Raw genomic sequence first — 69,685 nt, 5'->3', positions numbered from 1 at the left:
GGTTTGGATGTTCTCGAAGAATATCAGTTGACTAAAACACTGAAGCACAGCACGAGACGACAGCTTGTTAATGTTCTTGTTAGCCATATGGCAGAGGTTCATGGGTAAGCTATCGGAGAATTGATAAGTCAACACAATATCAAGCTTGCTTTGCGTTGTGAACTATGGCAGGCCGTTCATCCCGGCCAATACCCCCACGCCGCTAGATGGAGCCCTTCCAGCAGCATGGAGGTGCCCCGATTTCCAGCAGGGCATCATGGATATTGGAGTTTTCCTTCACAGCCCTGCTGGATACCATGGGGGCTGCTGTAGGGAGGCTCAAAGACTTATATTTGCCCTTTAACCCGGAAGTACGTCCTGGTCACATGGACAGAGGAAATGATGTGCTTCTGGGATGAAAAAGAAGAGTTTTTATCTGACCCGGAAGTATTGCCAATCGCATGGACTGAGAGGAGCGAAACACTTCCGGGTCAAGGACTATAAAGGACTCTGGGAAATCCCAGACAAACGAGCTGAGCTGGGTGGAAGGGTGGCAACGCGTCTGGGAGTGGAGGATTGATTATTGATTAGAGTATTGTGTTATTTATATGAGTATTGTGGAGAGGAGGGTGCTTTGTGCACATTATTATTATAATAAATCAATTATTTGGACTTTTATCTGGTGTCTGACGTATTGTCTGAGGCTTCAAGGGAGCGATAGTGTCCTATCTGTCACTGCGTCTATTCATAAAGATATGGAGGTTTAAGTTGTCGATAAATGACTAAGTTCTACTTAATCTTATTACAATTTTCAGGAGGATTCCCACCCATAAACAGAGAGAGACATATACCTAGCACTTATTTTTGTATTTATTAATTTATTTATTTTTACTTAGTCCTGTATATTGAATAGTTTGCTGTGCTCAGTGTTACAGACCAGAGTTTACACCAAAGGGTTAATAGCTGCTGTAACCGACATGTACTAAAATGTCAGTTAACACTTGGATCTCCTGTGAATTGACACTGAGACCAGGCTTTTTATAGATTTAAATCATTTTGGATGGGAAACCTGCTTTTTATTTTAGAGGTTTTGAAATATTGGGTAAACTATTTTATTTAATAAAACAAGCATTTTGAAAAGTCTTGATTCCTGTGGTTTGTTTTTTTTTTAAATCTGGTGTATAATGTGTGTACATTAAACTTTCCATTAATGAGAAATTAGCCTCTAAATAAAATGAGGTGCACCAACTTAATATCCATCTATTATCCAACCGGCTACATCCTAACTACAGGGTCACGGGGGTCTGCTGGAGCCAATCCCAGCCAGCACAGGGCACAAGGCAGGAAACAAACCTGAGCAGGCCCACCCAGCCACCACAGGAGACACACACACACACACACACACACACACACACACACAGACACACACACACACACACACACACACACAGACACACACACAGACACACACACACACACCACACACACACACACACACACACAGACACACACACACACACACACACACACACATACACACCAAGCACACACCAAACACACACAGACACACACACACACACACACACACACACACACACACACACACACCAGAGACAATTTAGAATCACCAATGCACCTCACCTGCATGTCTTTGGACTGTGGGAGGAAACTGAAGTTCCAGGAGGAAACCCACGCAGACACAGCCAACTTCATATGGCATCTCAAATAATAGGATATCCTAACAGTCATTGAGTGTAAACATATTGCCACTCCACACTTGGCATGTCTTGAAATCAACACCTTAAGAGTTACTTTTTAACACCAGCAGAGTGTCATGAGAATTTAGTTCACACCAAGTAGATGTTCACCACACTTCTGGTGTTATAAATGAACTCTTACAGTGTTGATTTCAATACCTGAAAGTGTCAAACAATATAACACGACACAAAGTGTACATTGAACTCGATTTGGTGTGGACCTAAATAAACTCTGAAGAAGTGTTACAATGAACTCTGAAGGTGTGAATTTAACACTTTGGATTTTGCTGTGTATAAAATTATTGAGGAACCCTGGTTTAATTATGAGTTCATTGTGTGCGATAAGAATGATCTGATCCTTAAGATTTGTAGGTGTTGAGATACTATGCATGCCATTTACAGTAAAAAATGTTAAGAGCTCTTGTTTGTCAAAGTCTCTTAATGTTTCAAAGTCGTTCATTGCTTTTTAGGAGGATTCTTTCTGAAGCAGTTACATGAAGCAGAAAGTCATCTCTAAGAACGTTACTGTGAATGGTGGAGGTATTAAATACAATAGAAAGCAATGCTGACCTCCAGAATCTTGGAGGTATTCATCTATTTAGCTGACACATAGGAGACAATACTCTTCGTGTAACTGTAAAGATTTCTTGTGCTTTATGATAACGATAGAGAGGTATACAAGGTACAAGAGCATCCTCACCCTTAAACCACTCAGTGAAGGCACAGTTCCAAAAACAAGAAAAAAGATCTTTGGTTAATCCGCCCAAATCCTGCCCTTCTTCTCCAATAAAACACACCTGAAGCTTTTTGTTGAGGAGTTCTGTTGTTCCATAAATTCTCTGCACGTCATTCAATATTGTTTCCCTGTTTATTTCGATAATGATTTCTTCCTCTATTAATCCTTCAAGCTCTGAAAAACCTCATAAAACACAACATGTTTTTATAAAGAAAGTGAAACAAAATGAACTGTGGAACATATAAAGTAGTATGAAATGTGAGGGGCTGATCAAAATGTGAGAGCGACAGACATTTCTGAGTCTATAGGAGGGACAGAAAAAGAGGACGTCTGGCTGGAAACTACAAACGTGACCCCTTGAATTGTCAATGGACTGATTCTTAAGAGAAAGTGTTGGAGCAAAAGTAAGGACCTTCAAACATCACAATTATGTGAAGGGTTGTTTTGACCAAATTTGAGGCTTAATTGACTGTTGGCTATAATTTCTAGAAATCAAAGAGATGCATTTCCTTTTCTAAAAATGTAGTCCAATGTACAGCACTTAATTTGTAAATTATAATAGTTTGGCTAGATTTATGTATGAAGGTGACTGAATTACCTGAGTAAATCTTACTTCTGTCAAGATGGAGTCGTTTTTCATCCAATTGAGATACTTTAATCTGAACCTAAGAAAAATAAAAATAAAAATAATAAAGATAAAATCTGTAAGGCTAACAAAATAAGTTCACAAGCACACACCTCGTTTTCCAGAGTCCTTCCTGTTTCTCTAGACATTCACACATATTTCTGCTCTCCTCCTATTAAATAATTTGCTCTTAATTCTGAATGTTTAAAACATTAAATATTTACCGTGGGAGTATCAGCGTTTATATCAGCAACAGGAGATTCTGGAGGACTTGGGACATTTGACTCTTCATGCAGTCTGGATAATCTCAACTGCAAAAGCAAGTGATTGGAAAATGATAATTTATTTATGGATTAATTAACTTTAGTTTAAATAAAACTAATTGAAGATAAAATAATACATACATCAGTAAGAGTCCATGAATATTATACTCTTAAAATATATTTAAAATGATATTTACCTCTGATGTGCTGTTTTCATGTTCTGCACTTCCTAGAAAGTTCTCAACATCACCAATCAAAATCTATAAAATGAACAGCAGAAGAGCATATGAAGAGCATAAAAACACGATTGACAAAGTTCAAGTGATGCACAGAACACATAAGTGACCAGATAAATCTGACCTGAGCACAACTGACAAATATATTTATAGCAATGTGGTTAATTATATGTAAAATATCAAATAAAAACACTGACATAAACTAGTGTCCTCTTCTGAGTTTTCTGTCTTGATCCGCTGCTCCTCAGATAGGCTCTATGGCTCCACCACTACAATATGAACTGAGCAGGTGTGTCTGCATTTCAACTTATTAAGAGTTAAGAAAAACTGGAAAAAACGTAGGTGGTGTTCTAAAACATCTGGCCAATAGTGTGTATACAGTATATATATATATATATATATATATATATATATAGTGTTGAGCTATGAACAGTAATACTGCATGTATATAAACACTGTTACTGTATCTGATACTTCAGAACTAAGTTAAAGTATTATTTCTCATGTCACGTAGCCATTGTCTATCCCAGCAGTAATGAAAACAATGCAGAAAACAGACGTCGATGAGATGCCAGTCCATTACAGAAACATTTACTCAGCCATTCTAATACAAAACCAATTTGATTGATTGATTTAGCAGACTGTCTATAGACTGAGAGAGGACAACATGCATCCACACAGGGGACTAACAATGTCTGCAGGCAATGCAACTTGCCGTAACTAAATAATGTCAATGATTGTAACAGATCTCTTTACAGACTGAAGAGCAGTGTGGTGCGGAGGTTTGTGTGCTTCCTCAACACTGAGCTCCAAAGCCCATTACCGGACCTGCACATATTCTTTGTATTTCCATTTTGTCAATAAGCTCCTGTTTCCTTTGACATCTCAAGTGCCTCATTTTTAGTTTTATCAGAAACTCTAAACTGGTTTGGTATTGGTGACTGTGGGAGAGTCTGACTGGCATACTGATTAGGGTTTGCTCCCTTCTTGTACCTCATGCTGCCATAAGCAGTTTCAGTAAATGGACAGATTAATGTAGTAAAGAATTTTACAAAATTACATACCTGGCTCTCTACTTCTGGTTGAGGTTCTCTTGTGTTTTCCAGCCTATCTACATGTGGCTCCTGTGACAATGTGGCCTGCACTCCCTATTAAATAAATCAGGTAAAGCAATAGTCTATAAAACTGAATAAATAATTACAAAACAAATCATACTAATTTTTAACACTAAAATATCAATGTTATTTCTTTTCTAAAGGATTTCTCTTTCTACTGAATATAATCAATAGTGGTGTCCTTAATAAGTAATGAACCTCATTTACTAACATTTAACAGAATGTTTTAATATAACAGCATCACAAACAATAAGAAATAAATACCTGATAACTTACTTCTGCATGCACTTGACTGTGAATTTCTGGTCTAAATTCTGATTCTTGTTGTGCCGTGTGTATCTGCTCCATCTTGAAAAGGAAATGTAGAAAGGATTGTGGTGTTTAAACATTCAGTCGTACATAAAAACAAATGTGTGGATTCAGTTGAGTGACAGTGTAATTAACATGCAATGAAGCACAACTGCACACTGTACTTTATAAATGCTCACTGAAGATTCAGCATAATGACAGGTTCTTCTTTCTTCACAGAGAGTATCATATTAATCAATGAACAATTTGACATATTAGAGAAATTAGTGAGACTTCTACCTGAATCGGTAGTGGTATGTCACGGTGAGGAATTATGAATATTCCGCCTTTCCCAATTTGTTCCTGTAATTGAGCAGCAGTTTCAGTTTGCGAGCTATACAAACGTCTCCCTTTCTCGGCTTTCGCAAAACTAAATCCTGTTAAGTGTAAAGGAACGTCTGGGTAGCTTTCAGTAATAAACTTCTCTAACTGAGGAATTGTCCAGTTCCTATTAATGGATGATTTGCTTCCATATCTGTCTTGAGTCCCAGGCTGCTCATGTTTTGGAGGACCTGAAATCAGAGAGATAATTATTGTACAAGTACGTAATGAAATTCAATAAATGATCTGCATACTGGATGAATACATAATTAGTGCAATAATTTAAAACTGCTATGAAAACTGCATTGTGATGTCCTATTATGCACTGCTTACGCAACAACTCATTTTACTTAACTGGAAGAATCTTAATCAAACTTTTATATCTCATCAGGAAGATGATGCTCTATATTGCCGGAAATTGGAAAATCTTAGTTTGTTAACAAGAATGTCCATTCCTTTAAGTGTTTTTTCAGTGAGCCTCCATATTCAATTAACACACATCAGACATTTTCTGCACGGCCAGATCTACACACACACACACACACACATACATACATACATACATACATACATACATACATTTATACTTGTCTATATAAGGTATATTCGCTCAACATTAGTTTTACAGGGATATGCAAATATGTAAGAAGTTAAAAGTAAGAGTTTTTGGGAGGCGGTAGGAACAAATCCACATTTGAAAGCAAGTAGGTTGTCTGAAGAAATTCCTTACATGACGAGTACAAACCTAAGCCATTTCTTGTAAGACGTGAAAGTTCTGAGGGAGGTGAAACGTACTCTTCATTATGTTTCTGAAAAAGGAAAAAAATAAGTTTCCATATATCGCATTTTGATCTTCCTTTTTTTCTTGTTGTAGTATCTGGGGAAAACAAAAATTGAAATAAATGTAATCTGTGAAATATCTTTTTAGGAAAATAAATAATACTCTCGTAACTATCTGGAAATATATATTCTCTAACTGCAATTATTACTATTTAAATAGGACTGCCATCCACACATTGTATACATTGATTTATAGTTTAATTTTGAGTTTTTTGTACATATGTATTCTAGATTATACTTCAATTCAAGTCCTGTAGCATTGCAATAACAATAATGATGTACAGTATATGATTTCTGAACAGCCTCTTGATAGTTGCAGCAGTGATATGTGAAAGAAATAAGAAGAAAGTCAGACATTACTTCAGTGATTATATTCTACAACAAGCTTTGTCTATACTAATAAAAGGCAAAGCCCTCACTGACTCATCACTCACTCACTCACTCACTCACTCACTCACTCACTCACTGACTTATCACTAATTTTCCAACTTCCCGTGTAGGTAGAAGGCTGAAATTTGGCAGGCCCATTCCTTACAGCTTACTTACAAAGGTTAAGCAGGTTTCATTTCGAAATTCTACGCATAACGGGTCATAACTGGAACCTACTTTTGTCCATATACTGTATACGGTCATGGCCTGCAGGTCGGTTGCCGTGTGAGGTGGAGTTGCGTCCCGCGTCATCACGCCTCCCACATAATTGAGTGCCTGCCCATATAAGGTCAATATTCGCGGGTGAAGGACTGTACGACCTTTGATGCACGTACTCCAAGCGGCTCATGTGAACTGACTGTAAACGCAGTACACATACAAGCATATATACACACACACATATACACATATATATATATATAAAGTTTTAACGTCAAATAATGCAAAGAGTACGCAACACGTGTTTCACCCTAATTCTGGGCTCATCAGGCGTACACACTCACTGCACCCCCTCTCGGGAATCGAACCTCAGATCGTCAGCAGCAAAGCCTCTTACGTTGCGCCACGGAGTGTGGTTTGTTTATTTGACAGTATGTAGATCGGGGTAATTACATTCAATGCATTCGTAGTCTGAATCACAATCTGATTGCTTTCCTCTCATAGTCAATTCTCTGGGTTTCATGTTGTTTTGTACTTTGGACCCCCAAATACAAACTCCGTGATTTCAACCAGCCCTTCCACCCCTGGAGTTCTTCTTTGTGTTTAGAAGTAAAAGGACTCCCCGAGTCATGAGAATCACTGAGGGACGAGACCCAACCAATGGCGTTACTATTGTTTATATATGAATATTGTTTGGTGACACTTTAGTTTAGGTACTCATGTACTCTCATGTGATAAGACCTTAAAGAGGCTTCTCTCGGTGATGATAGTGCAGGGTGAGTCAAAATTCTGTTAACACTAATGGATTATTTTAACTTGGCCACACACACCTGTGGTAATGCGCGGGTCGTGTCTTACCAAATTTAAGTATGTAGCAGCATTTATATTCGCTATAAGAAAGTGCACTTACCATTGGTGTGTTCAAGGCGCTGTCGCGTGAATGCGCTACCGTCTAGCGGGATAGGTGCATGAGGTAGACATGTTGGCAGATTGGCTGGACAATCTTGCCGGTTATATTTAAAGAGTTACCGGCCAACAGGGGTCGTCAGTGGACCTAAGAGCGAGGTAGGAATAAGCACTGCTGAGCTATTTGTAGGAGCAGTTGTAATTTTGGCGGCTTTTGCATATATTCTTTTTGTATATAGAGTTATATATCTCCTAGTGATTATTTTTGGTGGAGGTATATATACTTATTTGGTGCTGGGATAGTTTTTGATTTTGGTTTGGTGCAATTGTTTTATTTTTGTATATACACACACACACTTGTTTTTGTGCATATTTCTTTCCTGCTGGAGGAACGTCTTGAACCAGGGATAAAAGAAGACAACCTTCATTATTGGAGCGTGTGTGTGTAGTTTTTGTAGGAGTGCACTGTTTTTGTAAATACACCATATTTTTCCTTTTTGTTTGTTTTTATTTATTTTTGAAGAGTCAGGGTTGAAGGACTGTGTCTTAAAGCCCACCTGACACTACTATATTTTTTTGTGTACAGCACTCTTGTAAATAAATTTGCACCATTCACCCTTCAATTTTTGTCTGTGTCTCATCTCTCCATTTGATCCCGTTCGGTTCATGAACTATCAGATGTCCAGAGTGTAGGCTGTTACACAACACCTTTCCAGGTCGATGGACCATTGCCATGGCCTCCACACTCCCCTGATTTGACACCCTGTGATTTCTGGTTATGGGGTATTGTGAAGGAGTGCGTGTGTACAGCATAGCAGGAAAGTCTGTGATACCAATGACCTGTAGGACAGAATACAGACTGTGGTATCCTCTATTCCTCACAAAATGTGTCTGGGATTTAAATGGTAGTGTTGCTCGTTGTTTGTTGAACATGATGGCGAACAGGTTGACACATTCCTGTAAATCATCTTGTACATAGTGAAGTATGTTTTGTGAATAAAAAAAAGAAACGTCCCTTTTTCAGGACTGTGTATTTCAACAATAATGTTTTAAAAATCCAAATAACTTTCCAGATCTTCATTGTAAAGGGTTTAAACAATGTTTTCAATGCATGTTCAATTAACTATAATCAATTAATTAACATGCACCTGTGGAATGGTCGTTAAGACCTTAACAGCTTACAGAAAGTAGGCATTTAAGGTCACAGTTCTAAAAACGCAGGACACTAAAGAGACTTGTCTACCGACTGTGAAAAACACCCAAAGAAAGATGCCCAGGGTCCCTGCTCATCTGCGTGAACGTGCATTAGGCATGCTGCAGGGAGGCCTGAGGACTGCTGAATAAATTGCCATGTCCGCACTGTGAGATGCCCAAGACAGCGCTACAGGGAGACAGGAAGGACAGCTGATCATCCTCGCAGTGGAAGACCACGTGTAACAACACCTGCACAGGATCGGTACATCCAAATATCACACCTGCGTGACAGGTACAGGATGGCCACAACAACTGCCCGAGTCACACCAGGAACACACAATCCCTCCATCAGTGCTCAGACTGTCCGCAATAGACTGAGAGAGGCTGGACTGAGGGCTTGTAGGCCTGTTGTAAGGCAGGTCCTTACCAGACATAACCAGCAACAACGCCGCCTATGGGTACAAACCCACCTTCGCTGGACCAGACAGGAGTGGCAAAAAGTGCTCTTCACTGATGAGTCACAGTTTTGTCTCACTAGGGGTGATGGACGGATTTGTGTTTATCGTCGAAGGAATTGAGCACGTCTGGGACCAGTTGGATCGCAGGGTGAGGGCTAGGGCCATTCCCCCCAGAAATGTCCAGGAACTTGCAGGTGCCTTGGTGGAAGAGTGGGGTAACATCTCACAGCAAGAACTGATAAATCTGGTCCAGTCCAGAAGGAGGAGATGCACTGCAGTACTTCAAGCAGCTGGTGGCCACACCAGACACTGACTGGTACTTTCGATTTTGAGCCTCCCTTCATTCAGGGACACATTGTGAAACATTTTTAGTTTATGTCTTATGGTGTTGACTCTTTTACTGTTCATACAAATATTTACAAATTAAGTTTACTGAAAGTAAAAACAGTTGAAAGTCAGAGGACATTTCTTTTTTTGCTGAGTATATAAGATTATATTACTTACATTGTGCCTGAAGAAGAGGGTCTGAGTTGCCTTTGGAACCTTTCATATTGTAATCTTTCTTTTTAACCAATTAAAGGGGTCATTTTGCTCGACTTCTCGTTGCACTCATAAAACCGCAGGATTTAACAATGTTCTGCTCTTCACAGATGTATTTCTTTCATTTGCAGTGGAACAATAAAAAAAAGTTTAAAATAAAATGACACAACCTCATTTTGCTTCACCTAAAAAATTGTAAATTGGACTTTGCAAAATGATCAACGCCTTTTTTAGAAATCGTAAGAAATATTTGGCTGTCAAGCAGGTGATTTGTCTTTTCTAGTCCCCTCAGGTGACTGCCAGAGGTGAAATGGCTGACTCTGATAGTGGAACAAATGACTGCAAATTACAACAATGAAAAGTGTGAGGTATCAATTACAAATTCAAAAGTAAACGGGACAAAAGGTAAGGGAGCAGCAGGTATTGCTGTGCTCCTTCAAGGTGATTTGATAAATTTCAGACATTAAGTATGACACTTCCATACATATATAAAAAAAAAAAATGTAGGGAAATTCAAATTAAAGCCAGTTCATGTAAAATGAAGAAAAGTTACTCTACTCTGATTTTACCCCACCCAGAAATCCTTAACTGGACTGGACAAAGTAAGGAGCTTCTTTTAAAAGTTGTAATTAGCAGGTGATTTGTCTTTTATAGTCCACTCAGGTGACTGCTAGAGCTGAAAGGACTGATTCAAATGGAGGTACAAAGACCTGCAAAAGCAGAGCAATAAGAAGTGTGAGGGATCAGCATGAAATTACAAACACTTCAAGAAAGGCCCGTCTGTAAGCAGAACATCAGAAGAAAGCAACCATCTAAAGATGTCGAGGAGCCACAGGCTTGATGAAGTTACCACAAGCAAGGGATGTGAGACCAGACATTTAATTTGCTAGAAGACTATCTTATCCTATACTTTTGCTCACTTAAAAAAATGGGGTACCGTTTAAAATGTCAATATGTCAGTGCCAGCTGGACTCTACGTGCCATAGTCACATTTCACCCTCAAACCCCAAGTATCGTCAGCATATGGCAGAAACGAGTGAATCAGCCCTGCCGTTCCAACGCCCTTGGAGGGGAATTGCATTTATAATCTGTCATTGTCACCTCCTGCACAACCCCACCCCATATGACAGTGACGAGGTTGGACCATTCGGCACGGCAAGCTCTCAATTCCAAGTTGTACTGACTAAGCAACAAAGCCCATCATCAAATTCAGTGAGTTAAACTTACTAGCAGATGAAGGCGGCTCTTCCTCTTATCTCCCCTGAAGGGAACCAAAATAAGCCATATGGGGCTCTGCGGGTGAATCCTCGAGCTCGAGGTCCTCCTCGCTATTGCGGTGCCCAGTTTGGACGAGCTGTCACTGAAGTTCACTTCTAATGATGATGATGATGATGACCTGTGAAAGGACAAAGCAAACCTGCTTAAACACATGGCTCCTCTCCGTGGGAGTTTGACCCACATATGTCATGGCATGGCTTTTCTATTTCAACTTTCACTTAAGCACATTGGTGACCAATAGTTTAAACTCGAGCATAAGGGCTTCCGCACGCTAAGCTTTTTCAAAGTTAGGCAGAGCAGCTCATTTCTCAATCACTTCATGCAAATAAGGAGACTCCACGCAGACCCTGGTGCCACAACGACAGGAGTGCCAGCTCAGCGATGCCCATCGGCCCTGTGATGAAATGGCTGCGATCAACTTCTGAAACTCCGGAATATTTCAACTTGGGGGAACTGGCATTGCTGAAGTGGACACTGAGAGAGAGAGTGTGTGTGTGTGTGTGTGTGTGTGCGGTCATGTTTACCCTACAATGAGGGATTGGTCCAGCCTTGTGCCAGATGCTGTCTGGGGTAGGCTCCAGCTTCCACACAGCCCTGCTTCAGATAAGAGGGTGAAGAAGATGGAAGTATCATTATTGTTATTGTTGTGCTATTGTCAGAGAAAATATATGAATAGATCAAAGGATGGAAGATACTAAGGACAGACAATTATTATTATTATTATTATTATTATTATTGGACAGCACAGTTGCTGTAATGCTGTATCTCAGTGAAGGATAAGTGATGGATGCCTATAATGTCTGCTCTTGTCTCTTGATTGTGTGCTGTGAGTGTGCAATATTCTCAGGGTCAGGTACTTCTACTCACTAAAGATGGAGCTGAAGAGGAGAGATTAATATGGGCAAGGAGGAACTTTACTGGGCACTGTACACAAGGCAGTGATGACATGAAAAATCTACAACAGATGCACATGAAAGGCACTATACTGCTGAAGATTTTGAGGTAAGGAAGACTGACATTTTAAGGTGAGGTTAATAAGACTCTTCTTCTCCAATAATAATCACAAATAACCAATAAACCAATCCTCCACTCCCAGACGCTTAGCCACCCTGCCTCCCAACTCAGCTCGCCGTCTGGGAGCTCCCACAGTTCTTTTATACTCCCTGACCCGGAGGTGTTTCTGCCCAACAGTCCACAAGTCTTTATTCCTTCCAGGTCAGGGTAAATAGTCCTTTTCTTCAACCCGGAAGACCGTCGCTCTTCCTATGACGAACCTCCGGGTCACAGGGCACGAAGAAGCCCTCGGTCCTCCCTGCAGCTCCCTCCTGTGGCCCCCATGGCATCCAGCAGGGCTGTGCATAAAAACCACATTGTCCATGATGCCCTGCTGGTCTTCTGGGGACCTCCATGCTGCAAGGAGGGCTCCACCTGGCGGCTTGGGGGTATTGACTGGGATGAATGGCGGCCATATCTTACAATAGATAGATAGATAGATAGATAGATAGATAGATAGATAGATAGATAGATAGATAGATAGATAGATAGATAGATAGATAGATATTAATTTTAGCATATTAGGCAGGATCACAAAATTGCTTACATGCATACTGCAGATAGATATACTGTATAGATAGATTTAAAAGGCTCTATATATTAAATAGATATGAAAGGCACTATAAAACAGATAGATAGAAAATAATTTTAGTACAGTCTGCAGGATCACAAAATTACTTACATGCATACTACAGACAGACAGACATGAAAGGCACTATATAATAAATAGATATGAAAGGCACCATATAATAGATAGATATTATTTTAGTATAGTCGGAAGGATCACAAAATTACTTGCATGCATACTGCAGATAGATATATAGATAGACATGAAAGGCACTATATAATAGATCGATATATGAAAGGCTTTAATTCTCAAAGCCAGCATTTCTTAAACTACATGTTTGTAATGTTTCGCCCCACAGATGTGAGGTAAAATTGCAGATATTGTTGTGGGTGATACAGCGTCCTCTATTCACTCCCCTTTTTCTGACAGCCCATAGTGTGCTGCTTGAAGGCGCCAGTGCTGTACGAAGGGTTAACAGCTGCAGGTGGTTCAACGGCAATCTCTGTTGTTAAGAATTAGTTATGTTACCAGTATAAGATTGGTTGAAATCTAAATAATTAACTTAGACCCAAATGTTAACATTTGCAGTGCACCATCTACTGGAAATGTATTTTGGATTTTGCATTGCATTTGTCATTCTAACAGATGGCTCATCTATACTAATAAAAGGCAAAGCCCTCACTGACTGACTCCCTGACCGACTCACTGACTCATCACTAATTCTCCAAGTTCCCATGTAGGTAGAAGGCTGAAATTTGGCAGGCTCATTCCTTACAGCTTACTTACAAAAGTTAAGCAGGTTTCATTTCGAAATTCTACGCGTAACGGTCATAACTGGAATCTATTTTTCTCCATATACTGTAATGGAGTTGAGCTCGATGGCCGTGGGGGGCGGGGTTTCATGTGACATCATCACGCCGCCCACGTAATCACGTGAACTGACTGTCAACGCAGTACGTAGAAAACAAGGAAGAGCTCCAAAAAGCACTGAAGAAAACATGCATTATACAATTGAGAAGGCAGCGAAACAATAAGACGCGAGCGAGTGACATATACTACCATATTAATGAGTGCTGCTACTTCGGAAACAAAGCACGGTGTAAACCTAAACTTTAAATTAAGTTCATAGACAGGCTACCGCTGGTGTTTCACATGCCCACAGGTAATGCAGGATACAAGTTTAATGAGAGGACGCAGGATATAAACGAGAGTTTTGATCACTTTGTAACTAAGTTAAAATTGCTGGTGAAGGGCTGTGCTTGTGGGGGGATTGACAGTTAAGGTGGGTGGGGGAGTCACGTCATCATCTCCCCTCCCATTCATCTTATTTCGTTCTGAGCTGAGCTCCGCGGTAACGTGGTCTTGCGGAAGCAACTTTGTGATGCTGCCACCAAATACTCACAGAAAAATCCACAAGTTAATACACACACTGTCTCTAGAGTTTCTCCACACTCAATGTATTCCTCACGTCCCCTTTACCCCTAACCCTCTGATCTCCCATTTCAATTCAGATGCCTCCAATTTCCAGTAAGGCTCTGCTGCGCAATGACAAGTAATAAGTCTCAGGGACAGACACTACAAAAGGATGCCATTGATTTGAGGCAACATTGCTTTCCTCCTGGACAAAACTATACTTTGCATTCTCAAAAGTAATATATATATATATATATATATATATATATATATATATATATATATACACCCCGATCTAAATACTGTCAAATAAACGAACCACACACCTGTGTGCGCTGACGTCCGAGGTTTGATTCCCGAGAGGGGGTGCAGTGAGTGTGTACGCCTGATGAGCCCAGAATTAGGGCGAAACACGTGCGCGTACTGTTTGCATTATTTGACAGTAAAACTATTTCAATATATTCAATATGTATATATCAGCGCTTCCCGATTCATTTTACCTTTGCACCCCCTTGGTTTGAGAAGAAGTATGAAAAAATCTGAGGTTAACACAGAAAAACAGATCACCAATTGAAGCTTTATGAATAATGGATACTTTATTCGCCATCAATAATTTTTTTGGTATTTTATAATTTTTCCGCGACTACCTATGTTTAAATAAATGGTAAAAAAGTAAGAGCGAAGCAAAGGTGACTTATTCAGGCAGGCAGGTGACAGCTCAATAGCTCGAATTTGGATATACTACAGTAGGTTCTATTTAGTCACCAGAAATATCTTTGGTAGGAATGGAAGTTGAATTTAGTCTTTAAACTTCTATGGTAAAGAAAAAGTTATGCAATGATGACTAAATTTAACTTTCATTCCTACTAAACATATTTCTGTCGACCAAATAAAAATTACTTACATTTAAAATTTAAATAGAACTTGAACAAATACGATAGTTCATAATATCCACGCAGCACTAAGTGCACGGAAGAGCAGGAGTCATCCGTTTTAACAAGCAGCATATTGCACTAATACGAAATAGCCTGCCCATTTAATTATTTAGGAATGGATAGATAAATTAAGATTTTGTCCAAATAATGTTTTTAATTTTTCTTCCTCAATGGATTCTGGCACCCCCAGGAACAGCTGCTCGCACCCCAAGGGAGATATGTGTATATATATAGATATAGATATAGATATATACAGTAGGTTGATAGATAGATATATAGATATGTAGATTATATGGATAGATAGATATATAGATATAGATAGATATAAATAGATATATAGAGATATACATATATATATATATATATATATATATATATATATATATATATATATATATATATATATATATATATACTGTATATATATGTAGATATGTATGTATATATATATATTTATATGCCAGCAACACCTGACAAAACAATTACAATGTCAATCATGTTACGTTATTATTAAAATGTTTCCTTTTCTTTTTCATTACTTCTTTAACACACCACCTCTCCGCTGCAAAGCGCAGGTATTTTGCTAGTCACAAATATTTGTGGTAACAAAATGCATTCAATGTTTTATTCCAGCAGTTGGCATATCACAAACAATTGTGGTAATAAAATGCATTGCATTTGTCACCACAAGCCGCAAACATTTATAGAATAAAATTCATTCCATTTTTCATTTCAACAGATGGCACAGCACAAATAATTGTGTAATAAAATGCATTGCATTTGCCATTCCAGCAGACGGTACATTAAAAGCATTTGTAGTCCTAAAATACATTGCATTTGTCATTTCAAGACATGATGCATTAAAACCATTTTTACAGTGGGTATAGAAAAGAATCCCTCATTTTATTTGCTTTACAGATTTAAACAAGAACTGAACAGAACAGCAATACAACTTCCCCAGCCTGCTGTTTAGGGTCGCTAGGCACACCTATAAAACAACAAAATGTCACTCTGTGTCTTGTCGTTACCCGTTCTTCATACACTGCTGACTCTTTAGACTTTCTTTCTCTCTCCTCATCCGCACACTCCCTCCTTCCTGTCTCCTCCCTCCCCCTCCGCACGCACCTTCTGTCTTTCTATGGAGCTGTAAAAATGAAGAGCCTGCTGTAAACAGAGTAAACAGGAAACATTCATTACAGTACGTCACAATAGCTTCTTCTTCAGTTTCCATTTTTTCTTCGCGACCCCCCTGTAGATATCTCGTCCCACAGGTTGAGCCACATTGCTGTAAGGCTAAAATAAATGGCAACTGTGCCGGTAAGCGGCAGCGCGCAGCTTCACTGATGAGGGCCAAACTGTGGAATGAAAGAAGGTAAAAAGACAAGCCTTTCACAACTGATTAAATAAACTAACTAATATGTTCTGTTGTAACTTTATTTATTATCATTAGGACATACAAAGAAGCACTGGCATATAAACCTAAATGCTAATCTAACATATATCTGCGTGTGCTCATATAAAAGCCTCACTCGTCTGTCAGGGCTAAGCTGCTGCTAACTTCACGGACATCGATGATCAGTGAAAGGTCCGTAACCTTCAATAATCAGCTCTTAACCCCAATATACAGTAGCTCAGACTAGGTAGATATCAGAATGTGTTTTATTGTAACGTTATTGTCCAAAGTATTACTGAGCCCTAATAAATGTAAATGCCATTAAGTGCTTATATGTTTGATGTGCCAGCCTAAGAGCCTGCCCAGTACTCACACTGGCAAAGGCCCTGCCTGCAGTTTGTTTGTCTTCTGTCAGTGAGCGGCTCAGCACCGGCGTTCACAAAACAAGATCTGCCTGTGAAAAGGCTGGCAGGCCAGGGCCCTTCTGCTGACATAAATGGTGTCCTTTTAAAGTTACCTCAGGACTACACTTTACATAGCTAATAGCACTAAAACTAATAATAAAGCATATTGATCCCTAATCATAATTCTCAACATTATCCACCTTAATTAAAGCAAAAGTGTCTCTGTGTCTGTGTATCTGTGTGTCAGTTCGGTTCATATGTCTCTCTCATTCCAACAGATGGCACAACACAAACATTTGAAGTAATAAAATTAATGACATTTGTCCCTCCATCAAATGGTACATCACAAATACTAACACTGCTTTGACAAACCCAACATCAAATGGTGTGTAATAGAGACATCATGTTAAATTCGTCATTCCAACAGATGGCACATCTCAAACATTAGCATGGCTTTTACAAATCCCATACTAAATTGTACAGTACACCCCCAACTTTCGCAGGAGTTGCGTTCCTAGAGCACCTGTGAATTGTAAAAAACTGCAAATTTTGGATTTGGTTAAAAAATTACAAATGTTTGAGATGTGCCATCTGTTGGAATGGAAAATAAAATGCATTTTATTAATACATGACTTACATTCCAATAGGTGGTGCACTGCAGATGATAACACTGAGGTCCACGTTGATCATTTATATTTCATCCCAGATTATTAAATGACACATTCCATTGACATTTCTATACTTTGTCTTTATTTCTTGATTGACTGAAGTAAATATTAGAGCAACAGATATTATAAATGACTGCTTTCTTGCCGAGGGTGTTATCAACGCTGAGAGGCTGCACTTGAATAATAATAATAATTCTTTATATTTTTATTGTGCTTTTCTCACAACTCAAAGCTCTTCTACACAGTGAGTGGGGAGCAACTTCAACCACCACTGATGTGCAGCATCCACCTGATGATGTGATGGCAACCATTTCTGTGCCAGTATGCTCACCACACATGAGCTATTAGAAGGCGAAGTGGTGAGAGAAACAGTTAGCTAATGAGAGACAGGGGACGATTAGGGGGACACAATGACAAGGCCTTGGAGGGCAGTTTAGCAAAGACATCTTTATGGAGGACACACAGGGATCTTTAATAACCACAGAGAGTCAGGACTTCAGTTTTACATCTCATCTGAAGGACAGCACCATTTATACAGCACAGTGTCCTCGTCACTGCGGCATTGGGATCCACATTCAGACCACCGGGTAAGCCCCCTATTGGCCTCACCAACACCTCTTCCAGCAGACACCCAAGCTTTTCCTAGATGGTCTCCATTCCAAGTACTGGCCAGGTCTGAATATATTTAGGTTGAGGTAGATGACCTGATCTGAAGTACATGTGGTGTGTCTGCTGGCTACAGAAGAGCAAGGGTGGCAGAAGTAAGACCCCCTTGGTTGGTAACTGCCATAAGGTAACTGCCATAAAACCAAATGTTATACGAGCCTTCATGTGTCTTAGATACATCTGTACATTTGTTAGTGCTGGTGACAGCGAGTCCGTGTGGGGCACTGAGAAGTGACAGGCTGGAGGGGTCACTCTTATGTACTTAAGTGGAATGAGTCTGATGTGGGCTATTACAGAGGGACTGGCATCAGGGCATCACTTATACCCAATTGTGTGACTAGGATCTGTGTGTCTTAATCATAGGGTGCTGGAGTAGACGAGCCTGTTCAACAGACTTGATTAAGTCTCACAAATTCTGAGATAAAACGACTTGAATAACCAAGAAAATCTAAAAACTGAGAAGGAGCCGAGAGAGCGGCAAGTGCCTGCTGTGTGTTACGTGTCTGTCTGTCTGTCTGTCTGCCTATTATCAGTTTTTATGTTGTTTTCATATTTCTATTCTTGTGTTTATTAATGTATCATATTATTCTGTTTCTTAAACTGAGTGGGCTTCAGTTGGGGTCTTTACTGAATAATCTGATAAATTCCTGACATGGACAAAGAAAAACACAAACATTCATTACTGATAAGAAGGAGATGAGAACTTATTATGGGATGGATGACTTTTTTAATAAAGAGGAGTAATGTGGAGTCTGATGTGAACTTCAGTGTGTAATAAATGAAGAAGAAATACTGACATGAATGACACTTTAGCAGACCCCCTGTGACAGGTCATCTCTTCTCTCACTTGGTGGTCTTCACTCTCTGAGCTCCTGTCTCACATTAACTGTTCACCCTCAGTGTCTCCTCAGATGTTCTCTCTGTGAGCTCTCAGCTTTCTCTTTAAATCTCCTCCTCCTCCTCCTCACTGAGCTCAGACAAACTTTCCCTTTCGTTTCTTCACAAGTCACTTCCTTGTTTCACTGACTGATTCTCTCTGCCTGCCTCTCCTCAGACTGACGATGGCTGAAGCCCAGCTGTTTGTGTCACAGGACGAGTTCACCTGCTCGGTGTGTCTGGACACCCTGACTGACCCGTCTCAATCCCCTGTGGTCACAATTACTGTCAGAATTGCCTCACAGACTACTGGGATCAGAGCCAAGTGTGCAGCTGTCCTCAGTGCAGACAAGTCTTTATGCTTAGGCCTGAACTGAAGAGAAACAATCTGCTGAATGAAGTCATCAAGAAATTTAAAAGACCAAGACTAAGTCCTCCTCTGTCTCAGAATTATGCCAGCTTTGGAGACGTGGAGTGTGACTTCTGTACTGGTAAGAAGTTCAGAGCGGTGAAGTCCTGTCTCACCTGCCCGGCCTCCTACTGTCAGACTCACCTGCAGCCTCACTATAAAGTAGCGACTCTGAAGCACCACACCCTGATTGATCCTGATAGAAATCTGAAGGAGAAACTCTGTGAGAAACATCAGAAAATTCTGGAGATATTCTGTAAAACTGATGATTCCTGTATCTGCACGACATGTGGAGTGACTGAACATAACAGTCATGAAATGATCGAGCTGGAGACAGAAAGAGAAGAAAAGCAGGTGAGTGATGTTTAGTGTTTAATGGAAACTGTTTGAATAACTTTGAGTTAAGGAATTTGTACATTTATTGTGACAGAGAAATCTGTTCATCTACAGTAAAACTCGATTATCTGTCACTTGATTACCTGTCAGGACTAAATAACAAAAACCAACCTTGTGCACGCCAGCGTCTCCCGATTACTACTGCGAGTTCTGCAAATTGGAACAACAGAAATCCCAGTGTCCGTTCCGTACATTCAGCTTGAATTGTGTTTTGTAGCTTTTCTCTTTTGTTATAATTAAACTAAACTACTATACATTGTTTATGTACATTGTCCCCTCCTCGAATTGACACCTTATCGCAGTGGAGGGTTTGAGTGTCCCAATGATGCTTGGAGCTCTGTTGTCCAGAGCTTTTTGCCCCTGGTTGGGTCACCCAAGGCAAACTGGTCCTTGGTGAAGGATGAGACAAAAAGCGATTCAGCAAGCCTTCTATGTTGAATAAAAACTTTGGATGGTGTTTTCCCACACCCAGACGCGGGTCACCGGGGCGCCCTTCTGGAGCCAGGCCTGGAGGTGGGGTTCGATGGCAAGTGCCTGGTGGCCGGGCCTGTACCAATGGGGATCGGCGGGCACAGTCCGAAGAGACAACGTGGGTCCCCCTTCCCATGGGCTCACCACCTGTAGGAGGGGCCAAGGAGGTTGGCTGCAGTGTGAGTTGGGTGGTGGCCGACGGCGGAGACCTTAGCGGTCCGATCCTCGGCTACAGAAGCTGGCTCTAGAGACGTGGAATGTGATATCTCTGAAGGGGAAGGAGCCTAAGCTGGCGCACGAGGTCGAGAGGTTCTGGCTAGATTTAGTCGGGCTCACCTTAATGCACAGCTTGGACTCTGGAACCAATCTCCTTGAGAGGGGATGGACTCTTTACCACTATGGAGTTGCCAATATTGAGAGGCGCCCAGCAGGTTTGGACATACTTATTGCCCCCCAATTTGGAGCCTGTTCATTGGGGTTTACCCCGGTGGACGAGTGGGTGGCCTCCCTCCATCTTCGGGTGGCGGAAAGGGTCGTGACTGTTGTTTGTGCGTATGCACCAAACAGCAGTTTGTAGTATCCACCCTTTTTGGAGTCCCTGTAGGGGGTGCTAGATGTCATACCTTCTGGGGACTCCCTCGTTCTGCTGGGAGACTTCAATACTCACATGGGCAATGACAGTGAGACCTGATAGGGCGTGATTGGGAGGAATGGCGCCCCCAATCTGAACCCGAGTGGTGTTTTGTTATTGGACTTCTATGCTCGCCACGGCTTGTCCATAACGAACACCATGTTCAAGCATAAGGGTGTTCATATGTGCACTTGGCACCAGGACACCCTAGGCCTCAGGTCGATGATCGACTTTGTGGTTGTGTCGTCGGACTTGCGGCCACATGTCTTGGACACTTGGGTGAAGAGAGGGGCGGAGCTGTCAACTGATCACCACCTGGTGGTGAGTTGGCTTCGATGGTGTGGGAGGATGCCGGTCAGGCCTGGTAGGCCCGAACGTGTTGTGAGGGTCTGCTGGGAACGTCTGGCAGAGTCCCCTGTCAAAAGTTGCTTCAAATCCCACCTCTGGCAGAACTTTGACCTGACATTGAGTCCGAATGGGCCATGTTCCATATCTCTATTGTTGAGGCTGCTGAGCAGAGTTGTGGCTGTAAGGTGGTCGGTGCCTTGTGATGGCGGCAGTCCCCGAACCCGTTGGTGGACACCGGCACTGAGGGATGCTGTCAAGCTGAAGAAGGAGTCCTAAAGGACCTTTTTCTCCTGTTGGACTCAGGAGGTGGCTAACAGGTATCGGCAGGCAAAGCAGAATGGGGCTTCGGTGGTTGCTGAGGCAAAAACTCGGGCTTGGGAAGAGTTTGGGGAGGCCATGGAGAATGACTTACGGATGGCTTCGAGGAGATTCTGGTCCACCATCCATTGTCTCAGGAAGGGAAAGCAGTGCAGCGTCAACACCGTATATGATGAGGATGGTGCGCTGCTGACCTCGACTCGGGATGTTGTGGGTTGGTAGGGGGAGTACTTAGAAGACCTCCTCAATCCCACTAACATGCCTTCCAATGAAGAAGCAAAGCTTGGGGACTCGGAGGTGGGCTCCCCATCTCTGGGACTGAGGTCACCGAGGTGGTCAAAAAAGTCATTGGTGGCAGGGCCCTGGGGTGGATGAGATATGCCCTCAAGGTTCTGGATGTTGTAGGACTGTCTTGGTTCACATGTCTCTGCAACATCACATGGACATCAGGGACAGTGCCTCTGGATTGTCAGACCGAGGTGGTGGTCCCCCTCTTTAAGAAGGGGGACCGGAGGGTGTGTTCCAACTACAGAGCGATCACACTACTCAGCCTCCCTTGAAAAGTCTATTCGGGGGTCCTGGAGAGGAGGGTCTGTCGGATAGTCGAACCTCGGATTCAGGAGGAACAGTGTGGTTTTCGTCCTGGTCGCGGAACAGCGGACCAGCTCTACACCCTTAGCAGAGTCATGAAGGGTGCATGGGAGTTTGCCCAACCAGTCTACATGTGTTTTGTGGACTTGGAAAAGGCATTCAACCATGTCCCTCGAGGAATTCTGTAGGGGGTACTCCGAAAGTGTGGGGTACTGGACCCCCTGATAAGAGCTGTTTGGTCCCTGTACATCCGGTGTCAGATCTTGTCCGCATTGCTGGCAGTAAGTCGAACCCGTTTCCAGTGAGAGTTGGACTCCACCAGGGCTGCCCTTTGTCACCGATTCTGTTCATAACTATTATGGAAAGGGAATGCCTCGGGATTCCCTGAGAAGAGCTAGAAGAAGTGGCTGGGGAGAGGAAAGTCTGGGCATCACTGCTCAAGCTGCTGCTATATATTGTTATGGCCTATCAACGTATGTGTGTGCTGTTTGAACTTATTAAACGTTTACGTAACAGCAACAGCTCTTCAAGTATTGCTTCAATGATGGAGTAGGAAGACAAACAGTGAACGATATGAAGCGGGATGCTGAAATAATTGAAAAATGTGTTGAAAATGGAAACCAGTGATGGTAATGTTATTCTGTATTATTGTTAATAGTCTTCTGCATTGTAATTTTCTTTATATATTCTGTTATATCAGGTTGTGTTAATATATTGTGGTGTGCAGGCAGCTTGTGATGCTCTGTATGGGGTCAGAAAGGGCGGAAAGCTGTAAGTGATGGGACTGGCTGAGGGGCTTCTGTTCTGTGAGGAGCGGACAGGAGAATTGAGGAGAGAAGGAAAGGTGTGGAGCAGGGAGTCAGGAGACAATAAGCAGGAGTGTTTGTGGGATCAGAAATACACAACGAGAGTGGCAGGAGATCAACTGATCGGCAGGGAATGCTTTCTTTGATTGTTTAGGAGGTGAGCTCTGTAAGCCAAATAACGGATAGTAAGACAGGACACCGCTTGTGAGGGAAAGAAGACTACATGTAAAACATAGAAAACTCCAGGACCTCTGAGTTGTATTTGCTTATTACGCTGGTCATTACAATGTTATATAAATTAATTCATTTTGTTAATATAGTTTTTTACGACTGTTCACTGCACTAATCTACTGTATGTCATTTTTAAAGTAGCTGCTCTGTTATCCGTTTTTCTCTTATCCGTCACAGCCTCTGTCCTGACCCGTGACTGATAATCGAGGTTTTACTGGACCTTATAAACCTGATGTTTCAAGTTCAGAGCATTGGCTGCTGGAGTCCATCCTGGTGAGACTGGTGCAAGTCATGAAACAGCTCAGGATGAGTTCCCAAGATGGTCCACAAACACCTGAGTTCTCTCCTCACAGCCAGCTGAGTTTCTTTCTGCTCTGATCAGTTTCTCTTTGAGTTTCTAAGGCAGTAGGAGGCCAACTATAGCCTGCTGTCTAGAAATGTCCACTGGCAGGGGTGCGAGCATCACGTGGGCTACACGTAGAAATGTCTGACATTCGGACCCTCCTGAGGTGTTCTTAACAAGATGATGTTACAGTTGGCTGATGTAAGCGTTGTAAGTGAGCACACAATGTCATCCTAAATATAATTCAATAGAAGGTCTGACACGTCAATAGACACACTCTGTACTGCTGACACTTACACGCTGAGTGTGCTTAGCTGCTCGTCTGCCTTTGTGGTGTTTGTCCATTTTTAAAGAATCAGAGTTTGCATTTGGCTGATCTCAGGGCTGTTTAAGAGACACATTATTGTCACATGTCAATCTGTATTGTACTCCAGAGTTAAGTCTACGATTCTTACAATAAGTTCAGCTCAGAAATGTCAATATACTATTCCTGTGTAGATTTTCTGTTTTTAATGATATAACTCATCAGGCTCTTCATTAGTGATTAGACATCATGTTATTTAGTGGAGCAGTAAGGACATTTTGAATGTCAAACCCCTGAGTGATAATCCCACCACATGTATGATTTTGACAAAGACTCTGAGCTTTCATATTTGGTAAAACACTAACAAGTCCAGCAGGAGTGTAAAGAACTTACTAGAAGTGTAAGTCTGACCATCTAAGCCAAATTTCAAATCCCCCATCACTACTACAAAACCTCAATGTACAGTAAGTTCAGATAAAGACACTTAACTTCAGTCCACCATTTGGTGTTTCTTCAAATAAAGGACTAGTTTCACATCGGCTCTGCCAGGTCTCAGTAAGTGACACAAATGTGGCAGAGTCCTCGTTGGAATATTAAAAGAGCTCGACTCACAAGCGAACACACGTTTAGAAACCAACATCTTAAACAACAATGAAGTCTATGAAGTGGCCTGATATTTTTCAGTTTAATATGAATCAGGTCACTAATATCGGCATCTAATTTTTGATCTCTTTATGTTTTTCTTTTTTGGCAATCACTTGATTTGGATTGATTTACATAAATCAGTTCTTCAGATGTCCCTGAAAGCAGACATGTAATTGTAGGACAGACTGGCACTGCTTAGTCAGAAGTCTTTTTCTTAAGCTGCCACTGCCTGCCCCTCTTTTATTGACTCGTACCTTCAGCTCAGATATCAGTTCACTTCACCAGGACTCTCCTTGACAGTTTTGGGTCTCATCTGATCAGTCTGATCAAACACAGCAAATGACACCCAGCGATGTCTCAGTACGTCACTCTTTATCACTTTGTGACTGAAGAAGGAGCTAAAACTCAACTTGATGGACAACACTTAGCAGGAATTAGCAGTAAAAAGGTTGGATTTCTGTTCATCCAAGACACCTACAGCAGCAAGTCCACTCTGTCCTTTATAACCCTTTGTAAGCACTAGAACTCTGATCTCTGCCCCTGGATTATCTTCTGCCCTGTAGTAAGACCCTTATTGTGGCCATCACAAAGGCTAAATGATCTCTTCTGCTCCAAAGGGTAACGTAGTGCCAGACGGTAAAAGCTGAAGACCCCTGTAATGGAGTTGAACATGGGGGTCTCATTCAGTACTGACTTGATAAAGAAAAGCAAGGTGCACAGGTAAGAGAGACCACCTCTGAAATCTGAAGAATTACAGAAGGAGGAAATCAAGCAACAGTTGTACATTTGTTTGCCACTAAAAGATAACCAGTAAGTGTGAAACCTCAAAGACTTTAAACTGCAGAACAACTCACAGTCACAGGAGAAAAGGACAAGAGAGACAAAAGAATCTGTTAGAAGAAAGACAAAGCAAACTGAATGTTCTTAAATGTGTGACAGAGGAACTCTCCATGGACACAACAATCTGGACAAAGCGTCACCTCCACCTGAGTGACCATAAACCAAGTTAGGAGATCACCTGCTTGGAGTCTGAAAACTTCTGACTGTGACTCTGTAGTTAAGATAAAGCCAGGGGGTGAATTCTGGGAGTTGACATCACCATAACTGTGTAAAGGAGAAGGCTTAGCTGTTGTGAGGGTCTCTTCATAAATTCAGTAAGAAAACTAAAGTGGACTTGAATCAGTTCAGAGCAGCGTCTCACACACACAGAGGAGCTGTAAGGGAGTGTAGACAACCTGTGAGGAAAACCAAACTGCCATCACAGTGCTGATTTTAGAAACTTAATAAGTAACTAAGAACTGAAGGAGAACTGAGACGAGAACATTTAAAAGCTGCTTCTGAATGAATGAGGTTTACTGGGAAATGTTATGGATAAAAATAATGGGGAATAAAATCACAAGTTATGTGCCCTTCCTACAAGTGCAAGAGAAAGAACCAACTAAGGTAACACAGACTCATGTTTGGTGTTGTCTGTTGATGTCGTCTGTCTGTATACACTTGAATACGTACATCTTGAGTTGTCCTTATATTAGAAATATATTTTATTTTTTGACCGTGACTTGTCCCTGGTTGAGTTTGTATGTTCTCATTATCTTCATGTGGGTTTCCTCCTACAATCGAAAGACATGCAGTTTAGGTGGACTGGGGCTTTGGAACATTAGCTCTACTGTGTGTGTATTCAACCTCGATTTTCTTGTTTTTTTCTCTCTTCTTCGGGTATCTGGAGTAGGGGGCTCTCAAAAACATGGCCAGTTAAAGCCCACTGAGACACTTCTTGGGTGATTTTTGGTTATACAAAAAAAGAGAATTTGTGTTCTTTGCAGTGTGAGGTGCGCAGAGTGAAGAGTAAAGCAGACAGGCCTGTTCCTTGTGCTGCTCCAGTGTTGCTCACACAGTCCTTGAGTCTGCCTGACAGATAGTCCATCATCAGGACACCACAGGCTCACCCACCTGCACATCTCTGAGCTGACCCCTTAACAGGGATGGCTGGGTGGTCTTGAAGGCTCTGGAGAAACCAAAATACATAAACATAATAAACATGTCTCTATTATAAGAGACAAGACGTGATCTTTCTGAAGAGACTTTTTAGAAGTCCAGAGAGACGGATTTAAGATCCGTAAGATGGAGACTTTGGCCATTTTGAAAGTCAACAAAAATGAAAGTAAAGATCTTCTTCGCAAAAACAAACTGGACTTATTACTCGGTGAAATAACAGAACAGTGAAAAGAGATTGAATATATTGTTTGGATTGAAACTTTAAGTCAGAGACTTGTAGATCATCTAATTCATGTTGCCATCAGGGAAAAGTAGTGTTTCTTCAAATTGAACAAGCCTCTCCGCGAGAATTAAAAGATTTGTTGTTTGGTGAAAGTGAAATCCACGTAAGCAGTCTCGCTTTGGTCACAGAGTAGCACAGATAAACAGGAGATTTTAGAGACAAACGTTATTCAGACACTTCAAACAAACTTAAGTCTCTTTCAGAAGTGAATCGAGCTCTGTGTGTAGTTGGAGGGGACAGTTCTGTCTCTCAATTAGAAGAATAGAAAATCTTCATGTTCATAGGGGTGTGCCTTGGGAGCGGGACCACCACAGGAGCAGAGGATGTCTGGGGGAGAGGAGAGACAAGGCAGTGAGACAAAAGAACTGGTGCTGTACAGACGTTTAAATGTTTAAATGTTTGAAGCACCACAGGAACCAAACCTGAGGGTGGGCAAGCGAAGTGAGCAGGGCGGAGTTCATTAGTTTTATTAAAAATAATAATCACCTAAAAAAACACCTGAAATAAGTAACATACAAAAAATATAATTTCTAAATATTAGAATTCCTTTTAGTTGCCTTCTTCTTGAACTCAACAGAATCGTTTGTGTATTTCAGTATCTTACTTGACTCCAGAAAATGACAACGGCATATAACGTCCTCACATGTGCGACTCATAATATCAAATGGCCTTGTAGATCCTATAATTACTGACATGACGTGTTTAAGTCCTCCTGGCCTTTCACCAGTTTCTTTACTTACACACTAAAGTTTGTTTTTATTTTTTTTGGTGTTGTGTGAACTTCATAATTCCCAGTTTGTCGATGTGATGTCTTCTAAATGTCAAGAGCTAACTCACACACCAGTGTTCCTTCAAACATCTTCTGTATTTGATGTTCTCTTCAAACCCAAACTCAATCTTACATCAATTAATTTAAACCTTTCTTTTAATCTTTATTGTCATTCCTTTTTGTTAAATCAAATCTAAGTTGTGTCATGAAATGTCAAACAAATGTGTTGTGAAAATATCAGGAGTCAGAAAGAGAAGAAATCACAAAGTGAACGTGAATTCTGATCTGACCACGTGTGTCCTCTTGTGTGTCCAAACAGAAACAGCTGGGGGTGACACTAAGTGACATCAAGAGGAAACTTAAGAAGAGAGAGAAGACACTGAAGGAGGCGAGGAGGGCAATGAACGTGAGGAAGGTGAGTGGAATAGGAAGACAACACTTCATATCAAAGAGGGTAGAAATAAATGAGAACTTGAAGAGAAACAGATCTTAACTGGTGATGATGAGTAGGAACACGAGAAGGGAGAGTTAGAGAAGATGTGTTGTGGTGTCCTTCATGGCCTTTCACTGTTGTCAGAATCCCAGGTGTTATTCAGTGGAGACTCAGACAGCATCACCCTAAAGTCCTCGGATATTCCATCAGCTGCTTAAAGGAGACTTAACTCTACTGACAGAATCTCGACAGAAGGTCGACGCTGATGTTCTGAATTAGATCAGCGGGCACAACGTCCATTAATGGTCTAAGTTGTTTTTATTTTAAAATAGCATTGCATACAATCAAGTTCAACTTATACAACAAATGACGTTCAAAGTCAAAATAAAAAATAATTAAAAAAAATCATAAAGTTAAAAAACAAATCTAAACAAACAAAAAAAATGCAAAAAGTAAAAAACTAACAAACACAATTCACGCTGCAACTCAGAAAAAGACAGAAGAATAGAGAACTGGGCCATAAGTCCTGATAATTTATAAATAAATAAATAAATAAATAAATAAATAGGCAGAATATCCTTTTCACCTGCTATGTTTGCTTTTTTAAAAGTTTTATTAATTTGATCTTGCCATATTTTATAAAGGTTTTGAAGAGATCTTCTAAGTGAGAATTTTTTTTTTTTAAATGTCAAACATCATAGACCCAATGACTTATCACAGGTGGGCTGGGTTCTTCAAGTTCAGCAGGACAAGTCTACTAGCTCACAATGTGGTAAAAGCAGTTACAGTCAATGTGTCCTCCTCCACTTTAGGCCCCTCTGGTAGCCCACCAACCACAGCTGTTAATGAGTTAGGGGTGATTGTGACCCCAAGGCTGTCTGATAAAACATTCAAACATTTTGTCCATAAAAGATGTTATTTTGTTTGCCTCCCAAAACATGTGGCCCAGTGAGGCTGGAGCTCGATTGCCACACTTGCAGGTTGGATTCCTGCCCAATTTTAAATGAGATAAATTTGATCGATGAAAGAATCAAAGTCAGATGGTTGAGTACTTCGCACGTATGGAGCTGGAGTATATTCTATACATGAATGACTTCCTCTCCTTTTCTAAGATATTCATTAAAAGGTCCTTTCCCCACCGTATCCTAGGACCCTTAAAGGGCAGATTCTTTGAAATGTTTTTATATGTTGCTAAGATGCTATCTGACTCATAACGACTGATCAGAATTTCTTCTGGAAAGGAAATGGGTGGGAGGTGTAGAAAATTGAGTAGGTTTTTTGGGTTGATTTTTGTTGTCTGTAGCTTCTGTATACTTTGCTAATTATAGTGGAGCTAACTTAGTTGAAAACGTCTTTATAAAATTCCACTGGTTGCCATCAAGGCCTGTTGTTTTCCCACTTTGGAGTGAGTTTACAGAATCCAGTAGTTCTGAGAGTGTCAGAGGTTGGTATTGTTCCTCTATACTAAGATTGTCCCACTGTTGTATTTGTATTACATCACAGAATTCCTCAGATTGTGTCTCGTCTTCTTTACACAGAGTAGAATATAAAGACTTACAGTACTTTATAAATGTGTGAGTTATATTTTTTAGGCTTCATTACTTTTCTCCAGTTGCACTTAGACACCACAACTTAAGGATCTCCACTGTTTGACTGAGTGAAGACTTTACATAACGTACACCTCCAAATGTTTTACTTCAGCTTTAATATTTTATCACAAAGGACAGTAAGGTTGTCCAGTAATAGCATCTGCTGAATCTCAGATCCACTTTCCTCCATTCACTTTCTATGTGGAGTTTACCCCTTCTTCCAGTATCTCAGTGGGTTTCTTCTAGTTATTCTAGATCTTCCACCACATCCTCACATTTCAGTTTGGTTAATTGGCAAAAACCCCAAATTGGCTTCCATTGTGATCACTAGTGTAACTCTGACCCTGTAATGAGCTGGCAGACTGTCTATGGTAGCACACTCTCCGATGCCAAGTTCTACCAGGATTTATTTATGTAAAAGTTCTCATCCAGCAGATACAGAACTCTTCACAGACATTTCTGTGCCCAGACAGACCAAACTCATCCAACCTGATTTATTTAACACAGACTCACATTAAACAGACCAACACCATCGAGTGTACTAAAGTACTAAACACAGTCGGTCCAGACCAGTGGGGTGTGTCTTTAGTTCGAAGAAAGTAGGCGGGGCACAATCTGTCACTCAACACTGTGTAGTCCAATACAGACACAGAGGTAACAGCTGATGAAGTACAAGTGAAGATGAGCCAACCTCACAGACCGACCTTCACTTCGGTTTATGGTTCTACGCTCGTCTGCTTTTGTTGTTTCCTCCTAGAATTCCTGCTTATTACTGATGCATGAAATCCCCTCTCTATACCCATGATGACCACAACATTTTTCTGCAAGGATTCTTTCCACTAGATGTTGTTCAAAGTCTTGTTTCATGTCATTTTTTATTTATTAATGTTAATATTGATTTTGCTTTATTCTTTGTATTTGATTTTGTCTATAAGCTGCCCGTGTTATGTTCCATGTGGTTTGTGTGTGGTTCACCAAGTGGTGGACCATCTGCCAGTCACTGCCAATCACCATTCCTTTCTGCCCTATAAACCCTGAGGGTCTCCAACAGTTTCATTGTGAATGTGCTCTGCAAGTTTGTTGATTTCTTGTGTTCTTTTAGCTGTGCCTTATGATTTTGTGATTTTCTGGATTTTTCAGCCTGTGCTTTGTTTCTTCAACAGCTGTGTTTGGATTCTCTTTGGAAACTTTGTTTGTTTTGGATTGGCTTGTTTGGCTCAAATCTATCTATCTATCTATCTATCTATCTATCTATCTATCTATCTATCTATCTATCTATCTATCTATCTATCAGATGCTGCCAGTCTTACGTGTGGCATATGCTGAACTTCTAATTACTTTGTCTCTACTGCTGCTCAGCTTCATACCTATGAGTTTAAATTGTTATGCAGTACTGGTGGTCTGATGCTAAATCTTATAATTGTTCACTTAGAACTGGACACATGTGACAATGACATCTGCATCCTTCCATCCCTACTCCAGCCAGGACCCAATCATCCCAACCAGAGAAGTTTTCCACATGTGTCCCAAAAGTCAAAGACTCCATATGAGACTCTCTGTATTTAGAGTAAAGCTTCATCTAAATTTCTTAATAATAAATCTTGTATTATCATTTCTTCCTAATTCTAGTGGCTGGTTAGGAGGTGACCTTTTCTCGTCTTCACCTTCTATCACAGAGTTTTCTGAGTCACTGTCCAGATATGCAAAGTTCTAATAAAAGCAGAACACCTCCAGCTTTGGGTATGGTGTTCCTGGACAGCAGGAACCTTTTACCTCACATTTTCTTCCCACATAGTAACACAAAGCCAGGTGTCATCATATAAGTGTGAGCCATACTTACAATAGCAAATTCATTAGTAATAATGCAATAATGAAGTAGAAATACATCAAACATGGCAATAAAAACTCAAAGCTCTGAGCTTTGCAATAGAAAAGAGATGGAATAAGGTAAATATGCAAAAACTTCATGAAATTAAAGGAAATATGAAGCCCCCTAACCATCACCTAGAAGCTCTTGTTTAATATCTTGATCTTACAGGAATGACATGGTGATGTCTGATACCCAAAACTATAAAACAACTAATATGCCTTTAAATGCCTGCTGTCTGAAATGCCTTTATTTTAACACAATTACCTTCTAACACACAAATTAACTCCTCTTTACAGATACTTCTTCTTCTTTATTCCTGGTGTGTGTTGTCCTACTCCATTCCTAACCTCAGGCTGAGCAGTAGATGCCATTTTTAAAGGCAGACTTTTATAGAAACTATCAGGTCAAATGGAGTCCTTACAAGACAGTAGAGGTGTCCCCAGCAGCTCCTGCCAATGTGTCTCAAGATCCTCCACAGGGAAGCTTTTTATGACTGCGTATCATCAGAGTGATGATGTTACTCGGCATAGTTGGGTGAACATATTGTATGGGAGTCTGTCTACAACTGACCTTACTTCTGCAAATAAAGTACCACCAGTCACTCCAGCCAATTCAAACTGTTCTTCAAAACATTAAAATAACAACACATGTGCCTCATGATTGGTTATTCTTATCAGGTGACTCAATTCTAAATCTTTATACTATTTATTCAGATGTCTGTGGTAAGAGAGGTGGAAGAAAATGAGAAGAGCTTCACTGCTCTGAAACGGTGCATTGAGGAAGCCAACAGGAAACTGAATAAGAGGATCAGAGATCAAGAAAAGAAAGAAATGGAGAAGGCTGAAGGAGTTATGGAGCAACTGGAGAAGGAGATTGAGGAGCTGAAGAGGAGAGAAGCTGAGCTGAAGGAGCTTTCACAGACCAAAGACCATCTCCACTTCCTGCAGGTGAGAGCGACACTTCAAAGGGAGTCTGATCAGACTGGAGTGTGTGGGACTTGAGAACATTTAGAGAGAAATTTAAAAGATCTAAGGAGTTTGTACAACATGACAAGAAGAGGCCATTCAGCCTAACACAGATCGTCTTTTCATATTTCCTTAACATTTCAAATATTCTTTTTACAAATATCTCAAAGTTGTTTACTTCATGTACATGACAGACTGATGAATCCTACAGCTGACTGTGTGAAAAAGTGAATTTATTATGAAGTGTAAATGATGACAACTAACAAAGGATGGTGCAAACTCTTTTCCAAGGCCACCTTCTGATGTCTCCATCCTTAAACTGATGAGATTCAAATCCTTCAGCATTTCCTCACAGCTCAGACCCTACAGTCCAGTATCGTCTCTCATCTTTCTCGTGTGTTTTTCTCTCACACTCAACACAATAGTCCTGATGTCGACTGTGTGTTGCAGACATTATGGAGATTCTCTTCTTGATCTACACTCCACACATGGTGGTCGCTATATAACTCAACTTGTCGTAGCTTCCTCTCTTTTGTATGGTTGATGATGATGATGATGATGACACAAAGGCTCCCAGGATTTCCTCACAAGTCACACTTCTGAGATGCAGTCCTTCAATTGTACAATGATATTAAATAGCTTTCTCCCTACATGTGTTAGTCTTTACATTTAATTTAATTTCATTAAGTTTGTCTCAGAAACATAAAATGCCGAATGCGTTGTTTTGTGTGCCAAGTCACTTCTGGTCCCACCTGCCCCCTCAGTCCCTTTATCTTGACTCTTCGCTCATGGATTCCTGTGTGAAAAGCTCATTGATAGTTAAGGTTGATAATCTCTGATGCTCCACTACACTCCACCAAATATTCTCTCCTAAATAACCAACAAGTCAAAGACAGGCGTTCTCACCATCTAAACCTACGCTGACTGCACACCACACTGATCCTTAATTCAGTAGAGCCCCCTCTTATCAGCATTACTTACTTTTTAATGTCTCCTTTCTGAAATCTCGTCCCCTATTCTCTCTTGATCCAGACTTTCTCCTCTCACTGTGTCCTTCCTGCTGATGGAGACTCGCTGAGCTTCACTGTCACCGCTGATTTCTCATCTGAGGACCTGAGAAAGGAGCTGTCAGGTCTGACAAAGAGTGTGGAGAAGATCAGCCAGTGGGACATCATGACAAGGACTCCATCAGGTACAGCGTCTGGTGACATTGTGTTTGTTATTGAAGTCCATTAGGAGGACCAGAGTGACAATAAGAGGTCACTGATGAAGGCCTGCTCTTTCACATTTATCTGCCATCCTTTGCTGTTTATTATTTTTACTATATAGCGCCTTTCACTTTGATTAGCTGAGTGATAACAAACTCTCTAAATAATCAGCTGTGTTTAATCAGATGTTTTATAATTTTAACTTGAAATGTTATACTCCTTATACTTATTCCATATGTTCTCTTAAAAGCTCCTTTTTTCACTTAACTTTGAGATTCTTTTTATTTCCTTTGCTTTGCTCACCTTAAGATTAATGAACAGAAATGTGTTTTAAATGGCTAAGCCGGCTCAGAGCACAAATGAATTGTTTATTTGAGAACAGAGAAGACGTTAATGGACTCAAATTGAGCTCAGCGTCAGTGCTTTATAACATCAGAACATCTCAATCTGCTCCTGCAGTCTTCGTTGTCCATTACATTCTGCTAGATGGAGTCCACGTTAAAAGTTCACGTTCATCCATTTTCAGCTGTGCTCCCCCTGGGCTCTCGTGTTTTATATTCCTGCTGTTGTTTGCTCAGAAGTCGTGTCTCCCACCGACATTTAAAAGGAGTTTACACACCAAAAGCATTTGCTTCATTTCAGTGTTGAAGATAAGCAAATTGGAGGACTGCTTCAGAACTCTGACTAATTGAGGACCACCTGAACATTTCAGTGAGTGCAGCCTCAGAGTAAAACACACTTTATAAATTATGAATTACGTAGGTTTACACATAAAGACAGCGATTTGTTTAAACACAAACTAAGTTCAAGTAGCCAAGGGCACAGGGTCCATCACAGCCGTCCACCACATTAGACATAAACTGTATGTGTGTTTTGTGAAAATAAGCAGAGAGAGTGGGCACAAAGAGTTGGGGTACCACCCTGAAATATCCCATTTAACGGCACGGTGGCGCAGTGGTAGCGCTGCTGCCTTGCAGTTAGGAGACCGGGTTCGCTTCCCGGGTCCTCCCTGCGATGGAGTTTGCATGTTCTCCCGTGTCTGCGTGGGTTTCCTCCGGGCGCTCCGGTTTCCTCCCACAATCCAAAGACATGCAGGTTAGGTGGATTGGCAATTCTAAATTGGCCCTAGTGTGTGCTTGGTGTGTGGGTGTGTTTGTGTGTGTCCTGCGGTGGGTTGGCACCCTGCCCAGGATTGGTTCCTGCCTTGTGCCCTGTGTTGGCTGGGATTGGCTCCAGCAGACCCCCGTGACCCTGTATTCGGTTTCAGCGGGTTAGAAAATGGATGGATGGATGATGAAGATGAAATAAAAAGCACAAAGACGGAGCACGATGATGACGTCTGCTGCAATCAAAGGCTGTCAAGTTAAAGTCACTTGTGAGTCGGAGCTCCGTCTTCCTCAGTCACAGATCTGTAATGAACACCCACTTCTGGTGACATTTTATAGTGGTGTCACTGAAGAGGCGGAGCTTAATTAGCGGGCTGTGGAAGTGACGTCACTCATCTTGTGGCCTGTGAACTCACTGAAGTGATGACATTAGCAGGAGCAGCACCCTCTCGACTCAGGGTGGGATTTCTTAACTAGAAGGAGCCCTGAAGATGTGAAGAACTGTACCTGCTTGTCAATATGTATAAAATACAGAATATTTATGACATTGTATGTCTGCACGAACACCAAGACATGGAGTTCAAGGGACCTTCTGTAGACCTCTGTGATCAAATTTTGGTGAGGCAAAGATCAGTGCCAAGGGATAAAGCCATTTGTAAATCTTTGAGTGTTACCAGGAGCACAGTGGCCTGAAGAATTGGGGAATGGAAAGTGTTTGGAAACACCAGGACACTTTCTAGAGATGGCCAGTCTGAGTAATTGGGAAGTAATGGCCTTTGCCAGGGAGGTGACCAAAAACCTAATGGTTACTACAACAGAACTTCAGAAGTCCTCTGCTGAAATGAGTGAAACTGTTTGGCAGAACGGCCATCTCAGCAGTGCTCCACAAATCAAGTGTTTATGTTAAAGTGGCTAGGGAGAAGATACTCTCAAGTAAAAGACAAATGACAGCCTGAGAGCATCAAGGGAAAGATTAAAAGGTCTGATGAGACAAACATTGAACTCTTTAGACCTCAGACTGGGCAATAGATCAACAACCTGAAGACTACAGCCAAGACAACACTGGAGTGGCATTGTGACAAGTCTGAGTGTCCTTGAGACCCCACAGAACAGGAGACACCTGAAGATGGCAGTTCACAGATGCTTACCTTGAAATCTGACTGAATTTGAGAGGATCTGCCAGGAGGAATGTGATCAACTGGCCAAATCCAGGAGTGTAAAACTTGAAGTGACACTTAGTTATGAACACCACCAAAGGGGCTTCCACAAAGACCTGAATTAAGTGTCTGAATACTTCTAGGAAGAAGTTTCACTTTAGTTTTGATTTGTAATAAATGTGCAGACCTTTATGAAGACCTGAGGTCAGTTTGTCATTGTGGGTTACTGAGTGTAGACTGATGAGCACAAAAGGCACTGCACAAAATTCCCAGCTTTATGCTGAACCTGAAGACACGCCCCACAAGACTACTGCGCATGCACAGCTTTTGTTCCTGAATTGTAACGCGCTCACAGTCTCTTCCTGCTTGTTTGCGTTTTTCAAGTTACAGTTTGCTGTTTCCTTTTGTAACTGTGTGTTGTGCGTTACTGACAAAGTAAGTCTTTTCCTTTTTTTGCAGCGTTCACTGTAACTTAACATCTTAGTTAAAGTTACAACTTATGTTGACGGTCAGTTCAAGTATAGAAAAGCGCTATTATGGTATGTTTGCTGTTTGCGAATGAACATATTGTTAAGTCTGTGCACTGTTAACATTAAGGAGAGATGCGCTGTATTTTACTTTGCTCCAAGGGGCCTCATGTATAAACGGTGCGTACGCACAGAAATGTTGCGTAAGAACTTTTCCACATTCAAATCGCGATGTATAAAACCTACACTTGCCGTAAAGCCACGCACTTTTCACGGTACCTCATGCCTTGTATGCATAAGTTCTCCATTCGGTTTTGCAAACTGGCGGCACCCAGCGTCAAAGCAGTGCTACTGTTCTTGTGTGATTACTCATTATTTTCATGACGCGGCTTTATAAATACACTGAAACTAACCGCATATTGTTTATTAGTGTAATGCATCTGATTGTAATTAACTCGTAACAATATAATGGTTCAGGAACAGCCATAGTATTCCAAATACCATAACTGCTTTAGTGTTGTTACTCTCACTTCTCCTTCTTCTTCTTCTTCTTCTTTCAGCTCCTACCGTTAGGAGTTGCCACAGCGGATCATCTTTTTCCATATTACTCTCACTGCACCACTCATAGTATTTATATCACTGTATCTGAGTTTGAATCACAGCAGCAGCTGATCGGAAGGAATTATCAGTATACAGCTTTAAGGACACGGTACCTCAGCCACGGCAAAACGTTTTAAAGCCTTTCCTGTACGGACCTCGTGGTTCAGAAACAGTTTAATCCCAAGAACTTTAAATGCACTCAATCAATTGCTTTACTTATTTACTTATAAGTACAATCACCCCACTGTAAACTTGCACTACAGTTATAATATCTCACAACCTGAGCCACTTTATAAAGCGCGTATTTACATATGATGACGATATCATTTTTAAGGTGAAATGAAGCAAAATATGTTTGTTAAATTATACACATAAAACTTTAACTTCATTTAAATAATCTATATTCTTCACTGGGAGTGTCGTGAAGGACAGAATAATTAAACATGTACTACGAAGATATTTCAATGTTCTTTAAACGTTTTGAAGAATGGTAGCTAAGCTTACAGATGGCTTAACGTCTATTACAGAGCTGATTGTATGGCGATGGTTACTTGGGAAAGAAAACACTGCAGTGGCGGCTACGCCAATATATATTGAATATAAAACAGAAAGAAAATAACAACACAGCTAAAAGCATGCGACAAATTTCGACAATAAATTATTTCATCGAAGTGAAACACATGTTTAATAACGTGCTTTAACTCCTATCATCATGAAAATGACATCACGTATACATCTCAGTATTTTAGTTATTCAGAGAGCTGTAATATCACGAATGTAATGGATTTTGCGTCCAGCTGGAGGAAGAGAGCCGGTTTAAGAAGCAAGTAGTGATTCACACACATAGAGCACATACGAGTAGAAGATCAAATACAAAACAAAGCATTTAACGTGCTACTTTAATTACGATGTGATTTGAGAAACTGGTTAATTAAACGATTTTAAGATGAAGTTTATGATATTCTACATTAATGGCAAAATAAACTACGTGATTAAAGTGGAAATGTCGAGATTGAAGTTGACATTTTGTGCTTTTTCCCCACCGTGTGCCTTTTTTCTCTGTACCCTAATAAGCTTTCATATGACACTCAGACAGTGGGCTTACGACTCTTCTTTTCACGGCAACTTTGATATGTGACAAGTTCTTTTTATTTCCGGCACTGTGCGATTTTGTGAATGTGAGCTTTCAAGTTTCTCCAACACGCTATGTCACTCGATCAACTTCCTTTTGTTGATTATACCACGGTTTATTTGAACAAATAGTATGTTTTTCTTTGCCTCCACTTGGTATTCGCTGAAATTCTTATATTTTCCCCGTGCTTTTCCCATTGTCTTTTCACAGAAGGCTGCGCTTAAGGGCGATTTATATTGATTTGCATATTCAATTAGGCATAATTCTGGGAGGATTTGGGGCGTTACATAATGCGCGTGCACGAGCGTTAGTTTTCACGCTGATCGGGATTTATGTAGCGGAAGAACGTGGAAGTTGCAGTGTGCACAGATTCCTGCATCTGGGGAAATATAAGAATTTCAGCGAATACCAAGTGGAGGCAAAGGAAAAACATACTATTTGTTCAAATAAGCCGTGGATAATCAACAAAAGGAAGTTGATCGAGTGACATAGCGTGTTGGAGAAACTTGAAAGCTCACATTCACAAATCGCACAGTGCCGGAAATAAAAAAGAAGTCACATATCAAAGTCGCCGTGAAAAGCCGAGTTGTAAGCCCACTGTCTGAGTGTCATATGAAAGCTCATTAGGTACAGAGAAAAAGCCACACGGTGGGGAAAAGCACGAAATGTCAACTTCAATCTCGACATTTCCACTTTAATCACGTAGTTTATTTTGTCATTAAAGTAGAACATTATAAACTTCATCATAAAATCGTTTAATTAACCAGTTTCTCAAATCACATCGTAATTGAAGTAGCACGTTAAATGCTTTTTTTTGTATTTGATCTTCTATATGCTCTATGTGTATGAATCACTACTTGCTTCTTAAACCGGCTCTCTTCCTCCAACTGGACACAGAGTCCATTACATTTGTGATATTACAGCTCTCTGAATAACTAAAATACTGAGATATACGTGATGTCATTTTCATGATGATAGGAGTTAAAGCACGTTATTAAACATGTTTCACTTCGATGAAATAATTTATTGCAGCAGTACAATCAGGGGCGGCTCTGGGCTTGTGGTGGCACTGGGCAGAGGAAGAATCAGTGGCTCCTTCGCCGCCAATGTCATGCACGCTTGGATGGCCATGTCCGCTGCAGACACTGCATAGCCGCCTCGGCTCATGACACAAGCATTTAACTTTTGCCGAAATTTGTCGCTGTGTTTTTAGCTGTGTTGTTATTTTATCTTTCTGTTTTATATTCAATATATATTGGCGTAGCCGTCACTGCAGTCAGTGCTTTTCTTTCCCAAGTAACCGATCGCCATACAATCAGCTCTGTAATAGACGTTAAGCCATCTGTAAGCTTAGCGCTGATTCTTCAAAACGTTTAAAGAACATTGAAATATCTTCGTAGTACATGTGTAATTATTCTATCCTTAACGACACTCCCAGTGAAGAATATAGATTATTTAAATGAAGTTAAAGTTTTATGTATATAATTTAATAAACATATTTTGCTGCATTTCTCCTTAAAAATGATATCGTCATCATATGTAAATACGCGCTTTATAAAGTGGCTCAGGTTTTGCGATATTATAACTGTAGTGCAAGTTTAAAGTGGGGTGGTTGTACTTATAAGTACAAACCGTTCTACAAGGAGCAATTGATTGAGTGCATTTAAAGTTCTTGGGATTAAACTGTTTTGAACCACGAGGTCCGTACAGGAAAGTCTTTGAAACTTTTTTCCGTGGAAGAGACAGCGTGTGCTTAATGCCGTATACCGATAATTCTCTTTCCGATCAGCTGCTGCTGTGATTCACACTCAGATACAGTGATATAAATACTCCGAGTGGTGCAGTGAGAGAAATATGGAAAAAGATGATCTGCTGTGGCAACTCCTAACGGGAGGAGCTGAAAGAAGAAGAAGAAGAAGAAGAAGAAGAAGAAGAAGAAGTGAGAGTAACAACGCTAAAGCAGTTATCGTATTTGGAATACTATGGCTGTTCCCTGGACCATTATATTGTTACAAGTTAATTACAATCAGATGCATTACACTAATAAACAATATGCGGTTAGTTTCTGTGTATTTATAAAGCCGCGTCATGAAAATAATGAGTAATCACACAAGAACAGTACCATTGCTTTGACGCTGGGTGCCGCCAGTTTGCAAAACCGAGCGGAGAACTTGCGTACGACAAGGCATGAGGTACCGTGGAAAAGTGCGTGGATTTACGCCAAGTGTAGGTTTTATACATCGCGATTTGAACGTGGAAAAGTTCTTACGCAACATTTCTGTGCGTACGCACCGTTTATACATGAGGCCCCAGAACTGGAGTGCAGTCGAGTCCGGTCCACCATTTCTAAGATATTTTCAAAAACAGTTTCATCAGTATCGGAGTCTAAAATAGCCGCCAACATTGTAATTTCTTCCAATAAATCTCCAATTCTCTCTCTGAAATACGTAATATCTTCGGCAGAATCCATTTCATCGACGGAAGTAAACATTTTTCCATTTAATTCTTGTGCTATCGATTCACCAATCAGTAACTAGAGGGGGTGTTGGAGCCCACCCTTTCAACTTTGACGAGTGAAAGTGCCAGTTTTATTTCAAGCCGTATTTCATGATGGTTTGAAGGAATGTTACGAACAAAATTAAATAAACAAATAAGCAACAAAAAACATATTTCGTGACACATTTATTTATTAATGCTGTCATTTCATGACATATTTATTTATTGAGGCTCTCATTTCATGACACATTTATTTATTTGTTCTCATATTTCACAGTACTTTTAATTATTTGCGCATTTATTTATTTATTTATTTATTAAATTTTCTCTGACATATTCCTCCATAGTCTTGGGCGTTACGCTGTTCCTTTTATTCTTGTTAATAGTGCCACCTACTGGTTTGATTAAACAATACGTAAAGATGAGTGATGTTTAACATTGCTCTTCCTGAATACTGAGTAACTTTGAAATTTATTTAGTTACTAGCAGAATACCCGCGCTTCGCAGCAGAGAAGTAGTGTGTTAAAGAAGGAAAGAAAAAGAAAAGGAAACATTTTAAAAATAATGTAACATGATTGTGAAAGTAATTGTTTTGTGTATTTGGCGGCAGCGTCACAAACTTGATTTCGTCTAGCTGCATCAGAAAATGTACCACGACGTCTGACACGCCTCCTTTTTAGTGTTTTCTCACAGCTTGGATTGCTTCTGTCATAATGGGTTTGAGTCTACATATATATATATACATACATATATCCATATACACATACATATCTTCATATCTATATACTGTACATATATACATATCTATATAAATATCTACATATACATATATATATATGCATACCTATCTACATCATATATACACACACATATACACACATACATACAAACATACACACAGGTATATATATATATATATATATATATATATATATATATATATATATATGTGTGTATATATATATGTATGTGTCTATATGTGTGTGTATAGCTTTGGTCACTGAGTGCAAGGGAAAAATAATGAAATATAGTCTATAAGTTATAAAACAGTAAAACATTAACGTTTTAAGAAGTACAGCTACATTGAGCACTACTCGAGTGGTTACGTGTAAACTACATTTTAAAGACGGTGTAACACAACAGGTAAGTGGAACTAACAGCAGCTAAAATGTATATGGATCATCTCTCGGTAGTAGATCCCTTTTGAAAGGCGCTACACGACAGCTGTGGTATAGAAATTACATTTTCTATGTGAACGTCCAAATTTCTGTCTCTGGTAATGTGCCTTACCAGCAATTAAAGAAAATTAGTTTTGTGTCCTCTGCAGTGTTAAGAGAGAAAGGCTTTTGTTTGGGATAAAAGAAAAAAAGGTGTAAAGAAAGGAAAGTTGCCTTTTTCTTTTATATAGTATAGAGAGATGTGTTCGCTGACGTTATGATCGCCTTTTGGGGACAGTCGCGGTGGGTCTTGTGTAGACTGGTGAGACGTCCCCGCCATTAATCGGCTGTGATGGCACTGTCAGTCCTCCACTCCTGTGCGTGTCTTCATAATCCGAGCTGACGACCTCATAATCGTATACATGCAAAAGAAAGTGTGAATCGCCTTCATATTAGTTTGCCGCGGTGTAGAAAAGGCGTCCCGTGTTTGCACTTGTCTGGGCTATAGCGCAGGGGGAGGATGAAAAAAATTAAAAGTGCTCACTTTTACTTAAGGCAGAAGCGCAGTCAGCATCTCGAAGGCCGGCACAGCTATGAACGCGCGCTGGCTGCTCGACTTTTGCTGGGCAGGAGACACCAGTTTTTGCAGACACGTTCAGGATATTAAAAGTCTCAGCGCTCTTTGGAGGTCATTCATATACAAAATACCTGCGCCTCGCAGCGGAGATGTAGTGGGTTAAAGAAGTAATGAAAAGAAAAGGAAACATTTTAATAATAACGTAACATGATTGACATTGTCATGAGTGTTGCTGTCATATATATGCCTGCCTAAATAAGTCACCGCTTCGCTCTTACTTTTTACCGTTCATTTAATCATGGCTATTGGCGGAAAAATTATGAAATGGAAGGAGGATTACACTGAGTATGGCTTTACCAAAACAATTATTGATGACGAATCGATTATTCATAAAGCTTGAATTGGTGATCTGTTTTTGTGTGTTAACCTCATATTTTATCATACTTCTTCTCAAACTAAGGTGGTGCGAGTGTAAAATGAATCAGGATGCGCTGATCAATGTAATCGGTGTACCAGGAAATCATGCATTGACAAAAGCTCCCTTGCTTGTAATGCAAAGTGTGATTAAATGCATTATTTTTTAACGCGTTATGGAGCACATGCATCGAAGCTTCTCAGCTGTGCTTGTGCTAAGAAAAGGAAAGATTTTAAAAATAACGTAACACGATTGTCAATGTGACCTTTTGTAAGTAATGCCTGGAGGACTAAGTGTGGAGAAAACTCTAGAGACAGCGTGTGTATTAACTTGTGGATTTTTCTGTGAGTATTTGGTGGCAGCGTCACAAAGTTGCTTCGGAAGACGGTGTTAGCCGCGGAGCTCAGCTCAGAGCGAAATGAGGTGAATGGGAGGGTAGATGATGACGTGACTCCCCCACCCGCCTTAACTGTCAGTCCCCCACAAACACAGTCTCTAATTTGCATAAGCACACTCCTTCACCTGCAATTTTAACTTAGTTACAAAGTGATCAAAACTCTCGTTTATATCCTGCGTTCTCTCATTAAACTTGCATCCTGCATTACCCGTGGGCATGAAAAACGCCAGCGGTAGCCTGTCTATGAACTTAATTTAAATTTTAGGTTTATACCTTGCTTTCTTTCCGAGGTAGCTGCACTGATGAATATGGTAGTATATGTCACTCACTCGCTTCTTATTGTTTCGCTGCCTTCTCAGTTATATAATGCATGTTTTCTTCAGCGTATTTTGGAGCTCTTCCTGGTTTTCTATGTACTGCGTTGACAGTCAGTTCACGTGATTACGTGGGCGGCGTGATGATGTCACACGAAACTCCGCCCCCACGGCGGTCAAGCTCAACTCCATTACAGTAAATGGAGAAAAATACCTTCCAGTTATGACCATTACACGTAGAATTTCGAAATGAAACCTGCCCAACTTTTGTAAGGAAGCTGTAAGGAATGAGCCTGCCAAATTTCAGCCTTCTACCTACACGGGAACTTGGAGAATTAGTGATGAGTGAGTGAGTGAGTGAGTGAGTGAGTGAGTGAGGGCTTTGTCTTTTATTAGTATAGATGTGCATATATGTATTTCATTTGTATTTGTGCACTTATTGTATTCATTTATTTCTGTTTAGATACCACACATACACTTACGTATACAAATCTATCAAAGTCCTTGAAGCGAGCTGGTGAAGGGTGTTATCTACTCTCTGGTGTAGCTGCGGTTCTTTCTAATCGAAGAATTAGGCCAGCAAGTGTACAATCAGCACAGTGACGTACAACTGTCTCTCACAGGCACATTAATCCATTTAAAATAAAATCTAAAACACAGTAAAGTGTGCAGAAAGTGAGGGGGTCTCAATACTCTCTGACTCCCTGTATATTTATTATTAATATGAATATTCAAATCGACATTTGGCCTAATTTGCCAGCCCTTGTATATTTTATAAATGTTTTATTTGAACTTCTCTGCATTTGTAATTCGTGTTTAAGAACTAAACTAAGATCACACAATGCCATCTTCACAGTTTCCATTCTTCTTCTCTTTTCTTTTTATTTTCAGCTCTTGAAGCTCCAGTTTTCGCCCTCCAGCCTCCTAAACCTCAGAGCAGAGACGACTTTTTAAAATGTGAGTTTGTGCTTTGACTGAATGGATCATCACAATAAAAATCATTGAAGTTTTAATAGAGCAGGACAGGCTTAGGATATGAAAGTCTGAGTGTTGTGTGACTGAGGGGCTGAGAGTGAAGGGGGTCCTGTGACTGGTGCATTATGGAATATAGAGACTCAGACAAAAGCCGTCTTTTGAACCCGAGGTGAAGACTACAAGACCACCTCCACAGACCTTCATGTTCCAGTGAGCACAGCTGCTAATATTCTCAAGATGTTTGAGGGTCCACAGGACTGTAGCCCACCTACCTGATGAGACCAACTGAGTAAAGCTGACCTCAGATTGAACAGAAGGAGAGGAATGGAGGAGAAAATGCAGTGTGGTGTGGTGGTGAAGACTTTGGAGTTCAAACCCTGAGGTTGTGGGTTCAAATCCCACTACAGACACCACTGTGTGACCTCAGCAAGTCACTTTGCCTGCCTGGGCTCTGATTGGACAAAGAAAAGAAAAGGAAACAATGGAATCTCAGATGATGGGAGTCACCTTGGATAAGAATGACAGTCAAATAATAAAAAGAGATGACAGGAAACACACTAAAGAAAGAGAGAGACAATGACAGATGGGAAAGGCACTGTATTATAGATTGATAGAATAAAATAGTAAATACTGGTTGCAGCTTTTATTGAAATAATTAATGTGGTTCTGATGTGTGACAGTTGATTAATTTTAAATTAAAGAGGTGGACGGTGACAATAAAACATGTCATTTAATAAAGCCAGCGGTCAGTGTGGACAGTCCATCAGAACTCTGACCTCAATGGTGACCTTATGTTGTTTGTCATAATTTCTGACGACTGAGATGACTTTCAAATGACTGACTTGCCTGCCTTTCACTTTTTTGTCTGTTGTTGTTTTTTTATGATTTAGTTTTTAATCCCCACAGATTCTGTCCAATCAGATGAGCTCTTTACTATTAGTGTCTCATCATTGCAGCTCCTGATTGGTTCTTGTTAATTGTCTGTGTTGAGCTCCGCCCCCCAGTCCCATTACACACTCCCAGATTTCCTCACTCGTTTTCTTTTCTCTCCTTTCAGACTTCTGTCCCCTCACACTGGACATCAACACGGCAAACAGAGACCTCCGTCTGTCTGAAGGGAACAAGAAGGTGACATGTGAGGGGACAAAGACTGAATATCCTGATCATCCTGACAGATTTGACTTCTGGCCTCATGTTCTGTGCAGAGAGGCTCTGACTGGGACTTGCTGTTACTGGGAGGTGAAGTGCAGTGGAGACGTCTTGGTGATTGGAGTCGCATATAAAGGACTGAGCAGGAAAGGAGGGGGAGGGGAGTGTGACCTTGGATACAACGACAAGTCCTGGTGTTTGTGGTGGTCTGATTCCCAGTACTCTGTGTGGCACAATAACCAGCAGACTGTAATCAGTGCCCCCTACAGCCCCACAATAGGTGTGTATCTAGACTGGCCTGCTGGCTCTCTGTCATTTTATAGCGTCTCAAACACAATGAACCTCCTGCACAGGTTCAACACCTCCTTCACTGAGCCCCTCTATCCAGGGTTTGGGCTTTATTTAAACTCCAGTATAACCATCAGCCACCTGACAACATGTGTCCACTGACCAGTACCCTCCACCGGTCACTTGATGTCCCCACAAGCTCAGGTGTCTTTGTGTTTGCAGTTTGGTGTCAAAATTAATTTTCCACTATAGGTGGGGGGAGCAGCACCTCTGTGAGTGAATTTGTGGATGAGAATGAGGGGCGAGTGCGGCTGTCAGGGTCTCCATTTTTATTGGGTCTGAGTAACCAATCAGGTGTGTGTATCATAGTGAGGGGCGGTGACACCTCAGACCTACATATACCAGTCTGACCAGCAGGGGACACTGTTGATTCATAGCCACATGTCCTTCAGGCTGACACCCCAACCGCTGTGGCCTCTGAGTGTCACTGAATGTCACCTGTCAGTCAGTCTATATAGCGCCTTTCAGTAGTGCTGCTCCTGCAGGACCACATGCCTGTCTCAGTATCCAGAGCCTCATTCGAGTGACTATTTAGGAGCAGAGAGTGACAGAAGTGACTGGAGTGCTGGCCTCTGAACAGACATTGTCTGCCCCTCTATTATTTACTCCGGTGGTCTGTCACCTCTGAATGAATTCACTGTGAATGTCTAAAGACGAGGACTCACCGCTCAGTCACATGTCGGCCATACTGATGTAGTTTGGTGTTTTACTGAGTCACTGGGTGTCACGTTAGACATTAAACTGCACCTCCTCCTTGTTGTCCCCACTGTCACCCAACCTCAAGGAGACGAGTCAGCTGACTCACTTCACGGTCACTGTCGGTGTTCAAAGTGACAATCATATGTGACACTTGGGGACACTTTTATCTTTCTACTGACACACACATTCCCAGAATTAATTTACAATTCCCTCAGGACCCCTCAAGGAGCGGCGTGTCACCTGACATCAGTGTGTGTGAAGAAGCCAATGAAGGCCCAGGATGACAGCCCCCCCACTGTGTATTACAGGCCTCACCAGCAGATGGCGACTATGACTTCTAAATCTGTCATCTTCATGGAGTCTGAGGGGTTAAAAGGAAGAGGAGGTGAATAAAGAGTGAGGGGTGAGGATGATAGAGAAGAGAGTTAGGGTGATAAAGGGTGAGATGAGTGACCTGAGACAGAGTGAGTCAGACGAGTGTGTCACTTGTGTGTTTGTCAGTTTTGTTCCTCCACCTGATTTTCTCCTCTTTGACTCGTCACACGCTGATGGCCGTCCTGTGATCACAGATTTTATTCCTCGATGATCAAATCCATATCTCGATTTGTGACTGGCGTCTGATTCTTTAAGCACTCGCTTATCAGACAGGTTGTCACCCGATGAGCTCTTCACTGCTGACCTAAGCCCTGCTGCCCTCTTCTCTCTCCTGTCACCTCGGCCATTGCTTCAGTCCCCACTGTGTGACCTCATAAAGCCACTGGTCTGTCTGGTCACTCAGGTCCTCGTCACAGCTGCACACTGGCAGTCGTTTAAACTCTACAGGCTGACAGCCATGTTGTCCTGTCGTCTGATGTTTGTGTTGGTTGAGGTCGTCTCCTGCTGACCTTGGGGGCTTTTAGAGCTCAGAATTAATGAAATGGAAATGTCAGTCAGCAGGGTGGGCAGGTGGGCACATTCAGGGCAAAATGTCACTTAAAAGTCGATGAGCACACTGGACACATCGCCAGTCACTGATAATTGACTCCACGTCAGCTCCTGTGGCCCTCATCATGTGCTGTCAACTCAGACGCTGGTCATGTGACTTGCACCTTAGTGACATTCCTGTGACTTTCAGGGCTGTGACATCAGCTGATTCTTCTGGAGCCAAACTACTCCCTCTTGTGGCCTCTCTGCATACTAAACACAAGAGAAGTTAGGATGTGAAGTGTTTGTTGAGATCTAAAAATATTCAGAATATTGACATGACCTTGAAGGACAGTTTGGTTTAATAATAATTAATGTGTAAACGAATACTTATTTTAGATTAATCTTTAGTTAATTATGATTAGGTGTTACATTCACAGAGATAAATGGCCTGTTAATGCTTCACAGTTTGTAAAAATTTGAATTGCTTATTAATCTAAAAAGATCAAAACACAAAATAAAAATCTGGACGACTGTTATTTGTCAGATCTGTTCATTTGGTAACTTTTGTTTTGTAAATTCTGCTGATCATATCTCATATTTTCATTGTTCTGATGATATTAAGACTTCTTGTTTATGATTAATCCTCTTCAATAAAAGGACAAATGTCTGTGTGTCTGTCTGTGTATCTGTCCAGTCACTTTGTCTCTGTCTTTCCAACAGATGGCGCCTCACAAACATTAGCACAGCTTTTATGACTCCCATGCTAATCAATATCATCGAGTTACAGAGCCGCAGCACCAGACGTCACCTCTGATATCGGCCAGCAGTTTAATGACAGAATGTGTGTTAGGGTGAGTGTGATTAGTGGGCACCATACCAGCCTGTAAACCTCCCTGCTGGCACACAAATGCAAAACCCTTAAGAGGCCTGCAATTCTCCACTATGCCCACTAGACTGTACCATCATATTAGTCAAACTCAGTCGTAATAATGAGGTAGCAAGTCATATAATTATTAGATGATAAGTCATAATAATATAATAATAACGATCAAGTGCCAGTGACCTGCTATTATTATTAACAGACTTGCATTTAATTTGGTTCTTCTTCTTTAGCAACGTGAGACTAGCAGTCAGATTTACTGGATTCAATTAACAAATTTTGGGAATTATGTTAAGTGGTGAGAAGTCAAGTAAAATTACACCTTTTATTGGCTAACTAAGAAAATTACAATATGCAAGCTTTCGCGGCAACTCCGGCCCCTTCTTCAGGCGAGATGTAATCAAAAAAAAATATATTGCATTTATTTTAACGCGATATCGGCGATTATTCAGCAGCTCAAGTTCTCCTTCTTGCTTATCTGGCTATCTCTTCCCACGTCATCCCATAATAGTCACAGACATTCAATCTGAAGATGTCGCTCTCTCCTCGGTGTCTCCATCACTGATGTTCTCCTTTATCGTTTCTCGGTGCTCCTTAAATCTCCCGAGTGTGCGCACATAACCGTGGACTGTCTCAGCCCGTCTTGTGTTAATGGCGGACACTTTGAGATCGCAGCACCGACTGAGCCTCGACTGTAAGCAGACGGCTATTCACGTGAGGCTCACTCCGCTAAGTCTCAGTGTGACACGCTCGCTTCACGGAGTGCCCGACTGGTTTAGTCCGGTGCTGCGCTTTGAGATTAGCGGAAACGCGCACTGCAGTGAGTTGGGGGCTGAAGGAGGAGAGCAGGTTTGGTCCGCACGTTGAACGGCATCTTCAGGTTATTACAATTGACCCGGGCAGGTTATGAGATCGCAGTTGACTTTGACTTCAGTTTGACAAACACAAATACAAACACGCGTCATCATCTTTTACATAACCATTTACCATTTACATGATTCCATTTGATTTGGACACAAGAAAAGTGAGACAAATATCACAGAATCTGCGCAGACCCCCACGAGTTCATGTCGTTGTGCTCACCGCTGCCTCCTGCTGTGCAGATCTGACTGTCTGACAGCTGAGCAATGAAGCGCCTTCTTTTTGCGGAGCTCCTCAGTCGGCCTGCTGAACCTGACACCCCTCGAGCGGCTCTCTTGTGTTCTCCTCGCCTGCGTTTACGTGGCGGAAGTGCGCTTCTGCCATCACGTGGCCAGGCCTAGTATTGCAATAGCATTTATATAAACGGGAAAAGTAGGAAAAGCCGCACGTGGTCTCGAGTAGTCTGACATCATGAGTGTCATTCATAAAATAAGTAAAAGAAAGAGGCTTTATATCCTGCCTTGCTCTCTGTGTTGGCTGGGATTGTCTCCAGCAGACCCCAGTGACCCTGTGTTCTGATATAGCAGGTTCGAGAATAACTGGCTGACTGAGGACGCTACATACAATAAGGATTGAGTGGTAAACATGGAAACAGGCAAGGCAGGAACAGAACAATAAATAAACATGAGACTAAAGCAATAATGACAGCAAGTTTTTTTTTTGAGTTTTAATATACCTTTTATTAAACAATCAACAATCAATACAAAATACAAAAATCAAATAACCATCAAAAAAAGAACCTCCTATGTAACCTATGAATGAGTTTTTTGCTGTAGTTTCATAATAATTAATTCACAAAACAAGAACACACTCCTCATTAACAATTTTACAAATTGCATTCATTACACACCACTGTTCAACAAATGTTTGCAAATTGTGGGTCATCCTATAAAACTTGAACTCTAATAAAATTCTTATTTTTAATTGTGCCTTAAAAAACCCACCAAGACTCCCTATCATTCGTATTTTTTTCCTTCCTCGAGATATAAATGGCAGGCTTATCCTGACCCAATAAATAATTTGCTAATCTGCCAACATTCATTTTTGCTCTCACATTATCAAAACAATATATAAAAACCAGATTGGTAAAATAAACACTAAAAACACGGCCAAGTACTGCAAAATCTTCAGTGTTGTTTAGTGTTGTTATTTCAGAGTTCATTTTAACAAGAGTTGATTCTGGTGTTGATTTGAGAATATCAGCACTCGGAGTGTTACACAGTGTTTGTACTCAGTGTTATTTAGGGGAGCAGGTATACATTAGACCACCAAAGAGGGGATTTGAGTTCCGGCAGCGCAGCAGCACTTCCCTTGTCTTTAATTGTGGCCATTACTAAAAAATGATGGATTGTCAATCGTTAAATTGTTATAATAACAAGCATATTGCAATTTTATGCTTATAATTGATATATATATATATATATAGATATATATATATATATATATATATATATATATATATATATATATATATATATATATATATATATATATATATAATGAGGGGCCGTTCAGGAAAAAAAGATTGGTTCGTAAATATATACATTGGTTCAGATATATATATATCGGTTCAGATACATTGGTTTGAATATATACATTGGTTTTAATACATCTGTTCAGATATATATTTCGGTTCAGATATATATATTGGTTGATATATATACATTGGTTTGAATACATCCGTTCAAATATATACATTGGTTGAAATATATATATTGGTTGATATACATTGGTTTAAATATATATATTGGTTAAAATAGATTGGTTTAAATATATACATCGGTTCAGATACATCCATTCTGATATATATACTGTATTGGTTCAGATAGATCCGTTCAGATATACAGTATACATTGGTTGGGATTTATGGGCAGGCACAACGCGGCCACCCATGTTTAGCAGCTCCCTTTCGCTTTATCATTGCTTCAACACTGTTGTAATTATTATGCACATTTTATACAAGTAGCATATGCCTGTCTGTCGTGTTTTGTTTCGTAAGCCCTCTTGGTTGGGGGTCCTCGATTTCAAAGCACTTTTTTTCCTTTCATTATTTAAAACACTCGCACAGATACCCGCCTCTTCGCCTCGCTCCGTCCCACCCAGGTTCATTGTACCCGCCTCACTCGCGCCCTCTTGTCCCTCCCATGACAGATTCTTCTCAAAAGCAGAGTTACTAGAAAGCATTAATCGCAACCGGAGTACGTCCCATTTTTTCACCTCATCAGATGCTGGTTTATCATTGGTGGAAAGCCGCCCGGTGATTTGTGTTATTCCGCATTAGCAGCATTTCATTAAAGGGCGATCTGCTTCAGCAAGGAACTTAGTCCTGTTTGCTGAAAGGATGTTATGGAGGAAAACACTGGAGTTGCTCTCTTTCTTTAAATGTTGATCATGGATCAAAATGACCAGAATATTTGCACTTCACAAATAACTGATGTTTAACTGTTTTTATAGTAAAACTAACACAACCACACACAAGCACGTACACGCTCACACACACTCACACTCACAAATCCTGAGTCGCACGTACTACTGATTAAGCGTATCTGCCAAGGACGATTATTTTTTCACCCCATAAAACAGATTCTTCTCAAAACCTGAGTTACCAGGAAGCATTGATAGCAACCGGAGTACCTACCATTTTTTCACCTCAACAGACGCTGGTTTATTATTGACTGAAAGCCGCCCGGTGATTTCTGTTATTCCATATTGGCAGCATTTCATTAAAGGGCGATCTGTTTCAGCAAGGAACTTAGTCCTGTTTGCTGAAAGGATGTTATGGAGGAAAACACTAGAATAGCGCTGTTTCTTCTGAATGTTTATCAGTGATCAGGGACAGTGGCGGTTTTAGGCATGGGCGAACGGGGCAGCCGCCCGGGGCGGCATTTTTTCATGACACGTGGGGGGCGGCACACGAACTTGGAGGAAAAAAAAAATCATCTGTCCGGCTAAGCGGTTTTCTATTATCTATGATACCTGCGCCGCCCCTGCTGCTGAAGGAGCCGCACAGAAGCAGCTGTGAGTCGAGGTAATTCTTGGTAGCGAGAACCAATCGGATCGCTCTCCGCTACCAAGATTCTACCAAGAATTGAAAGCACGGGCCAATCGCGGCCCGTATCGGCTACCAAGAATTGACCAATCGCGACCCATTTCGGCTACCAAGAATTGACCAATGACGGCTCGCTCGGCTACCAAGAATTGACGAATCACGACTACCAAAACTCGGAAAGTGCGGGCCAGCCTCTTGTCAGTTAATGTATTCTGCAAAAGCTTGTTCGACTCGGCACACAGACGCTTTGCGATTTGCGTTTTTTTTTGAACTTTCTAAAAATGTTACTCACGAGTGTCGGTTTGTGACAGACCAATAATTGGCACATTTTTATTTATTTATTTAATTGTGTGAAATGGCTAATAAAAATAGGTAATAAAAAACAATTATGATGTGCAGGTGAATTGGTTTAGTCTTGACTTCTGGTCGTGAGTGACAGCGTTGGGGGATTGATGGGAAATCTGTTGATTGCCGATTACTTAGTAAACACAGGTGCCCAATTTAGGAAAAAAAGAAAAGATGATGAGGAGAAACGGGCAAAAGATAAAGGTATGCAACAATATTCTCTCTGTATGATTAAGGTATTCATGTCATTGTGTTAATTAGTGGTATAACGTTAACTCTTACTTTGTTAGTCTTCTGGCTTATGATGCATGCATGCTATGCTTACCTTACTAAAAAAAACACAGTAAAAGCCATCACAGAAATTCTAATGGTTTCTATTAAATACCATTGTGAACCATTAACTTTTTTCCAGTGAAGCTATTACAAAATTCCTTATTGTAGTGTGTTTTGGGCACTTTTCCAATAGGATTTACCATCCCACCCACCAATAGAATCCATCATATACCAGCAGACACTGTTATACTTACCATTAAAACCAATACAATTCCCATTATAACCATTAAATCCATTACATTTTCTGTTATTTTTTGGGCAGGGTTCTATTGTTTTTTCAGCAGTGTATACAACACGAGATCTAATAAAATTTAACCACAAAATTATGCTTTGCAACAAAACTGTTGCAAGTACAGTTATTATTTATTTCCATGGTTTGTGTTGGCTACTGTAAATAGCCAGTGTAATTTACATATGTGTAGATTGTGTAAAAGACAAACATTTTCCATTTGCTATAACTCTGTTACGTGACAAAGCATATAATTTGAGGCAGTAAATTAACCAAGGAGCTAATTGTTCCTCCGTACCGCTTCAGCATCTGCACGGTTGTTTGGTATGACATACTATCTGCAATACAGCATGTCAGCAAACTCATGCAGTCTCCAAATATGCATGTCGACCTAGCTGTGAATCTTTTGAAGAAGACTGAGCAAGGTCTCCAGAGCTACAGGGCAAGTGGCTTTGTGACTGCACAGATGGCGGCCAAAGACATTTGTGAAGAAATGAATGTGGAAGCTGTTTTGAAACAAAAAATGCTGAGGTCCACAAAGCGCCACTTCTCATATGAATCACATGATGAGCCTTTCAGTGATGCCCTTAGGAAGTTGGAGATTGGATTCTTCAATGTTGTTCTTGATGCAGCCCTGTCAGCCATCGCGGAGAGATTTACCACATTGGAAAATGTGGAAAACAAATTTGGGGTTTTGACAAATTTCCCTAGTCTTGCAGATGAGGAGCTGGCAGAGCAGTGCAATGCACTAGGTACCACACTGCACTTCGAAGGGCATTCTGATTTGGACAGTAGAGAGCTTTTGCAGGAAATCAAGAACTTCCCTCACCTGCCATCAAAAACCATGAGCCTCCTTGAGCTTATCACTTTCATGCACGATAAGGATCTATCTGAGATCTACCCCAACTTTTGGACTGCTCTCAGGATTGCACTTCCCCTGCCAGTGACTGTGGCTCAAGCAGAGAGGAGCTTTTCCAAACTGAAGTTAATCAAGACATACCTGAGGTCAACCATGTCTCAGGAACGGCTCACTGGCCTTGCTGTCATAAGCATTAATCATTCAGTAGGGGAGCATATTTCATATGATGCCATTATTGATGACTTTGCATCTAGAAAGGCCAGAAATGTCAGATTTTAGTTTCAGTTTGTGTTTTCTGTTCTGCAGTGAAATAATTTAATTTTCTTTAGTGTGATTTATTCTATATTTTATTTGTATATTATTCTTAATAATTTAAAATATATTTTCTTAAATAATATTGGTTTGTACAGAGTATAATTAAGTTATGAGCAGTTTATTTATTTATTTATTTATTTTGCAAAAATTGGTCTGTTACGGAATGACGGAATTACTACAATAAAACGTGTGGTGTGTACAAAATGTGTAGTTTTGTCATGTCATTTTTTTTTGGGGGGGGGCGCCAGGTGGGAGTCTCGCCCGGGGAGCAATTTAATGTAGAACCGCCACTGATCAGGGACCAGAATGATCAGAATATTCCTGCTTCACAAATAACTGATGTCTGTTTTTATTGTAAAACTGAGAAAACCACAAACACGCGCGTACACAACACAAACACTCAAACTCACAAATCGTGTGTCGCACACACTACTGATTAAGTGTATCTGTCACGGAAGATGATTTTTTTCACCCAATAAAACTTTAGTTCGTCCAAGTTAGAAAGCAGCGCAGTGATTTCTATTATTCCTTATTGGCAGCATTTAATTTAAAGATGATTCACGTCAACAAGGTGAAACAGTCTCTTATTTTGACAGGACAATCTTTTTTTAGGCTTAAGCATTTTTGATTGACTTACAAAAGAAAATAGTTATTACTTACCCTCTTTGCTTCAAATTGGCTTTTTAAAAAACCTTTTTGATATAATTTGTTTATGACAGTATAAAATAAAGTAGTGCTCCAAATTATAATGCGCGTATCTAACAGGAAGAGGTGGTGGTTAAGAGGGACATTACTGACTCGCAGTTAAATGATCACTGGTTTGTGTTCGGGGGGCTTCCTTTCTGTTATTTTATTCATTTATTTTTACAAATTGCTTTGAGTAGTAAGAAAGGCGCTATAAAACGTAAGGAATTAATAACAACAATAATAATAATAGGACTATTATTATTATTATTATTATTATTATTGTTGTTATTAATTATACGTGTGAATGCGTGATCAAATTCAGCTGCTGCGTAGTGGGGTATGAATAGGGACACTATGTGCTCGACAATACCACAAGTTCATTGAAATAATTACACAGCAAGTTGCACACGCAATACAAACAATGTGTATATTATTGAAGTAAAGGTTCATATAAATTGATTATATACAAATTTTTAACAAGTTGAGAGATGTCAACTGGTTAAAATACACAAAATTATACATGTATTGATTTATAGTCCACATATAGTGTATGTGTATTATTAAAATAATGATATAAAAATCCTATAAAATGGTATAGAATCTGCGTCGTAGACGTATTTTGTGTCATATTTCTTCAAAGAAGTTTTTAATTAGATTGCTTTAAAAAATCTTACGTCAAACATGTGAACCGTTGAAAATCGCTGATCTTAATCAATTTGTTTTAACGCATGCTCCGTGCAAAATGCTGTCATATCTGTTAGTAAACACGCACGCGCAGCGATGTCCTGATGTCTGCGTTCTAAGGCTGCAGGTTTATGAAACGCTATTGACGTTTTACTGGGGTGCTCTGTGATTGAGGGCGGACAGTAAACTTTGGTAAAATGATATCGAAAAATACCAGTCGTCAGTTGTGTTTTCAGTAGTTTTGGCGTATTTACTGTTCTGTTACCAAAACATTCTTCAACGGGACTCATCAACAAAGAAACGTGGATAGTAAGATTTAGTAAAATATCAGTAATAATAATACATTGCTCGACACCCAGTAACACTTTACAAAGACATTTAAAAGACAGCTCGTTAAAATAAACGTAGCAATCCATTGTCATGCGATAAGTGACAGCTTGCTCTTAAACATTTACACAGATAGATAGATAGATAGATAGATAGATAGATAGATAGATAGATAGATAGATAGATAGATAGATAGATAGATAGATAGATAGATAGATAGATAGATACTTTATTAATCCCAAGGGGAAATTCACATAATCCAGCAGCAGTATACTGATACAAAGAAACAATATTTAATTAAATAGTAATAAAAATTAAAAGAATTAAAATAAAATTAATGTTTGCATTTACTCCCCCGGGTGGAATTGAAGAGTCGCATAGTGTGGGGGAGGAACGATCTCCTCAGTCTGTCACTGAAGCTGCTCCTCTGCCTGGAGATGATCCTGTTCAGTGGATGCAGTGGATTCTCCATGATTGATAGAAGTTTGCTTAGTGCCCGTCGCTCTGCCACACATGTTAAACTGTCCAACTTTAATCCTACAATGGAGCCTGCCTTCTTAACAAGTTTGTCCAGGCGTGAGGCGTCCCTATTCTTTATGCTGCCTCCCCAGCACACCACCGCGTAGAAGAGGGCACTCGCCACAACCGTCTGGTAGAACATCTGCAGCATCTTACTGCAGATGTTGAAGGATGCCAACCTTCTCAGAAAGTATAGTCGGCTCTGAGCTTTCTTACATAGAGCATCAGTATTGGCAGTCCAGTCCAATTTGTCATCCAGCTACACTCCCAGATATTTATAGGTCTGCACCCTCTGCACAGTCACCTCTGATGATCACAGGGTCCATGAGGGGCCTGGGCCTCCTAAAATCCACCACCAGCTCCTTGGTCTTGCTGGTGTTAGGGTGTAAGTGGTTTGAGTCGCACCATTTAACAAAGTCTTTGATTAGCTTCCTGTACTCCTTCTCCTGCCAACTCCTGATGCAGCCCACAATAGCAGTGTCATCAGCGAACTTTTGCACGTGGCAGGTCTCCGAGTTGTATTGGAAGTCTGATGTATATAGATTGAACAGGACCGGAGAAAGTACAGTCCCCTGCGGCGCCCCTGTATTGCTGCACACAATGTCAAGGTAGTTTTTCCTGGGAATAAAAAAAGGGCAAAAAAAACCACGGGAAAGTTTTTGTTGTTGAACTCAAATTTCACCTCCGCCATGTGAGTCACTAAAACTATCCATCCATCCATCCATTCTCTTCCGCTTATCCGAGGTCGGGTCGCGGGGGCAGCAGCTTAAGCAGAGAGGCCCAGACTTCCCTCTCCCCGGCCACTTCTTCCAGCTCTTCCGGGAGAATCCCAAGGCGTTCCCAGGCCAGCCGGGAGACATAGTCCCTCCAGCGTGTCCTGGGTCTTCCCCGGGCCTCCTCCCGTTGGATGTGCCCGGAACACCTCACCAGGGAGGCGTCCAGGAGGCATCCTGATCAGATGCCCGAGCCACCTCATCTGACTCCTCTCGATAGTCACTAAAACTATTGGAATGAAATTTAGTTCTATATAAATAAATAAACAAATTTCCTATCACACCCACCCTTTCACTGTACATTGGATGGGAATCTCATTTTCACAGAAGGTGCAATTATCCTGCAAAAAACACATAGGAGTTCTGTGCAGCGTTTTTCATGGGAGATTAAAACTCATCAAATGTATTTTAAAAACTTTTAGTAGCCTGTGACATTCCTCATCTGCTGTGGTCCATTACAAAATGAACACCAGGCAGTTAAATTGTGCCCAGTTTCTTTAATAAGCCTATCAGACAGTCTTTTATAGCACTTTCATATCGATTGTGTCTCTTAATCCCTTCTAGCAGAGGAGACACTTATTTCCACAGCTTGGTCTATGCTGTAGAAATGTGTGCCCCCGTCTTCTGCTTGTAAATTAATACTGGAATTACAAAACTGTCCACAGTTTATTTAAAGAGATTGAAGGAAGTCTTCTATATCACTATTTTGTCTAATATGTCCTTACTCATCCACTAATTAAAAAAAAACAAACAAGTGCTTACACTGTCTTTTTTTAAGTATGTCTATGAAAACCGCTGTGAATAGCCAGAAAAATGCTATATAAATGTAAGATATTATTATTATTATTATTATTATTATTATTATTATTATTATTATTATTTAGGTTTTTTAAAATCCAAATAAACCTGATAGGACTTCCAAGATATGTGCCACTCTAGGGTACCAACAAAGTCAAACTGATTTGGAAATTTTGTGATCAGTTTGTTTAAAGTATATTAAGCAAAAAATAACTTCATCATCTTCTCATTTCCAATTTGGCATTTCAGGATACAGTATATACTGCAAATATACATTTAAATTGTAACCGCTGACAATTATTTACTCGTGTGCTTGCGTTTTCCATAAAACAGCTTCAATATGTGCGCAAAGTATAGGTGATAAAACACTGAAATTCTGACATTAGCATGACTGTTGAAGGAAAAACATGTATTAGAAAGTATTCTATGGAGGTTTCATAAATTAATCATTATAAACCTTTTGGGGTTTCTTGACATATTTTGTAATCAGGTTTTTAATTTTTTTTTTTAATTTTTACTGCCACTTCACAGATCAACAATCCCCAACTTGGTTACTGTCAGAATAAGTCTTTCAACTTTTTTCCTGTATCCATTAATACATTTTCCGGGTTTCACTACCCATCTGAAAGAGTTGGCATCAGGTTGGGTGGCAAATCGTAGTAGTATGAGCGAGCGTCAGTGTGGCAAGCACTAGATTGGCATTTCTTTCCGTTTCATTTTTTGTCTTCTGGCCCAAGCCTGTAAATCTCTTTTGTAAATGGATGGCTTGGATAGAGGACAGATACTAACAAATTTCAAGGCTATCTTAAAACAGTACTAAACGATATCTGCGTATGTGTGTTGTAGTGCCCCATGTTTTAAGTGTTAGATCCATTGAAGAAGTCAACTTAATCAAAGAAAATGTACATTTTGCAGGTTTGTTTGAAGTGTTTTACATTATAACCATATTATTAATTGCTGTGTGAATATAATTTTTTCAAGGGGATGACCTTTACTATTGTCAAAAAAGACAAGCAGGGCAACAGGAGGAATATGAAAATTATTTGTTGAGTTTAGTAGACAAAGGATACTTGTAAGGAAGTTCATGCCAGTGCTATCAGTGTACATTCTGGAATTTATAAAACTGCTGATATTATTTCACAAAGATGTTATTGGCCTGGTTTTATGCTGACATTAAAATGGCTATGTTTTCAGATAATTATAATCATTATTTTAATTAAAAGACTATAATTGTCAGAACAGATTCAATAAAATGTTTTAATATCTCAGTTGCTGTTTGTCGGACTCTTTAATTGACTTGTCCTACAAATGTGTATCAGTGGATATTTGGTACTTCATTTGACAAATAATATTCATTTTTCCAAGTCTCATATATTTCAGATAGATAGATAGATAGATAGATAGATAGATAGATAGATAGATAGATAGATAGATAGATAGATAGATAGATAAATCTTTACTTGTCCTCTAAGGGAAAATGTGCTTCTTTTTTTTAACAGAGGCTGAATGAATAAATAAATTAATATTAATTTAATGAAAAAAGCAGCCAATCCAATAACAATTTGAGCTGTCTAATGTTCATTCTTCTAGCAACAGTTGGGGCTCACAACTGAGGCAAAAGCTCACCTGTAGAAGTGAGTGTCCCTTTGAGTGGAGAGGACAGTGGGACACAGTAGACTTGAAAGTGATGTAGAAGACTTTCAGCAATCTTTTACCATTGATTTCAGATAATATTAGTTATCCAGGGTTCATTTTGAAAGCAGCAGGCAGGGTGCAAACAAGCCCATGGATCTGCTCCAGCCATGGAAATGAGTGTTGCCTGTAGGGAATAGGATGCAGACACATAGTGGAGAAGATTATATAGAAAACTATACCTACGACCTTTTAAAATCAATTTTACATATTTTTACCTCTCCGGTGTTCATTTTGTAATCAGCAGTCAGAGGGCACACATTTTATGGCTCTACAGCAGCCATGGAAAACGAGCGTCCCGACCAGTGGATGAGACATGCGTTTTCATTCCAATAGTTTTAATGACTCACATGGCGGAGGTGAAATTTGAGTTCAACAACAAAACATTTCCCGTGGATTTTTTCCCCTTTTTTATTCCCAGGAAAAACCACCTGTGTAAATGTTTAAGAGCAAGCTGTCACTTATAGCATGACAATGGATTGCTACGTTTATTTTAACGAGCTGTCTTTTAAATGTCTTTGTAAAGTGTTACTGGGTGTCGAGCAATGTATTATTATTACTGATATGTTACTAAATCTTACTATCCACGTTTCTTTGTTGATGAGCCCCGTTAAAGAATGTTTTGGTAACAGAACAGTAAACACGCCAAAACGACTGAAAGCACAACTGACGACTGGTATTTTTCGATATCATTTTACCAAAGTTTACTGTCCGCCCTCAATCACAGAGCACCCCAGTAAAACGTTAATAGCGTTTCATAAACCTGCAGCCTTAGAACGCAGACATCAGGACATCACTGCGCGTGCGTGTTTACTAACAGATATGACAGCATTTTGCACGGAGCATGCGCTAAAACAAGTTGATTAAGATCAGCGATTTTCAACGGTTCACATGTTTGCCGTAAGATTTTTTAAAGCAATCTAATTAAAAACTTCTTTGAAGAAATATGACACAAAATACGTCTACGACGCAGATTCTATACCATTTTATAGGATTTTTATATCATTATTTTAATAATACACATACACTATATGTGGACTATAAAGCAATACATATATCATTTCGTGCATTTTAACCAGTTGACATCTTTCAACTTGTTAAAAATTTGTAATCAATTTATATGAATCTTTACTTCAATAATATACACATTGTTTGTATTGCGTGTGCAACTTGCTGTGTAATTATTTCAATGAACTTGTGGTATTGTCGAGCACATAGTGTCCCTATTCATACCCCACTACGCAGCAGCTGAATTTGATCACGCATTCACACGTATAATTAATAACAACAATAATAATAATAATAATAATAATAATAATAATAATAATAATAATAGTAGTACTATTATTATTATTATTGTTGTTATTAATTCCTTACGTTTTATAGCGCCTTTCTTACTACTCAAAGCAATTTGTAAAAATAATTAAATAATTAAAATAACAGAAAGGAAGCCCCCCGGACACAAACCAGTGATCATTTAACTGCGAGTCAGTAATCTCCCTCCTAACCACCACCTCTTCCTGTTAGATAGGCGCATTATAATTTTGAGCACTACTTTATTTTATACTGTCATAAACAAATTATATCAAAAAGTTTTTTTAAAAAGCCGATTTGAAGCAAAGAGGGTAAGTAATAACTATTTTCTTTTGTAAGTCAATCAAAAATGCTTAAGCCTAAAAAAAGATCGCCGTATCAAAATAAGAGACTCTTTCACCTCGTTGAAGTGAATCATCTTTAAATTAAATGCTGCCAATAAGGAATAATAGAAATCACCGCGCTGCTTTCTAACTTTGACGAACTAAAGTTTTATTGGGTGAAAAAAATGATCGTCCGTGACAGATACACTTAATCAGTAGTGTGTGCGACCCACGGTTTGTGAGTTTGAGTGTTTGTGTTGTGTACGCGCGTGTGTGTGGTTTCCTCAGTTTTACAATAAAAACAGACACCAGTTATTTGTGAAGCAGGAATATTCTGATCATTCTGGTCCCTGATCACTGATAAACATTCAGAAGAAACAGCGCTATTCCAGTGTTTTCCTCCATAACATCCTTTCAGCAAACAGGACTAAGTTCCTTGCTGAAACAGATTGCCCTTTAATGAAATGCTGCCAATATGGAATAACAGAAATCACCGGGCGGCTTTCAGTCAATGATAAACCAGCGTCTCATGAGGTGAAAAAATGGGAGGTACTGCGGTTGCTGTCAATGCTTCCTGGTAACTCAGCTTTTGAGAAGAATCTGTTTTGTGGGGTGAAAAAATAATTGTCCTTGACAGATTCACTTAATAAGTAGTACGTGCGACTCAGGATTTGTGAGTTTGAGTGTGTATGTGAGCGTGTACGTGCTTGTGTGTGGTTGTGTTAGTTTTACTATAAAAACAGTTAAACATCAGTTATTTGTGAAGTGCGAATATTCTGGTCATTTTGATCCCTGATCAACATTTAAAGAAACAGAGCAACTCCAGTGTTTTCCTCCATAACATCTTTTCAGCAAACAGGACTAAGTTCCTTGCTGAAGCAGATCGCCCTTTAATGAAATGCTGCTAATGCGGAATAACAGATATCACCGGGCGGCTTTCCACCAATGATAAACCAGCATCTCATGAGGTGAAAAAATGGGACGTACTGTGGTTGCGATTAATGCTTTCTAGTTACTCTGCTTTTGAGAAGAATCTGTCATGGGAGGGACAAGAGGGCGCGAGTGAGGCGGGTACAATGAGCCGGGGCGGGACGGAGCGAGGTGAAGAGGCGGGTATCTGTGCGAGTGTTTAAACAATGAAAGGAAAAAAAGTGCTTTGAAATCGAGGACCCCCAACCAAGAGGGCTTACGAAACAAAACGCGACAGACAGGCATATGCTACTTGTATAAAATGTGCATAATAATTACAACAGTGTTGAAGCAATGATAAAGCGAAAGGGAGATGCTAAACATGGGTGGCCGCGTTGTACCTGCCCATAAATCCCAACTAATGTATACTGTATATCTGAACGGATCTATCTGAACCAATACAGTATATATATCAGAACGGATGTATCTGAACCGATGTATATATTTAAACCAATCTATTTTAACCAATATATATATTTCAACCAATGTATATATTTGAACTGATGTATTCAAACCAATGTATATATCTGAATGGATGTATCTCAACCAATGTATATGTATCAGAACGGATCTATGCAAACCAATTTATATATATCTCAACCAATGTATCTAAACCAATGTATATTTCTGACCGGATGTATTGAAACCGATGTATATATCTCAACCAATATATCCCAACCAATGTATATATCTGAACCGAAATATATATCTGAACAGATGTATTAAAACCAATGTATATATTCAAACCAATGTATCTGAACCGATATATATATCTGAACCAATGTATATATTTACGAACAATCTTTTTTTCCTGAACGGCCCCTCATAATATACACACACATACATATATACATACACACACACACACATATATATATATATATATATATATATATATATATATATATATATATATATATATATACATATATATATATACACATATACAGTGGGTATGGAAAGTATTCAGACCCCGTTCAATTTTTCACTCTTTGTTATATTGCAGCCATTTGCTAAAATCATTTAAATTATTTTTTTCCCTCATTAATGTACAGACAGCACCCCATATTGACAGACAAAAAAAAAGAATTTTGAAATTGTTGCAGATTTATTAAAAAAGAAAAACTGAACTATCACCTGGTCCTAAGTATTCAGACCCTTTGCTCAGTATTTAGTAGAAGCCCCCTTTTGAGCTCATACAGCCATTAGTCTTCTTGGGAAAGATGTAACAAGTTTTTCACAACTGGATTTGGGGATTCTCTGCCATTCCTCCGTGCAGATCCTCTCCAGTTCTGTCAGGTTGGATGGTAAACGTTGGTGGACAGCCATTTTTAGGTCTCTCCAGTGATGCTCAATTGGGTTTAAGTGAGTGCTCTGGCTGGGCCATTCAAAAACAGTCACAGAGTTGTTGTGAAGCCACTCCTTCGTTATTTTAGCGGTGTGCTTAGGGTCATTGTCTTGTTGGAAGGTAATCCTTCGGCCCAGTCTGAGGTCCTTCACACTCTGGAGAAGGTTTTTGTCCAGGATATCCCTGTACTTGGCCGCATTCATCTTTCCCTCGATTGCAACCAGTCGTCCTGTCCCTGCAGCTGAAAAACACCCCCACAGCATGATGCTGCCACCACCATGCTTCACTGTGGGGACTGTATTGGACAAGTGATGAGCAGTGCCTGGTTGTCTCCACACATACCGCTTAGAATTAAGGCCAAAAAGTTCTGTCTTGGTCTCATCAGACCAGAGAATCTTATTTCTCACCATCTCAGAGTTCTTCAGGTGTCTTTTAGCAAACTCCATGCGGACTGTCATGTGTCTTGCACTGAGGAGAGGCTTCCGACAGGCCACACTGCCCTAAAGCCCTGACTGGTGGAGGGCTGTAGTGATGGTTGACTTTCTACAACTTTCTCCCATGTCCTGACTGCATCTCTGGAGTTCAGCCAAAGTGATCTTTGGGTTCTTCTTTACCTCTCTCACCAAGGCTCTTCTCTCCCGGTAGCTCAGCTTGGCCGGACGGCCAGCTCTAGGAAGGGTTCCGGTCGTCCCAAATGTCTTCCAGGATTATGGTGGCCACTGTGCTCTTGGGAACCTTAAGTGCAGCAGAAATTTTTTTGTAACCTTGGCCAGATCTGTGCCTTGCCACAATTCTGTCTCTGAGCTCTTCAGGCAGTTCCTTTGACGTCATGATTCTCATTTGCTCTGACATGCATTGTGAGCTGTAAGGTCTTATATAGACAGGTGTGTGGCTTTCCTAATCAAGTCCAATCAGTGTAATCAAACACAGCTGGACTCAAATGAAGGTGATCTCAAGGATGAGCAGAAGAAATGGAAAGAGTTAAATATATGAGTGTCACAGCAAAGGGTCTGAATACTTAGGACCATGTGATATTTCAGTTTTTCTTTTTTAATAAATCTGCAATAATTTCAAAAATTCTTTTTTTGTCTGTCAATATGGGGTGCAGTCTGTACATTAATGAGGGAAAAAAATAATTTAAATGATTTTAGCAAATGGCTGCAATATGACAAAGAGTGAAAGACTGAAGGGGGTCTGAATACTTTCCGTACTGTATATATATACACATACATATATACATATATCTATACTAATAAAAGGCAAAGCCCTCACTGACTGACTGACTGACTGACTGACTGACTCACTCACTCACTCACTCACTCACTCACTCACTCACTCACTCACTCACTCACTCACTCACTCTTCACTAATTCTCCAACTTCCCGTGTAGGTAGAAGGCTGAAATTTGTCAGGCTCATTTCGAAATTCTACGCATAATGGTCATAACTGGAAGCTGTTCTTCTCCATTTACTGGAGATGGAGATGAGCACGAAAGCCGTGGGGGCGGAGTTTCGTGTGACATCATCACGCCTCCCACGTAATCACGCAGTACATAGAAAACCAGGAAGACCTCCAAAAAGCGCTGAAGAAAACATGCATTATATAATTGAGAAGGCAGCGAAACAATAAGAAGCGAGCGAGTGACATATACAACCATATTCATGAGTGCTGCTACTACGGAAACAAAGCACAATGTAAACCTAAACTTTAAATTAAGTTCATAGACAGGCTGCCGCTGGCGTTTGTAATTTAGTGCCTGCCCATATAAGGCCGTCCGTCAGCGGCAATCCAATAGAAACACTGCCACTAAATATTCACGGGTGAAGGACTGTGCGTATGCAGAGGAAGATGAAATGGTCAGGGTGGTGTTTGGCACAAATTCAGCGAAACTGCGAGAGAAAGTTTTAAGTACCGGGACTTCGGTAACATTAAATACAGCCATGGACATCGCACGACATGGCACCAGCACAGCTGGGAAACATCGATGCATGTACACCGAGCGGCTCACGTGAACTGACGCAGTGCACAGACAAAAAGCAACAGTTCTAAAGAGCGCTGAACAAAAACCGAATTACACAATTGAAAAGGCAGCAAAAAAATATGAAGCGTCTGATACATACAAGCATATTCATAAGTGCAGCTATTGCGGAAACAAAGCACACGGTGGAAAAAGTCAATGTCCCGATAAAGGAAGACAGTGTAAAAAAAAGAAAACCCGTACATGCAGTGTGTCAGGTCTCAGATAAAGAATAAGACAAGCTGTTTATTGATGCAGTAAGAAACGAATCGATGAATGAAACCTGTTATCTTTACAACGATTGACAAAAACGGAATGTAACTTGAACACAACACATCCTACAAATACGAACCTGATTGAAAGAAATAATGATAATCAAATCTTTGATGACAGCAACACTCAATAACACTCATAAAACAATTACTGTATATTGACAATCATGTTACGTTATTTTTAAAATGTTCCCTTTTCTTTTTCATAGCTTCTTTAACACACTACTTCTCCACTGTGATACGCGGGTATATATATATATGTATATATATATCCCGATCTACATACTCGAATAATGGATACTTTATTCGCCATCAATGATTGTTTTGGAAAAGCCGTACTCAGTGTATTCATTAGATGAACGGTAAAAAAGTAAGAGCGAGTGGAGGGTGACTTATTGAGGCATGCAGGCAAAACCACAATAGCACGCGGGCTCGATGTACGAAAAAATATATCTTTTCAAGTTCTATTTAGGCCATATGTGTCAAAGTCAAGGCCCGCAGGCCACATCCGGCCCGGCGTGTAATTATATCCGGCCCGCAAGATCATTTTATATACTGTATTATTGTTATTAATGGCCCGGGTATATGAAGCGCTGGTAACACAATAAACTACAGATCCCATAATGCAGCGCTTCAGCTGCCTTGCCAAACACTTACCTCGTTAATCAAGTCTAGCTTATGATGCTGCAAGTTATTGCGAAGCTAGCTCACACGATGCTGAAGAGGAAAGTTGATTCTGAAAATAGAGCCTTTAAAAACCGAAGGGGAGGCTGAGTATATGTTTACTGACATTGCCGGTAAACCCGTGTCTCTCATTTGTGGAGCTAATGTGGCTGTAATTACAGAATTTAATCTAAGACGGCACTATGAGACAAAACATCAGGATAACCTGAAAGACCTGAATGCAATGCAGAAGATACAGAAAGTATAAGAGTTAAAGAAGAATCTGACACTTCAGCAGACTTTTTACCCGTACACAATCACAAAGTGATTTCAAGTGAAGCTACTTTTATGGGAGACACAAATGCACCAGTGCAACTTGCCCCACTTTCCCTGTTGCCAAGTAATGTTGAACCAAGTCGGCAAAACGGTGTTCCCAAATACGCACTTTGCTGATAAACTGAGCGCACTGCGCACTGAGTTCGCACGGCGCTTTGGTGACTTTGAAGAACAAATAAAGATTTTTGAGTTGTTTCACGACCCATTTGCTGTCAATGTGGAAACTGCACCTGTGCAGATTCAGATGGAGGTGATTGAGCTGCAGTGTAATGGCACACTGAAGGCAAAGTACGATACTGCAGGGCCCGCACAGTTTATTCACTCCATTTCCGCAGAAATGCTCCAGCTCCGTCTACATGCGGCTCGAACCTTGTGCATGTTTGGTAGCACATATCTGTGTGAGAAGCTCTTCTCAGTGATAAAGACTAACAAAACAGCACACAGGAGTCGCCTCACTGATGAGCACCTGCGGTCAATCCTGAGAATCTCCACAACACAGAACCTCACACCAAACAGAAACGAGCTTGTGGCCAAAAAAAGATGCCAGGCGTCCAAATCTGATAAAATGACATAAGAGCAAAGACAACTGAATGATTTGATTTGTTATTGCTGAAAGGAACACATTTTATTTATATTTCTATTTTTGTTATGCAGCATGTTCATATTTGAATTTGTATAATTTTGACAGGATATATTTTTATGACTCCTCCTTGAACCGTCACCTTATCGTGGTGGAGGGGTTTGCGTGTCCCAATGATCCTAGGAGCTATGTTGTCCGGGGCTTTATGCCTGGTAGGGCCACCAAGGCAAACTGGTCCTAGGTGAGGGATGAGACAAAGAGCGGTTCAATAAACCTCCAATGAAAATAAAAACTGTGACAACGTTTTCCCTTGCCGGACGCTGGTCACGGGCCCCCTCTGGAGCCAGGCCTGGAGGTGGGGCTCGATGGCGGCGCCTGGTGGCGGGCCTGCACCCATGGGCTCGGCGGGCACAGCCGAAGAGGTAACGTGGGTCCTCCTCCCCATGGGCTCACCACCTATGGGAGGGGCCAAGGAGGTTGGGTGCAATGTGAGTTGGGTGGTGGCGGGCGGGACCTTGGCGGTCTGATCCTCGGCTACAGAAACTGGCTCTTGGGGCGTGGAATGTCACCTCTCTGAAGGGAAGGAGCCTGAGCTAGTGCAGGTGAGAGGTTCCAGCTAGATATAGTCGGACTCACCTCGGCGCACAGCTTGGACTCTGGAACCAATCTCCTTGAGAGGGGCTGGACTCTCTACCACTCTGGAGTTGCCCCCGGTGAGAGGCGCCGAGCAGGTGTGGGCATACTTATTGCCCCGACTCGGAGCCTGTGCGTTGGGGTTTACCCGGTGGGCGAGAGGGTGGCCTCCCTCCGCCGGGTGGGGAAGGGTCCTGACTGTTGTTTGTGCGTATGCGCGAACAGCAGTTTGGAGTATCCACCCTTTTGGAGTCTCTGGAGGGTTGCTAGAGGGCATACCTTCTGGGGATTCCCTCGTTTTGCTGGGAGACTTCAATGCTCACGTGGGCAATGACAGTGAGACCTGGAAGGGCGTGATTGGGAGGAATGGCCCCGATCTGAACCCGGCGGTGTTTTGTTATTGGACTTCTGTGCTCGTCACGGATTGTCCATAACGAACACCATGTTCAAGCATAAGGGTGTTCATATGTGCACTTGGCACCAGGACACCCTAGGCCTCAGGTCGATGATCGACTTTGTGGTGTGTCGTGGACTTGCGGCCATATGTCTTGGACACTCGGGTGAAGAGAGGGGCGAGCTGTCAACTGATCACCACCTGGTGGTGAGTTGGCCGATGGTGGGGAAGATGCGGTCAGACCTGGTAGGCCCAAGCGTGTTGTGAGGGTCTGCTGGGAACGGCTGGCAGAGTCCCCTGTCAGAAGTAGCTTCAACTCCCACCTCCGGCAGAACTTCAACCCGTCCCGAGGGAGGTGGGGACATTGAGTCGAATGGGCCATGTTCCGTGCCTCTATTGTTGAGGCGGCTGACGGAGCTGTGGCCGCAAGGTGGTGGTGCCTGTCGTGGCGGCAATCCCGAACCCGTTGGTGGACACGGCGTGAGGATGCTCAAGCTGAAGAAGGAGTCCTATAGGACTTTTTGTCCTGTGGGTCTCTGGAGGCAGCTGATAGGTACCGGCAGGCCAAGCGAAGCGGCTTCGGTTGTTGCTGAGGCAAAACTTCGGGCATGGGAGGAGTTTGGAGAGCCATGGAGAGCGACTTTGGACGGCTTCGAGGAGATTCTGGTCCACCGTCCGGCGTCTCAGGAGGGAAGCAGTGCAGTGTCAACACCGTATATGTGGGGATGGTGCGCTGCTGACCTCGACTTCGGGCGTTGTGGGTGG

The 69,685-nt window shown here is 40.7% G+C and overlaps 1 protein-coding gene and 1 pseudogene across 1 annotated transcript; both read left to right on the top strand.

Annotated features, from left to right (window-relative positions):
- The first annotated feature begins 19,378 nt into the window (after window positions 1-19,378).
- LOC120528947 lies at window positions 19,379-34,453 on the top strand (annotated as a pseudogene).
- A 10,047-nt stretch (window positions 34,454-44,500) lies between these two features.
- On the top strand, window positions 44,501-46,469 carry LOC120528329 (tripartite motif-containing protein 16-like; the record flags this gene model as incomplete). The annotated part of the gene is made up of 2 exons (XM_039752474.1): window positions 44,501-44,540; window positions 45,616-46,469. Coding segments are annotated over 2 exons (582 nt in total), but the record flags the coding sequence as incomplete, so codon positions are not given.
- Between the last annotated feature and the right edge of the window lie 23,216 nt (window positions 46,470-69,685).

This window comes from Polypterus senegalus, chromosome 4 (assembly GCF_016835505.1).
Source record: "Polypterus senegalus isolate Bchr_013 chromosome 4, ASM1683550v1, whole genome shotgun sequence".
Classification (NCBI taxonomy): Eukaryota; Metazoa; Chordata; class Cladistia; order Polypteriformes; family Polypteridae; genus Polypterus; species Polypterus senegalus.
Note: the sequence above shows the minus strand (reverse complement) of the source record. Positions and strands in the feature narration are given on the sequence as shown.